Source organism: Nycticebus coucang, chromosome 8, assembly GCF_027406575.1.
Source record: "Nycticebus coucang isolate mNycCou1 chromosome 8, mNycCou1.pri, whole genome shotgun sequence".
NCBI classification, from domain to species: Eukaryota; Metazoa; Chordata; class Mammalia; order Primates; family Lorisidae; genus Nycticebus; species Nycticebus coucang.
In genome coordinates this window covers 46648662-46720750 of record NC_069787.1, presented here as the reverse complement: position 1 = coordinate 46720750, position 72089 = coordinate 46648662, and the positions used below count along the sequence as shown (strand labels likewise).

The window sequence follows — 72089 nt, the reverse complement described above, 5'->3', positions numbered from 1 at the left end:
ACAGGAGGAGGAAGAAGAGTGAAACCCAATCCCAGCAGCCGGTCTGTGAACCCCAGATGGCCTCTACCTGACAAGTAGATTTTCTGGCTTGGCAGGGCCACTTTAGTCCTTCCCCAGTGGCTTTCTGCAGCAACTTGAGAACAGATCCTAGACCCCCAGCCAAGCTAGCTTTTATTACTTCTTCTGATGGACTAGAATTAGTTATAGGTCCCCAAAACAATACTAAAGGTGGATCTTTCTGAATTTGCCACCTACTGGCAGGGAGGACAATCTGTACAGCCCATAACAGCATTTATGACTCAATCACACAGGGCATAGCTGACTTTTACCCATAAGAATGAGCTACTACTATTTCAGAGTTGTAACTGGGCATGCCAATAAAATTCACACTGTTAAGAAGACCACAAGGCTAGGAAAGAGAAAGGATTTCAAAGATCTCAATCTTCCCTTGTCAACAAGAGACAGGGTATCTGCCCAATGCATATAGTACACCAGTAAAGCCTACGAATAACTAACAATTGGGAAAACAACCACACTAAGGATATCTATAACTAAGACACCCATCCAGAATCGTAGCTAGCCATGTATAAACAAAGCTGAGGGAATTCATTATCACTAGAGCTGCCCTACCTGACATGTTAAAAGGAGTCCTTCAGACTGAAACAAAAAAATGCAGGACAGTTACTCCAAACCATATGAAGAAATAAAGATTTCTGTCCAGGCACCGTGACCCCATGCCTGTAATCCCAGGACTCTAATAGGCAGCAGTGTGAGGACTGACTAAGGCCACGAAATTCAAGATCAGGCTGGGCAAGAGAAAGACCCCACCTCTACAAAAAATAGAAAAATTAGCTGGACCTAGTGGCATGTGCCTGTACCCTCAGCTACATAGGAAACTGAAGCGGGATAATCACTTGAGCCTAGGAGTTTGAAGTTTCAGTGAGCTATGGGGATGCCACTGCTCTCTAGCCCAAGTAAGAGAGAAAGACTTGCTCTCAAAAAATAAATAAATATATTTTTTTAGAAAAGATTTCCAGTAAAGATAAATATCAATATGTGGGCAAATATAAAAGCCAATGTTGTTATATATTTGGCTTCTTGACTTCTAACTCTACTTTTTATTTCCTACGTGATTTCAAAGACATACATAAAACATGTATCAATCTGTGTCACTGGGCAAAGAACATATAAAAATGTAATTTGTGACAATAACATAAAGTGGAGGGGCAGAGCTATATAGAATCAAATTATTTTATATCCCATTAAAGATATTCAGTATCAAATAAAAATTAGACTGCTATAAATTCAGGACGGTATCTGTAGCCACCATGGTAACCACAAAGAAATTATCAATAGAATATATACAAAAATATTAAAAAAGAATTACAATGTGTCACTACAAACCATCAACACAAATAAAAGTAATAACAGAAGAAATGATCTACAAAAAAGATGTAATATATACAGAGAAAAAATAAGAAAATGGCATGAGTTTGTTATTCCATATTAGTACCCTGTTTCCCCAAAAATAAGAAAGTGTCTTATTTTAAGGTGTGCTCCCAAAGATGCGTTAGGTCTTATTTTCAGGGGACGTCTTATCTTTCCTGTAAGTAGGTCTTATTTTCGGAGGATGTCTTATTTTGGGGGAAATGGGGTAATTATTTCAAATGTAAATGATTCATCTCTCCACTCAAAAACAAAAGATTGGCAGAATCAATAAAGAAAACATTATACAACCATACAAATTCAAAGACACAAACAGGTTAAAGGTACAAGAATAAAAAAAGATACTCCATGCAAATAGAAACCAAAATAACGGTAGATACAATATCAGACAAACAGACTTTAAGTCAAAAATGGTCACAAGATAGCAAGGAGAGCAAAATACATGTATACTTGTCAAAAATTCAATTCATCAAGGACATGTAACAATTAAAGGGAGAAACAGGAAATTATATAACAATAGTTGGAGATTCAATACCCCGCTTTAAATGACGGATAAAGCATCTGCACAGAAGGTCAATAAGGATATGGACGTCTTAAAGAACACTATAAACCAAGTACACCTAAGAGGCCTACTCTATCCCCGAACAGCAGAATACCCATTATTCTCAAGTACATATGGAACATACGCCAGAACATAAAGTCTTTTCTGAACACATGGAATGGAACTAGACACTAACAGCAGAAGTAATAAAGGAAAATTCACAAATATGTGGAAATTAACCCACACTCAAACAACCAATGAATTAAAGGTAATCCAAGGGATTTATAAAATGTTTCCAGATGAGTAAAAACAAAAACACAACATACAAAAACAGCAAGGCAGCTGTTCAGAAGGAAGTTTACAGCTATTATTGTCTGCATTAAAAAAAAAAAAAAAGTATCTCAAATTAATAACCCAACTTTGTACTTTGAGGTCAAAAACAGAATAGCAAATTAAACCCAAAGATACAAGAAAATAATAAAACTAAAAAAAAAATAAAGACACATTATTTTTCAGTTACAAAACTGAAAAAAGACAACCTAAATAAATGAAAGAAATAACACGTTGATGGATCAGAACACTTACTCAAAGATCAGAATAGAAATTGTAAAAAAAAAAAGGTGAAAAATAAAAACAAAAAAGGAAATCAATTAAAACTAAAGTTGATTCTTTGACAAGACCAACACAATTGGCAACCCTTAGCTAGATTGACAATAGAGACAAAGATGCAAATAACTGAAATCATGAACAAAGTTAGAGCACTAATATCAACCATCAAAAATAAAAAGTATTATTAGAAAATGCTATAATCTATTGTATATCAACAGATCAGATAATCTTTGAACTGCACAAATAGCATCTATGGACAAATATACAGATTACCTAAACTGACTCAAGAAGAAACAAAAAGAGACTGAATCAGCTATTGAAACCTCCCTACACAGAAATCTACCAAACATTTAAAGAATTTATGCCAGTCCCTCTCAAAATCTCCTAAAAGCTAGAAGAGGTGGAAAACTCCCTCTTTTTGTAAGAACAGCCTTATTCTAATACCAAAGCTAGAAAAAAGATAAAGATATCCCAATAATGTAAGTATGATTTAACATTCAAAAATCAATGTAATACACCATACCAATAAAATGAAAGACAGAAACTTCATGATCGTTTCAATAGGTGCAAGAAAAAGCATAGCAAAACTCAATATGCCCTTCCTAATTAAAAAACTCACCAAAATAGGAATATAGAAGGAAACTTCAATTTAATATAGTAACATCAACAAAACAAACTCATAGCTAGTATCATACTTGAGGATGAAAGAGCGAATGAAATCAGAGAAATCAGAAACAAGACACAATGTCTTCCCTTTCCTTTTCTATTCAACATTGTACCAGTGGTTCTAGCCAGGGTAACATAAACTAATTAAATAAAAAGCATATAGATTGGAGAGGAACAAGTAAAACTATTTCTACTTGCAGATGCATAAAATATGCAGAAAATCCTAAGCAATTTACTAAAAAACTATCAGAATTATACTAAACCTCTTCAAAAAACTTGTAGTATACATGATCAATATACAAAGATTAATTGTGTATCTATACACTAGGAATGGAAGATCTGAAATAAAATTTAAGAAACAATTGATTGAAAAATAAAATTTCATGAATACATTTACCCAAAGAAGTGCAAACTTAAACTCTGAAAACTATGAAACTGAAAAAAAAAAAAATAAAGACAACCTAAATAAATGAAAGAAATAACGTTGACGGATCAGAACACTTACTCAGATGGCAATACTCCCCAGATTGATCTAGTGATTCAATGTAATCTCTATCAAAATTTCAGCTGGGGGCTGGGTGCGGAGGCTCATGCCTGTAATCCTAGCACTCTCAGAGGCCAAGGGAGGTGAACTGCCTGAGCTCACGGGTTTGAGACCAGCCTGAGCAAGAGCTAGACCCCGTCTCTAAAATACAAAAAAAAAAAAAAAAAAAAAATAGCCAGGTGTTGTGGCAGGTACCTATAGTCCTAGCTACTCAGGAGGCTGAGGCAAGAGAATCACTTGAGCCTAGGAGTGTAAGGTTGCTGTGCACTATGATGCCACGGCATTCTACTGAGGGCAACAAAGTGAGATTTTTGTCTCAAAAAAATTCTTTTCTCAGCTGGATTTTTTTTTTTGCAAAAACAGAAAGTCTTTTTCTATAATTCTTACTAAAATTCAAGAGATTCAGAATAACCAATCTTGAAAAAGAAAAATAAATTTGGAGGACACACATTCCAATTTGTTTTTTTTTTTCTTTTTTTATTAAATCATAGCTGTGTACATTGATATGATCATGGGGCATCATTCACTAGCTTTACAGACCGTTTACCAAGTTTCACATATACCCTTGTAAGATGCACCGCTGGTGTAATCCCACCAATCCCCTTCCCTCTACCCACCTCCCCCCTCCCTCCCCTCCCTTTCCCCCTTCCCCCATTCTTAGGTTGTAACTGGGTTATAGCTTTCATGTGCAAACCCTAAATTAGTTTCATAGTAGGGCTGAGTACATTGGGTACTTTTTCTTCCATTCTTGAGATACTTTACTAAGAAGAATATGTTCCAGCTCCATCCATGTAAACATAAAAGCGGTAAAGTCTCCATCTTTCTTTAAGGCTGCATAATATTCCATGGTGTACATGTACCACAATTTATTAATCCATTCATGGATCGATGGGCACTTGGGCTTCTTCCATGACTTAGCAATTATGAATTGAGCTGCAATAAACATTCTGGTACAAATATCTTTGTTATGATGTGCTTTTTGGTCTTCTGGGTATATGCCCAGTAGAGGGATTACAGGATTGAATGGCAGATCTATTTTTAGATCTCTAAGTGTTCTCCATATCTTTTTCCAAAAGGAATGTATTAATTTGCATTCCCACCAGCAGTGCAAAAGTGTTCCCTTTTCTCCACATCCACGCCAACATCTCTGGTCTTGGAATTTTGTGATATAGGCTAGTCTCACTGGAGTTAGATGGTATCTCAAAGTAGTTTGATTTGCATTTCTCTGATGATTAAAGATGATGAGCATTTTTTCATATGTCTGAAGGCCGCGTGCCTGTCTTCTTCAGAGAAGTTTCTCTTCAAATCCCGTGCCCAGCCTGCGATGGGATCCCTTGTTCTATTCTTGCTAATGCGTTTGAGTTCTCTGTAGATTCTGGTTATTAAACCTTTGTCAGAGACATAACATGCAAATATCTTCTCCCATTCTAAGGGCTGTTTGCTTGCTTTACTTACTGTGTTCTTGGCTGTGCAGAAGTTTTTTAGTTTGATCAAGTCCCAGTAGTGTATTTTTGAAGCTGCTTCAATTGCCCGGGGGTTCCTCCTCATAAAATACTCGCCCAGCCCGATTTCTTACACATTCTAATTTGAAAACTTGCTACAAATCTGCAGCAATAAAGACAAAGACACAAGGATAGATCTACATAGATGAAGGAACAGAACTTTGGTCTAAACCCTATTTTTATTGATACTCAATAAAAATGTCTTTGCATTTTCTTTGGGGGAAAAGAATCATCTTTTCAAGATATGGTACTGTAACAACAGAATAACACAAAAGAATTAAGTTAGATTCATATTTCACGCCATATTAAAAAGCTAACTCAAAATAAATCAAAGAACCTAAGACACAAAACAATAAACTTTAGAAGGAAACATAGTTGTCAATATTCACAACCTTTGGTTAGGCAATGATTTCTTAAATCTGACACCAAAAGCACAAGCAATGCCAAATAAATAAATAAATAAATAAAAACCCTGATAAATAAAGTGTCATCAAAATGAAAAACTTTTGGGCCAGGCACAGTGGCTCATACCTGTAATCCTAGCACTCTGAGATAGGTGGATTGCCTAAGCTCATGGGTTTGAGACCAGCCTGAGCAAGAACGAGACCTCCATCTCTAAAAATAGCCAGGCGTTGTGGTGGGCGCCTATAGTCCCAGCTACTTGGGAGGCTGAGCCAAGAGAATCATTGAGCCCAAGAGTTTGAGGTTTCTACGAGCTATGATGCCATGGCACTCTACCACAAGTGACAAAGTGAGACTCTCTGTCTCAAAAAAAAAAAGAAAGTAAAAAAGAAAAACTTTTTTGGGCGGCGCCTGTGGCTCAGCGGGTAGGGCACCGGTCCCATATGCCGGAGGTGGCGGGTTCAAACCCAGCCCCGGCCAAATTAAAAAAAAAAAAAAAAAAAAAAAGAAAAACTTTTTTGTTTTAAAGAACACCATCAAGGTCTGGTGCAATGAGTAGCAACTGCCTACAGTGCTGGCTACTTAGGTGGCTGAGGCAAGAGGATCAGTTAAGCTCAGCAGTCAGTGTTACAGTGAATTATGACTGGGCCATAGCACTCCAGCCTGGGTGATGGAGCAAGTGAGAAGAATCAAGAAAGAAAAAAATAACACACACAATTGGAGAAAATATTTTTTTCTTTTTTTTTTTTGCAGTTTTTTGGCCAGGGCTGGGTTTGAAACCGCCACCTCCGGCATTTGGGGCTGGCGCTCTACCACTTTGAGCCACAGGCACCACCCCTGGAGAAAATATTTTTAATTTATAGATCTGATAAGGAACTTGTATCCAGTATACATAGATGAAAAGGATTTGGATAGACATTGCTGAGAGGTATATTAATAGCCAATAATACATGAAAAGATGCTCAACATCATTAGCCATAAAGAAAATACAAATCAGGTGGTACCCGTAGCTCAGTCAGTAGGGTGCCAGCCACATACAACCAAGGCTGGCGGGTTTGAACCCAGCCCAGGCCAGCTAAAACGACGACAACTACTGCAACAACAACAACAACAACAACAACAAATAGCCGGGCGTTGTGGAAGGTGCCTGTAGTCCCAGCTACTTGTGAGGCTGAGGCAAGAGAATCGCTTGAGCCCAGGAGTTTGTGGTTGCTGTGAGCTGTGATGCTACAGGACTCTATCCAGGGAGACAGCTTGAGACTCTGTCTCAAAAAAAAAAAAAAAAAAGAAAGAAAGAAAGAAAATGCAAATGAAAACACTACAATATGCTATCACTTCATATCCATGAGGGCAGCTATAAGAAAAAAAAAGGAGATAATAATAAGTGTTGACTAGGAATGAAGAAATCGAATCCCTGTACATGGCTGTTCAGAACATAAAATGGTTATGTTGTATCTACGTACAGGTTTACAGTTCCACCAAAGCTTAAAAACAGAGTTACTATATGAGCTAATAATTTCATTCCTAGGTATATACTTAAAATATATGTAGATGTAGGGAGAAAAAGTAGTGATGATTTTACAATTTTGTGCATAATTTAAAAACTACTGAATTTTGTATTTCAAATAGATTAAGTATATAGCATGTGAGTTCTATTTCTTCTAAAAAAGCTTTCTTACTGCAAAGAAAGGATGCAAAGTTTTCTTACTGACAAGACAATGTAATTGTACAACTTAGAAAAATGAAAAAGTACGTACAGCCTTGGCACCCATAGCACAGTGGTTACGGTGCCAGCCACAAACACCAAGAGTGGAGGGTTCAAACCCTGCCCAGGCCAGCTAAACAACAATGACAACTATAACAAAAAATAGCTGGGCATTGATTAATTAATTAATCAAAATTAATTCATAATTCAGTATACCTCAGTATACCTCCCATCTGCTTTCTAACAATTCCCTCAAAATTAATTCATAATTCAGTATACCTCCCATCTGCTTTCTAACTTTTCACTAAAACTAATAAAAATGATTCTTAGTATTCTAACCTAATGAAGAAATACAGGGCTTTTGACTTACAAAGAAATGAATAAAAACGTAGGCTTCCACTTAGGCACAGTAGCCATTGCCTATAAGCCGAGCACTTTGGGAGGCCAAGGTAGGAGGATCACTTGAGGCCAGGAATTTAAGACCAGCTCTATCAATGTGAGAACCTGTCTTCCCCCCAAAAATAAAAATTTAAAACTAAAGTCATAGTAGTATATACCTATAGTTCTAGCTACTCAAGGGGTGGAGATGGGAAGACCACTTGATTTCAGGGGGTTGAGGCTGCAGTGAGCTATGACTGCACCATTGTACTCCAGCCTGAGCAAAACAGAGAAATCCTATCTCTTAAAAAAAAAAGGAACAAAAGAAAAAATAGACTTCCCTGCCAAACAGTGAGTCAAATTATATAACCAAAATACCTAAAACCATGAAAATAATAGGAAATACAGAGATGTGAGATTGAATCACAAATCAGTAAATTATTGAGTAAATGATGTGGAACACGCATGAGGAATTTCTCACATACGCAAGGAAATTTGGATCTGTGAGACTGCATCACAAATCAGTAAACTATTGAGTAAGTGACATGGAACATCACACTCAAAAATGAATTCTTAATTAAGACTCTGAAGTAAAGAACACTTAGTTATATATAGCTCCTAAAGTAAAAACATTAGAGAAGAAAATAATAAATTTGATTTTATACAAACTCACAAACTTTTGAAAGTTCAATTCACCTTACATAAGGTTCAAAAAACAGGAGGCATATTTGTAATATATAAAATAAAGCATCAGTATCCAAAATAAAAAATGCTTATGAATAAATAAGAAAAAGACAAACACCTCAATAGAAAAAAATGTCACATAAGTAAAAAGTCATTGGATATCACAGAACTGATTATTTGAATGAATATAAGGAAATAAAAATTATCATCAAATACTCATATAGCTGTAAATTAACAAAAGCAAGTACCACTTACCCTTATCACATACCAAACTGTTTGAAGGATGTAGAGAAGTAGAAACTGATATAAAATTAAGAAAACAAATGCACCAAAATTCATTTATCTCAATGGCTCTGGCTCAGGCTCAGTCATTCTCTAATCGTGCACTAACAGATTTAAGATACTGCCTGAAATATCTGCAATGGATTGATTTACACAATCAAAAAGACATATCCTTCTCCCCTATCTTAAATATTTACACACATACACATACGCACACACATCCACTGAGGTGTCCCTCAGTATCCAAGGAGGATTGGTTCTAGGACCCTTTGCAGATACCAAAATTCAGACACTCAAGTCCTTTATGGAAATGCCAGAGTACCTGTGTAGAACCTACCCATATCCTCCCATATACTTTAAACCACCTCTAGATGATTTATAATATCTAATACAATGTAAGTAGTTGTAATACTATATTTTTATTTGTATTAATTTGAATTATTACATAGTTATTTTTTATTATTTTTTTCCAAATACTTTCAACCCATTTTGGCTGAATTCACCAAAGCAGAACCCACGGACACTAAGAGCCAACTATCTCTATGTGTTGAATAGCTGTACATACACATGTATTTATATATTTTTAAAAGTACATGCGTATATTTACCACCACTACCATTTGTTTCTGACCTTTTCAACAAAATTTATGGTAAGAAAGAAACCCGAAATTTGGTGGGAAAAGAAATGAGCAAAACTCCTCATAAGACAAAGAGAATGCCGCAAAAAAGTATTATTTTGGAAAAATGCTGATCAAAAAGGATAGAAAAACCCATGGTTTCATTTGATTAGCCTTTAAAAAAAGATGTAGGAATATTATGATGATTTATTATAACTTTTATCTTCTATAAAAATAAAATTTATTATTCAAATTTTTATTTGAATAAGGCCCTTTAAAGCCAAAGAAAGCATCATCTGAGAACTACGATTTTTTTTTTCAATTTTTTTTATACTTTATTTTTTTAAAGGAAATGGGATTAAAGTCAATACTATATTGCAATGAATTCTAGCTATAATTATAAATTTAAAAAAGTCAAAACCCAGGACTCTAAATATGTTTTTTCAAAACACATTTTATTTCAAAATGCAATAGCCTTTATTTTTTAATGATTGCATTTTAGGATAACTATTTGAAGTCAGTTTCCTGCTTTGCAACATCAATTTTTAAAAAGCTGTGGGTCTTAAGTGAAAGAATATAAATTAATGCTAGTCCCCACTGGTGGATTTGAATATATAAGTTGTTATTTAAAGAAAATAACATGTTTTAAGTTTCCTACAAGAAGTTAGATCCAAACAAGCAGCGTGGATTCCATTCTTGTTGTATACCTTTATTTTTGCATCAATGCTGTATTTTTCTTTTCTCCAGTGTGCTTCTTGCTTCCTCAGTTTCTCCAGGTCATTTAGCAAGTCAGTGCAGCGGGTACTTAATTTCTCATTTTCCTCCTTCAGATTTTTTATAACTAGTCTGTTTTGCTCTTCTTTATTCTGTACACACTCCTTTGTGTCCTGTAGAACAGTACCAGAAGGGCCAATAAACAAACAAAAAAACCCACCAAAACATGAAAAAAATGTGAGAACTAATCAGCAAATATAAACTGTGCAGTTTTACCCTCATAGCAGCTTCTTCTATATTTGATAGCCAAGGTCACCTGTGTACTTTTATTGGCCTCTTTTCGTGCAGGTGGATGGGTCATATTTTTTCACTGGATGACAGCTTTGATGAGTACACATTTGCAGAGCCCATTAATTGATCAAGCTGCCTTTGATGCTGTCCCCAGCTATTTTTGAGACCCACACAGACATATCCTCCCAGACCTGGGTATTATCAATTAATAATGACAGTCCCATCAGAATCTAATTACAAGAAGCCACATATTCACACTCCTACTTTCTTAGCTCCATTTCCATCATTAACTATTTATCTGACAGTTATAAAGCTTGGAGTTCTAGCTTTAAAGCATCTTTATCAGAGTTTCTGCATGTGAAAAAACTGTAATGTATAGCAGGGCCTAAGGCAATTTTTCCTCCAAGCCTGTCACTTCCTGGGCCACAAAGGCTCACAAAGCTTAAAGCAGGACTTCAAAGCAACAGTCCTACAAAACTATGTACAAGTCAACATACCTTAACTTCTTGACTTTTATCTTTAAATTTCTTCTCCAAGTCACTGAATTCTTTCCTTAAAAAAGCATTTTCTTCATCTACTGCAATCTTCCGTTTTACAAGGTCATTTATTTACTGTTTTAGTAATGATTCTCTCTGTGGAAAAAAAATTTACTTATTGGTAAGCTTTTATTTTTAAGAAAAAAATATTTTATTTGAAAGGTTTTAGATTATGGTTACTAATATTAGGATTAACTAGCTTTCATATAATGTCTATAACCATAATTTTCATTTTTATATGACATACTTATGGATTTCCAACCGAAATATATAAGTATAATGCCTATTTATGATGAACACACAAAAACTGGACACCAAAAATTAAGCTATACTCAGAAATCAAACTTTCAGAATTGACATATATAAAGGAAAAAAAACCAAGATTTTACAAAATATTCTAATTAAAAAATGCATTTATAGCTTTAAATAATATTATATTTGGATATATAATATTTGGAAGAAAAAATTTTTGAAAAGCAACAATGACTTTTGAAGCATAAATCTTTAAAAAAAATGGCAAGATTTTTGGTACTAAAAAGATCTTGCTCTGTAAACAGAATATTAACAATATTATGACTGCCATAATTTTTAAATGAATGTTCAACGGCCATAGATAACTAAATGAAACCTATTTGGTAAACATACTCATGACTCATCCTTAAACTTCCCTCTTTTCTCTTCATAGCTTTTTCTCTCAGAAAATTCACCTTTTCTCAGCTTCTAGTCTTCCCCTGTCTGAAAACTATCCAATCCATAATGCAGCCCTCATTTTCTCAATAACAAATCTCATCCTTCCAACTTTCTATATAACATCTGCTACCTCAAACTAACTTGCTAAAATTGAAATCCATATACTGATACTATCTCTTTCTCAAACTTCAACTTTGGTCAACTCAGTCAATTCTCTCAATGAATATTTATTAAGTGTATCCTATCAAATTATTTGAAGCCTACAAGTCAGATTCAACAGCACCATTTGTCTCTCAACCAAAAAAAAAAGCATCAAGATAGTGATGCAAGTGCCCTTCACTTAGAGCTGAACAGAGACCCCATTTTCTGGGCATGAGCAGGCCCATAAACCAGTTGGATCACCATGTAAACCACCACTCCCAGGGAAGGGGTAAATGCCTAAAAATAGACCACATTCCTATATGATGGCAGTTTTAATACTAATTTCTCTGCCCACAAGCCTCTGGCACCAAACATATTTTAGACATACATTTGATCTCCCCAGACTCCTCTGCCTGCAGGGTAGGAAAAGCTGCATATATATCCTTAGATATCTGAAACCTGGGCTACCCAATCAAGATCTCCCTCCACTGTACCAGAGGGCTTTGCTATTTCCTTTCTCTCTTTCCTGTTTTTTTAAGAGACAGAGTCTCACTCTGTTGCCCTCAGTAGAGTACTGTGGCGTCACAGCTCACAGCAACCTCTAGCTATTGGGTTTAGGTGATTCTCTTGCCCCAGCCTCCCGAGTACCTGGGACTACAGGTTATTTCCTTTCTCTTACTGCTAATAAAATCTATGCTTTCACTTAGTCGTGGTGGCCTGTGAATTCATTTTTCAAATTTCTAAGACCAAGAACCCAGCAGAGAAATTCCAGTTACAATAGAAACATAATCTTTTAAAAGTAATAGTTCAGCAGACTTCTATTCCACTCGTATCTATCATTGAGGCTGATCTCTAAATATCAATTTACTTTGTACTATTTCCATATTTACTCTCTACCAAGCCATCTCCAAAGGACTTCAGGTTAAAGTGAATATGAGGGTATGATTCAGGATAAAATGAAAAGTAGATTTGAGTTTTAGGAATAAAGTGAAAATATTCCTATACTCTAATTTTTTTAAGTTGTAATGTTAATTGTTGATTTAATACTACTCCTATTTAAAAATACTTTAGACACTGAATATATACAGAAGTCATTTGTGATAAGTATGTAAAGAATAAAGAATAAAAGGAGCAGACTCTGTACCCACTATCACTCAGCCAAGAAACATAATTTCACCTTTAACTTGATAGTCCCCTGAATATCCGCTTACCTCCTACTCCCTTCATGGGTATCCACTATCCTGAAACTATAATTCTTTCTTTTCTCTCACTTTTCTTTATAGTTTGAAGACAGATACACAAACACCTATACACACACACATCTGACATACTATACAGCATGACTTATTTTTTGGAACTTATATTAATACATCAAATCAAACCATACATATGAATTATGTGGCTTGCTATTTTTGCTCAATATGTGTTCCCCAATAGATCTATAGAGATTAGCCCGTATCACAAAATCCCAAGACCAGAGATGTTGGCGTAGATGTGGAGAAAAGGGAATACTTCTACACTGCTGGTGGGAATGCAAATTAATACATTCCTTTTGGAAAGATGTTTGGAGAACACTTAGAGATCTGAAAATAGATCTGCCATCCAATCCTATAATTCCTCTACTAGGCAAATACCCAGAAGACCAAAAATCACAACATAACAAAGATATTTGTACCAGAATGTTTATTGCAGCCCAATTCATAATTGCTAAGTCATGGAAAAAACCCAAGTGCCCATCAATCCACGAATGGATTAATAAATTGTGGTATATGTACACCGTGGAATATTATGCAGCCTTAAAGAAAGATGGAGACTTTACCTCTTTCATGCTTACATGGATGGAGCTGGAACATATTCTTCTTAGTAAAGTATCTCAAGAATGGAAGAAAAAGTATCCAATGTACTCAGCCTTATTATGAAACTAATTTATGGCTTTCACATGAAAGCTATAACCCAGTTATAACCTAAGAATAGGGGAAAAGGAGGGGGGGGGAGTTGGGCAGAAGGAGGGTGATTGGTGGGATTACACCAGCGGTGTATCTTACAAGGGTATATGTGAAACTTAGTAAATGTGGAATGTAAATGTCTTAACACAGTAACTAAGAAAATGCCAGGAAGGCTATGTTAACCAGTGTGATGAAAATGTGTCAAATAGTCTATAAAACCAGTGTATGGTGCCCCATGATCACATTAATGTACACAGCTATGATTTAATAATAAAAATAATAATAATAAATTAAAATTTGGGAAAACAAAAAAGAATGAACATAGCTGCAATTCAATTATCTTGATGTAAAGTAATACTCCATTATACAAGTAATGCTATCATCTGCATGTTTATCCATCGCTCATCAGTAAATATTTCAGTTATTCTCAATTAAGGGAAAGGGGTATACAAACAATGCTGCTGTGAACACTCTCAAGCATGCCTCCAGATATACATGTGCAAGAATTTCTCCCAAGCAGTATTTTTTAAACTATAGTCTGCAATAAAGTGATGGGTCATTAAATCAATTTAGTGACCACTATCAGCATTTTTAATGGAGTAAAACAAAATAGAAAATATAAAAGTGATATGTATAAATACTTAGCATGAACAATGCCTATAAGAATAAACTTAAGAAATAAGCAGACATACTTCATAAAGTATTTCCTAAATATTTTCATGCTTAACTTGGGGTTTTTACTTTAATATTATTACACTCACATTTGATATAAACACTGATGTATGTTTACCTTAATTATACATAGTAGGGATAGCTATTAGTATATGAAACTTTTATTTTGTGTGTGTGTATGTTGGGTTATGAAATAAAATGTACTTCTTTCAGTATGGGGATCATATTAACTTAAGTTTTAGAAAGGTTTTCCCATTAAAAATAGTATGGTAAACTTAACAGGCACAGATAACATAAATGATATCAATAGCAAGACCTTTTATGAGATATATTTAGTATTTTAAATTTGGCATTTCAGTGAACTTAGTAATTCACAATGAAAAAAACACATATAATTTGTAAATAAACAAGCATAATAAGAAAATAAGTTGGGGCTCAGCGCCCATAGCTCAGTGAGTAGGGCGCCAGCCACAGACACCAAGGCTGGTGGGCTCAAGCCTGGCCTGGGCCTGCTAAATAACAATGACAACTGCAACCAAAAAAATAGCTGGGAGTTGTGGTGGGTGCCTGTAGTCCCAGCTACTCGGGAGGCTGAGGCAAGAGAATCTCTTCAGCCCAAGAGTTTGAGGTTGCTGTGAGCTGTGACATCACAGCACTCTACTGAGGGCAATATAGTGAGACTCTGTCTCAAAAAAAAATAATAATAACAATAAGTTGGTTAACTAAAACTATGATTATCAAATCACTTTATTACATTGCATAATATAGTTTGATATTATATTTTGCAGTAATTAAAGTAATAAGATAAAGATATACTCCCAAGAGAATTAAGAAATTAAATTCTCAAAAATTTATAAAAGTCTATATAATTCAACATATTTTCTTTATGTCCTCAAAAATCTACATGAAAAAATAAAAGCACAGGTATATACAGTTAAAGTTCACTTTAAAATTTAGCTTTATGAATCTTTTTCAATAAACCTTTTGAATAGAGTGGGGTACATCCTTAATGATCTGGCTTTAGTTGATATTAAAATAGCAAAGAGAACTCAGAGGAACCATAAAGCATAAGGGTGACAAGAGAAAGTATGTCTGGAACAAATAATTTATTATGGATAAGCCATAAAATGAATAATTCAAATCATGGTCAAGAGAATTCTATAAACTAAGAAGAGAATAACAGTAAGTATGAAGCAAGGGAAAAAACAAGGGTGACAGTATAAGACCTAAACACTACCAGGCAATACTTGAACATAGTTAATTTATTATCTATAGTGACCTACTTTGAAAATAGACATGAAAGCTTTAACAACAACAACAAAAAAAAAGCAGTAATGAAGTCACAACAATTAAAACAATGATAAATGGAGAAAGGAGAAGGACTAAGAGAATTATTTCAAACTGAGAACCAAATTACTCATGAGCTTCCTAGAAGGTAAGGCAAAAGGGAATTATAATGTTAAAGAGCAATCATCAGGGCAGAGCAAGCTGGTGGCTGAGAAACAGCTTCTTTGCAACCGGGAATGGTGAGACTGGGAGAGAAGACTCCAGAAAAATCCCTTTGGGGAGGCAGGGAGGCAGTGGGAGACTTCTAGACCCGAGGAAGAGGACGAAAGCAGTGGAGAGGTGGCACATGGTTGCATTCTGTATGAGGCCATGGTGGGTGTGGCAGCTGCAGCTACAACAGCAGCAAGTTTACAGAGAGAGAAGGCCTTCCCTGTGGGTTGTTTTTTTTTTTTGTTTTTTTTTTTTTTGGACTTGGGCACTCAGTTGAGTTACCTTGGGAGACCTTCAGTGAATGAGCAAGTGACTTTGAACAGTGCCCAGAGGCCAGTACTGAGACCAAGAGAAGAGTGGAGCTTTCATTGCTCAGGAATGGAGAGCTGCCTTGCAGCCTCTGCACTCAGGGGTGTAGAGAAAGACCAGCTTTAGTGCGCCTGATAAGCAGGCAGCCCCTTCGGGAGAGATCCCAATGACACCTGCTTTCCTGGGAAACCCTCTGCTTAGCCTAGGGTCATAGTTTTTCTTGGAAAGGTCAAAGCAGGCTGAGAGATTCAGGCTCTCAAGCCTCCAGGATTTAAGGGCAAAGCAGTCAGCAGAAGCCTCCAGTCTCCATCTTATACAGCTGTATCAATGTTGTTATTAGCATCTCCTACTATATATATATTTTCTCTCTCTCTCTGTCTATATATATATATATATATATATATATGTGATATGGTATGGTATATATGTATATATACCATACCATATCATATATATACAGAGACCTTTATTTTTTTCTTTCAACATTTCCCCCTACATTTTTTCTTCATTTTTCTTGTGTATATAACATTTCATTATTGCCTTCTTTAATAATAAGAACTCCATTTTTGCTAGTTTTTCTGCCCCTATTATTTGTTTTGAATCCCAAATTTACCCTGTAAGATTTTATGTTTGTTAATTTTGGTTTGATATATAGTATTTTTGTTTTTCTTCTCTGTTTGGTGGAGGTGGGGTCCTGTGTCTGCTTAGGCTGGCAATGAGCTGCAGATGTCAAGGACACCCAACCCAGCACCCCCATAGGTTGGGGGTTTTTAGCTGTGTGTCCAAGTACCCTACTATACACCTCTATTACTCCTGTTTCTCTCTTTTTGAGCCACTCTTCTTTTCGTCAATCTTCCCTTTTACTCACCCCCTTTCCTTTCTCTTTTTTCTTTTTTTTTTTTTTTTTTATATTTTATCCCTTCTTGGTCTTCAATATTTTCATCCTTTTAGTCCTGTACTAAAAGGACAAATCAACACCTTAGGTAAGAGTCATGGTTACTTAAAGAGCAAGAGGAAGTGAAAGGATGAAAACAGGCAAGAAGAAAACACTCATGAGGAAGACACAGCAGAAAAATCTGGCAACATAAAAAACCAGACCAAAGCAATCCCCACAAGGGACCATAAGGTAGCTATTGCAAAGGATTCTACTTATGAAGAATGTAAGAAATGACAGAAGGGGAATTTAAAATACCGATGATAAAAACAATGAAGGAAATTGCTGAGAAAGTGGAAAATTTCCAAAAGGAAATCAAAAAACAGAAATTAAATAAGAGATGAATGATATGAAGAATACAGAAAGGACATAGCAGAGCTGAAGGAATTGAAGCAGTCAATTAGGAAACTTAAAGATGTAGCAGAAAGTAACAATAACAGATTAGACCATGCAGAAGAATCTCAGGGGTAGAGGACAAAGCTTTTGAACTAACTCAGTTAAAGAGTCAGAAAAAAATAAAAAAGAAGAAGAGAGAGAGAGAAAGTGGAATGCTCACTGACAGAATTATGGGACTTCATGAAGCATTCAAACATGTGAGTTATAGGTGTCCCAGAAAAGGAAGAAGAACACCCCAGGAGAATGGAAGCCATACTAGAGAGTATTATGAATGAAAAATTCCCAAACATCACCAAAGATTCAGACACACTCTTTTCAAAGGGATATCAGACCCTAGGTCGCCTGAACTCAAATAGAGCTTCTCCAGGACACATTGTGATGAACATGTCCAAAGTCAAGGCAAAAGAAAAGATTCTGCAAGCCCCAAGGAGTAAGAACCAATTGATCGACTTGGGAAAATCCATCAGGGTGACAGCAGACTTCTCTAATGAAACTTTTCAAGCCAGAAGACAATGCTCATCTACCTTTAATTTACTTAAACAAAACAATTTCCAGACCAGAATTCTATATCCTGCTAAGCTAAGCTTCAAAATTGACAAAGAAATCAAATGCTTTACTGATCTGCAAACATTAAGGAAGTTTGCCACAAGACCATCTCTACAGGAAACACACAGATCTACTCTACATGCTGACGTCACAATGGACCACCAGCAAAGCACCCAGAAAATAAAGGACAAAACCAGCTTCCACAATGATGTGAAAGATAAAACTAGGCAACTGGACTTTCACAAAATAACATGAATAGAACGCTATCACATTAATAAATGTTAATGGCTCGAATTCCCTACTAAAGGGACATAGATTTGCTGATTGGATTAAAAAACACAAGCCATCCATTTACTGTCTGCAGGAAACATACCTAGCCTCAAAGGATAAATTAAAACTCAGGGTTGAGGGATGGAAAACAATTTTTCATACAAATAAAATTCAGAAGAAAAGAGGGATTACAATCTTATTTTTGGATACAAGTGAATTTAAAGAAACTGAAGTCAAAAAAGACAAAGATAGACACTTCATATTGGTCAAGGGAAAAATACAATGAGAAGACATTTCAATTCTAAATATTTAGGCACCCAACTTAAATGCTCCCAGATTCCTGAAACAAATCTTAGAATTATGTCTCAGCAATATGATATCCTGTAACACCATAATAGCAGAGGTCTTTAATACTCCTGTAACAGAGCTGCACAGATCCTTTAAACAGAAACTAAACAAAGATACAAGGGACTTAAATGTGACCCTAGAATAACTGTCCTTGATAGACGTATATGGGATACTCCATCCAAAAGCTAAAGAATATACATTCTTTTCATCAGCCCATGGAACATTCTCCAAAATTGATCATATCTTAGGACACAAAACAAACTTCAACTAAATCAAAAGAACTGAAATTTTACCTGATATCTTCTCAGACCACAAGGCATTGAAAGTGGAATTCAACAAAAATGCTCAACCCCACACAAAGGCATGGAAATCAAACAACCTAATGCTAAATGACAGTTGGGTGTAGGAAGAGATAAAAGAGGAAATCACTTAACTTCCTTGAGCATAACAACAATGAAGACACAAGTTACCAAAACCTGTGGGATACAGCAAAAGCAGTCCTAAGAGGAAAATTTATTGTATTAGATGCCTACATCTAAAAAGTACATCAACAAACTCACAAACCATCTTATGGAATTGGAAAAAGAAGAATACAATCCTAAACCCAGCAGAAGAAATGAAATATCCAAAATTAAATCAGAGATTAACAACATTGAAAACAAAAGAGTCATTCAGAAAATTAATTAAACAAAAAGTCTTTTTTTTTTAATAAAAAAAAATAGATAAACCTTTAGCCAGACTAACTGGACACAGAAAAGTAAATCTGTAGTAACTTCAATCAGAAATGATAAAGGGGAAGTAACAACAATGCTACAGAGATACAGGAGATCATCTCTGAATACTACAACAAATTCTATGCCCAGAAATTTGTAAAGTGAAGGAAATGGATCGATATCTAGAATCACATCCTCTCCCTAGACTTAACCAAGAAGAAAGAGACATCCTGAATAGACCTATTTCAAGCACTGAGATCAAAGAAACAATTAAAAATTCTCCCAACAAAAAAATGCCCTGGTCTGGATGTCTTCACACCAGAATTCTATCAAACCTTCAACAAAGAGCTTATACCTATACTGCAGAAATTATTCCAAAAAACTGAGAAGGAAGGAATCTTCCCCAACATGTCTACAAAGCAAACATTACCCTGATATGAAAACCAGGAAAAGGCCCAACTAAAAAAGAGAACTTCAGACCAATTTCACTAATGAATAAATACACAAAAATCCTCAACAAAATTCTAGCCAACAGATTACAGCTTCTCATTATAAACAGTCACATCATGACCAAGTAGCTTTCATCTCAGGGATGCAAGGCTGGTTTAACATACACAAATCCATAAACGTAATTCACTACATCAGCAGAAGCAAAAACAAAGACCATATGATCCTCTGAATAGATGAAGAAAAAGCATTTGATAAAATTCAACATCCTTTTTAAATTAAAACCCTGAAGAATATAGGCATAGGTGGCACATTTCTTAAACTGATTGAAGTTATCTACAAAAATCCACAGCTAATATTTTACTGAATGGAGTAAAACTGAAAGCTTTTCCATTTAGAAATAGAACCAGCCAGGGTTATCCTCTATCACCACTACTATTCAACACAGTGCTGAAGGTCTAGCCATTAAATCAGGACAGAGAAGGAAATAAAGGGCATCCAATGGGAGAAGAGGAAGTCAATCTCTTCCACTTCGCTAACGCTATGATCTTATACTTAGAGAACCCCAAAGACTCACCCACTAGATTCCGGGAAGAAACCAAAAAATACAGTAATATCTCAGGATATAAAATCAATGTCCACAAATCAGTAGCCTTTGTATACACCAAGGCTATAAAATCTGGTCCACAAATCAGTAGCCTTTGTATACACAAGAGCCAAGATGAGAAGGTAATTAAGGACACAATTCCCTTCACAGTAGCTTTAAAGAAAATGAAATACCTAGGAATATACCTAACAAAAGAGGTGAGGAAACTCTATAAAGAAAATTACAAAACCCTAAGAAAAGAAAAAACAGAAAATATTAACTAATGGAAGAACATACCATGCTCATGGCTGAGAAGAATCAACATTGTTAAAATGTCTATACTTCCCAAAGCAATCTACAGGTTCAATGCCATCCCATTAAAATACCAACATCATACTTTCAAGACTTGGAAAAAATAATTCTTCATTTTGTATGGAACCAGAAAAAAACCTGAATAGCTAAGGCAATTCTTAGCAATAAAAATAAAGCCAGGGGCATCAGCCTATCAGACTTTAGGCCATACTACAAGGCCATAATGATTAAAACAGCATGGTATCGGCACAGAAATAGAGACCTAGACATCTGAAACCACATAGAAAACTGTGAGATGAAACTAACATCTTATAGCCACCTAATCTTTGATAAACCAAACAAGATTACATGCTAGGAGAAAGAATCCCTATTCAAAATGGTTGTGGGAGAACTGGATAACGACATGTAAAGAACTAAAACTGGACCTGAACCTTTCTCCACTCACAAAAATTGATTCAAGACGGATAAAAGATCTAAATCTGAGATATAAAACAACAAAAGTCCTCAGAGAAAGTGTGGGGTAAACACTTAAAGATACTAGCCTGGGGAAAGACTTTATGAAGAAGACTTCCATGGCAATTGCAACAGCAACAAAAATAAACAAATAGGACTTAATTAATCTGAATAGCTTCTGTACAGCTACGGACAAAACAACCAAAGCAGACAACCTTCAGAATAGGAAAATATATTTGCATATTATGAATCAGACAAAAGCTTGATAACTAGGATCTACATAGAACCCAAAGTAATCAACATGAAAAAAGCCAACAACCCCTCTTATCAATGGGCAAGAGAGATAAACAGAACTTTCTCTAAAGAAGATACATGAATGGCTAACAAACATAAGAAAAAATGCTCATTGTCTCCAAACACCAGAGAAAGGTAAATCAAAACCACCCCAAAATATCACCTAATCCCAGTGAGAATGGCCCACGTCACAAAATCTCAAAACTGCAGATGCTGGTGTGGATATGAAAAGAAGGGAACACTTTTACACTGCTGGTGGGACTGCAAACTAATACAACCTTTTTGGAAGGAAATATGGAGAATCCTCCAACAACTCAAACTAGACCTCCCATTTGATCCTACAATCCCATTACCTGGCATCTAGCCAGAAGGAAAAAAAAATCATTTTATTATAAGGATATCTGCACTAGACTGTTTATCACAGCTCAATTTACAATTGCCAAAATATGGAAATGGCCTAAATGCCCACCAACCCAGAAATGGATTAACAAGTTGTGGATATGAAACCATGGAATACTATTCAGCCATTTAAAAAGATGGAGAGTTTACATCTTTTGTATTAAACTGGATGGAATGGAACACATTATTCTCAGTAAAGCATCACAAGAATGGAGAAGCAAGAATCCTGTGTACTCCATTCCGATATGAGGACAACTGATGACCTAGTATATGGTGGGGAGTGGAGGGAAGTGGGTGCAGGGAGAGGGAAGTGGTTGGGTAGGGGGTTATGGGGTGTGACACACCTCTTGGGGATGGGTCACAATTATAAAGGAACTTTACCTAACAAATGAAATCAGTGTAACCTGGTTCTCTGTACCCTCAATAAAGCCCCAACAATTAAAAAAAAAAAAGAGCAATCATCATATAATTAAAATGCAATATACTAGGTTATCAGAACTCATGTTTTTAATAGCAATACTAGAAGAAAAATGGCATTATATTATTTTATAACTAACAATGGCAAGGCTAAAGCATAATCTTATCCCAAAAAGTTTCATGGAAATTCTTTAAACTAGTTATTATTGTTTAAGCTACTTATTATTGAGAGATTACACTTCTATAAGTTTTTCTGCAGCCGCTAAAAAGAACAGGGTATATGTGTGTGATACTTTACAGTTGTTACTCTATTCCATAGTTATAAATCTTGAAAATTAAGAGCTATTTATTCAGCGAAAATGAAAAAAAAAAATTCAATGGGGAGACTTCCAGTTCCCAGTCCAGCACGAACAATTGCAATCAGTGTAACCTGGCTTATTGTACCCTCAATGAATCCCCAACAATAAAAAAAAAAAAAAAAGGAAACATGAAAGCTGTCCCATCCACTCACACAGTAAGAAAATAGCTGAAAAGACTGAGAATCAACAACTCTTCTTAGATCATCAGAGAACTGAGATCATCATACAAACCAGTGCTCCCCAAATAAAGAGACAGGTGGATACAGAGAATAACAACTTACTGGATCAGAAGCCCAGGAGCAAAACACTCCACAGGGATCAATATACTGTAACTTCTCTGACCTTATTTAAAGTCTTTCCCTCTTTTACTAAAATTTGTCTTCCTCTCACTCATGCCCATTAGTATCAGAAAATAATCTTTTTTCAAAATTATCATCATTTAAAGTTTTCCCTCTTTTACATTAAATATTCATATCTCAAGGTCAAAACTTGTCTCCCAAGTGTCAGATCTATGCTTCTAACAGTTTGGTAAAAATCTCTAAATGGAATTCCTATTACTAAAATACAAACTAAAAATCTCAAAACTTTAGCCTCAAAACAAGTTATACTTCCTGAAAATAACCTTCCTCCTGATAATAATGCCACTGTTCTCCTGGTTTCTCAAGACAGAAAACCTGAGAATCATTTTCAAATTACTGTCATGTATTTACCACTGTTCCATTTACATACCTTTTAATTCTTGTAAACGTAATAATTCAGGTTTAAGTCACTACTTAAGACTATGAAATAACCTCCTAATAGATCATCCAACATAAAATAAGTCTTATTTTGGCCTATAGTCTTATATATTACCTATGAAGTAAACTATATAAATTTCAATATTACCCAAACATACTACCCTACACTGCTGTTTTCACGCATTTTTCCTACTATTTATGATACCTTTATGAAAGCTTATAAATCCTCCAAAAATCTCTTCCTCCTGAAACCTCTTTGGAAGTAAGATCTTTTCACTGAATTTAATCTCTCCTTCCTTTGAATCTTTGCAACATCTTGCACCATAATACATTCCTTTTATTCTATTTCAATCATACTTTCAACAATATTCAAAGAGCATCTGTTATAAGCCAGGCAATATAAATATTAGGTGCTGGGTATAGAAAGTCAGTAAGAGAGAAATGGATACCACCCTCATTGAGCCTATAAACTAGTATTGAAGGTAAGGTTATTTACATCTTACTTATATCCTCACCCTAATCCTCAAAAGGATTCAAAAATCATTAAAGGCAAGGTATGTAACTTTGAATTTTCCATGACACCATCACAAGACAATATATACATTTAACAAAATATTCTATTGAGCGTAACTAAAAATATATCTCATAGAAAGTTATGACCATTATTGCAAAAAAAATGTGTAAAATTTAAGCTAAGAAATTTGGGGCCCTAAAAAGCAAATAATTTATCTTAAGGTAATTTATTATTTTATACATGTGTATATAAGCTATGTGAGTCTACTCAAAAAGATAAATAATGAAATAATGAAATCTCTACCAAGGAAGCAGAGCAGAAAAAGAATTTAGTAAAGAAAGGGGGGGAAACACATTCAATTACAAAAGCCAACATCTTTTTTTAATGGTATGTTATAGCCATCCACAACTGGTAAACTGAAGAGCATTCACCAAAAGGAGTGCAAAATTAACTCCAAAGGATATTAAAAGGAGTACAAAATTAACTCCAAAGGATGTTAAAATGAGTACCAAAATCCATTCTCCTCCATAGAACAGAGTTGTTAACTGAGAAACAAGACTATTCAGCCTCAATCTAAATTTTCTCAAACCCCCTAAATCGTGGAGTGACCAAGTACTTTTCCCAATGAAATGTTAATAAAAATGATGTCTGCTACTTCTGTCTCATAAGATTGTATACATTAGTCAGCTTAGTTTGGCCCAATTAATACACCATGCACGTGGCAATTTTTACCTGTTTTATAAAGCATTTTGATACTGTTTGATACTCAGGTGGCAAATACAATTGTTTCTTTCTAGAATAAGCTGATTTAAATGTTATTCTTAACATTTTATCATTATACTACCAATTATGACACTGTCTGTACCAATTATGACATTGTCTGCAAGAAAAACACAACTTTGGAGAAGTTATAAATTTCAAATTGATAAGTCATATTGGAATCTTCATTCCACTTAGAAAGAATTTATGTGAATGCAGGATGAAACTCTTAGTCCTTTAATAAAACAACTTTAAAATAATAACTGATCATAGATCCACGTTCTTATGACCCTTTCATTGTTTAGTAAGGAAAGCAAATTCAGAAGTCAGAAGAGTATAGTAGCATAGGGGTACCTCCATTAAAACCAGACAAATTATAGTTAATAGAGTCCATAATGAACACTTGAGTAGAAAATGAATTAAAGTATTATATAATGATATAGGCCATTCTTACAATACATTTCTTTTACTTCTGTTTTTGAGTTGTTTGTTTGTTTTTGAGACAGAGTCTGACTCTGTCTCCCCAGCTTGGAATGCCATGGGTGTCAGCCTAGCTCACAGCAACCTTAAACTTCTGGGCTCAAGGTATCCTCCTGCCTTGGCCTCCCAAATACCCGGGACTATAGGCATCCTGACTAATATTTCTGTTTTTAGTAGACGTGAGTCTAGCTGTTGCTCAGTCTAGTCTCAATCGACTCAGCTCAAGGGATCCTCCCTACCCCTGCCTCCCAGAGTGCTAAGATTACAGGCGTGAGCCATTGTGATGTTTCTATCTTGAAAATGGTTTTTAGACTGACCACATGTACTTTTGTAATGATAATATACTGATTATACAATCACAATTTTACATATTATACATATTTATATAATTATGTACATAATTATTTCTAATTATATAATTTACTATTATATGTAAAAGACAGTATTGTACTAATTAAAGAAAAACAGGTGTTTAAACAACGACATGCTCACACAAGAAAAAACTATTAAATTCAAGTGGGGGGAAGGGAGGAGAGGGGAGGAGGTTGGTAAGCTCTCACCTAGCAAGCGCAATATAGGGGTATACTGTGGGTGAAGGGCTCAACTGCAATTTGGACTTTACCTAATGCAAACAACATAACCTAATTGTTTATACCAATATATTAATCTGAAATTTTAAAAAAAGCAGACGTTTTAGAGGCGGCGCCTGTGGCTCAAGGAGTGGGGCGCCGGTCCCATATGCCAGAGGTGGCGGGTTCAGACCGAGCCCCTGCCAAAAACCAAAATAAATAAATAAATAAATAAATAAATAAAAGAGTAAACAGAATAACCTCGATTATTGTTGATATTTTCTATAAATAAATCCATGCAAAAGTTTTCAACCTTCAGAAGTGAATAACTCCTAATTTATAAAGGTAAAATTCCACAGAACAATAAGAGCTAGATACTGTTATAGAACTGTAACATTACCTGAAGAGTTTTAATATATAAATATCATGACCTAATAATTCAGAAAACATATAACAGGCTACAAGCAAATACAATAATGAAGAATGATCTGACTAAAGTGATTTCAAAATAGTAATGCTTTACACATAATCACCCTGACATTATTAATGAACATTACCTCAGAAATTTGAAAATAATTTTAACAATCTACTAACCAAGGCAAATATAATAATTTTTAATATTTATTATAACACCAACCTGTTCCAATTTTGTATTTTAGCATCCTTGACTTGCAGGATTTCTAGAACTTTTCTGTCTTTTGCTTCAGATTTCTGTTTTTCTCTAGATACAAAAATATATACACACCAAGAGATTATTGGTCATAATTCATAGCTAATAGTTTAAATTTTTACATCCTAATAAATATCCCTTTAAAATATAGAAAATTAAATCATCTTGTGTTGACAGCTCTTTCAGAATTAATCAAAAACCATATGGCAAGCAACAGTAACTTACAACTGTTGACAACTTCATGCTATAAAAAAGTTTAGTTTCCATATTTAGATATATGATTTAAAAACACATAAAACATGGTTTAACTTTCACTGTAATAACCATAATATCATCAATTCAAAAATAATTTAAATACAGTAAACAGATTAGTAAATATTAGTTAAGTTAAAGATTTTATATACAAAGTTGTATTAGGGATAAACTGTTACCATTTTTAAGGGAGAGTTCCAAAACAGAGAGAGGCACAGATTTACTAATAATCAAGATTCCATAACACTGGAATATCTGGATTTCTGACACCTTTTATACGTTTCTAGTCTCTGAGAATACCACGAAATATACTAAATGGTAGTTAAATAATCAATCTACCCAGAAGAAAATAAATCGTTTTATCATAAGGACATCTGCACTAGAATGTTCATTGCAGCTCAATTCACAATTGCCAAGATGTGGAAGCAACCCAAGTGCCCAACAACCCATGAATGAATTAATAAACGGTGGTGTATGTATACCATGGAAAACTATTCAGCCATAAAAACATGGAGACTTTACATATCTTTCCGGAAAACATAAAATCATACTACTTTCAAATAATGACTATCTTCTAAAAATAAACAAATACAACTTTAGAAATGAAAATGAAGGGAAAGGAAAGGAAAAAACAGGGCTCAAGATATTACATAATCAGGCTGTCACTGGTCAATTTACATCATAAATAAGGAGAAATTTATTAGACACTGATTTATATTTTTAAAAATTTTTAAAAATAGATGTAACAAATATGTATGTGTATGTACCTAAATGACCCAAGAATCAAAGAGTGTACAGATAAGAAAAAAGGAAAGTACCTTCACCTCTTACTGTATTTTACTGAAAGTCTTATAAGCACAAAGGCATATGAGAAGGAGCACCAGTCAAAAGAACATTCCACCGGTTATGAGAGATAAGCTGAAGGTAGAATAGTTCATTAAAAAATTTAGTATGATGTAAGCAATCCAATTTGTACAAATAATCAACACACTGAAATGGGCATAAATATATTTATGATCTATATACAAAATACTTAATAAAAATAAATAAAAATTAAAAATTAAAAAATTAAAAAAAAATTTACAATAGACTTTCAATAGGTTAGCATCATTAAGTTCATACTTCACCCACCCTCTCTTCTCTAAATATATTTTATTAAAAGAAAAAAAATATATAAAAAATTAAAGTGACACAACAACATCCCTGAGGATCATGAACTAAACAGAAATATACAGATTTGAATGAGGATGAAGCTGTTCTTTGCTGTCCTCCAGATCTAGACACGGGCTGAGGCGGAAAGGAGCTTGACTTCCCATGGTAATAGAGATAAAAAGTGATTTGCTCAATATGTAGAAGCATAGCCAGGCTCACTGCTTGCAACCAAAGACTGGGGTGGGAAAGCTAACTCATGAATGGAAGCTGGATAAAACAACTTTCCGTCCTTACCTAAAACTAAAACTTATATGAAAGTAAAGTATGGCAAAAGTTTATAGATACAGCAACGCAATCAGGAGTTGAGTCAAAGCATTCTGCCACTGAGGCTAAACTTGTGCTGGTACTAGCTATAAGAGCCCCCCAAACAATCAACATAAAACCTATTTCAGAAAGGGAGCAGAAGTGAGGTTGACAATTTTGAAGCAACCGTAAAATCTGTACAAAGAAACGGGAGTGAAATAAGGGGAGGTAGAGGAAAGAGGCAGAAGAAAACAGTAACAGCAACCTTCTACCTCAAGATGTGACCCACAGTCTCGGCGCATGTGGCTCAAGCAGCTAGGGCGGCAGCCACATACACCTGGATCTGGCAGGTTCAAATCCAGCCCCAGACCCACCAATGACGGCTGCAACCCCAAAATAGCTGGGCATTGTGCCAGGTGCTCCCAGCTACTTGGGAGGCAGAAGCAGGAGAATCGTTTGAGCCCAGGAGTGGGAGATTGCTGTGAGCTGTGAAGCCACAGTTCTCTACCCAGGGCGACAGCTTGAAGCTCTGTCTCAGAAAAAAAAAAAAAAAAGATGTGACCCACAAACAAGAAATTCCAAAATAAATGAACCCACATACACAGACACTATTCAAGTCAAAAATTCAGACCTCAAGACAAAATGATAATAGAATATACAAAAAAAGGATTTTAAAATACGTTTCCTTAAATACACAAAAGATTAAAGTTTAGAAACAAAAACAAGAAATAAAATAAGAACAGGTAGATCTGAAAAAATCTATTAAAACTCTTGAAAATAAACATTGTAATCACTAAAACAAAACAAAAAAATATTAAATGGACTAAGCCCAAAACTAGACATAAAAAGAGAATTTAGTGGAATGAAGGGTAAGTAACAAGGATTCGTCTAGAACGCCACTTAGAAAAATGGTGAGAATTAACCATATATTAATGTTAGATAAAAAGAAAGAAAGATGGTGAGATTAAAAACATGAAAACAGATTAACCATATGTAGAAGAATGAAACTGGACCCACGCTTCTTACCACTGACAAAAATGACTCTCACTGGATAAAAAATTTAAATTTAATATATGAACCAATAAAAATCCTAGAAAAGGTATGGGAAAAACTCTTAAGGTTATTGGGCTAGGGAAAGAATTTATGAGGAAGACCCGCTAGGCAATTGCAGCAACACCAAAAATGAATAAATGGGACATAATCAAGCTAAAAAGCTCTGCACATCCAAGCATACAACAATTAAAGCAAACAGACCACCTTCACCATGAGAGAAAATATTTGCATACTATGAATCTGACAAAGGACTGATAACTAGCATCTACAGAGAACACAAATTAATAAGAGCAAACAATCCCATTTATAAATGGGCAAGAGATCTGAACAGAAACTTCTCTGAAGAAAACAGACAAATGGCCAACAAACAAACATGAAAAAATGCTCATCGTCCCTAGTCATCAGAGAAATGCAAATCAAAATCACTCTGAGATATCATCTAACCCTAGTCAGACTAGCCCATGGATGTGGAGAAAGGGGAATACTTACACTGCTATTGGGACTGCAAACTAATAACAGCCTCTTTGGAAAAAAGTATGAAGAATCCTTAAAGAGCTAAAAGTATCTACCCAGAAGAAAATAAATCATTTTATCATAAGGACATTTGCACTAGAATGTTTACTGCAGCTCAATTTACGATTGCCAAGATATGGAAGCAACCCAAGTGCCGAACAACCTGTGAGTGAATTAATAAACGGTGGTATATGTATACCCTGGAAAACTATTTAGCCATAAAAAGATGGAGACTTTACATTATTTGTATTAACATGGATGGAGTTGAAACACATTCTTCTTAGTAAAGTATCACAAAATTAGAAAAGCAAATATCCAATATACTCAATACTAACCTGTGGCTCAGCGAGTAGGGCGCGGGCCCCATATACCGAGGGTGGCGGGTTCGAGCCCAGCCCCGGCCAAACTGCAAAAAAAAAAAAAAAAAAAAAAAAAAATAGCCGGGTGTTGTGGCGGCGCCTGTAGTCCCAGCTGCTCGGGAGGCTGAGGCAAGAGAATCGCGTAAGCCCAAGAGTTAAAGGTTGCTGTGAGCCGTGTGATGCCACGGCATTCTACCCGAGGGTGGTACAGTGAGACTCTGTCTCTACAAAAAAAAGAAAAGAAAAATACACACCCACACAAGAAAAATACAAGTATATTTGGGTGGGGGGAGGAGAAGTGAGAAGGGGGAAAAAGAGGGAGAGTGGTAAGGTCTCATTTAATGTGCACAATGTAAGGGTTTACAGCACACCACTTGGATGAAGGGCTCCACCACAACTTGAACATTACCTTAGAAATGCAAACAATGTAACCTAATCATTCAAAATCTGAAGTAAAAAAAAACAAACATGAAAACACAGTTGAGGTGTGTAAGTTTCACTTGGAAACTCTTAACACATGCTTTAAATGTTCTGAAATAGTACATGGGTTGAAAAATACAGTCTTATTTTAAGAGATAATTATTGAGAATACTTTAAAATTAAATAAAGTCCTTAGATTGAAGGAATACCTACCTATTTTTTTTTTTTTTGAGACAGAGTTTCGCTTTGTTGCCCTCTGTAGGGTCCGGTGACGTCACAGCTCATAGCAACATCAAACTCTTGGGCTTAAGTGATTCTCTTGCCTCAGCCTCCCAAGTAGCTAGGACTACAGGTGCCTGCCACAACACCTGGCTATTTGTTGTCATTGTTGTCATTGTTATTTAGCAGGCCCAGCTGGGTTCGAACCCACCAGCCCCAGTATACAGATAATCACATTTATCAGTCATTCATTTAACAAGTATTTACATGGGTGGCGCCTGTGGCTCAAGGAGTAGGGCACCAGTCCCATATGCCGGAGGTGGCAGGTTCAAACCCAGCCCCGGCCAAAAACCACAAAAACAAAACAAAACAAACAAACAAAAAAAACACAAGTATTTACAGGCACGTATTATGTGACTGGCATTCTCCTGGTGATACCGGAGGTAACAAAATAAACCATAATTCCTTCATGGAATTAACATTTTAGTACAGAGGTACTGAAAACAAGTAACATATTCATGAATACAGTGTATATCAAGAAGTTAATAAGCACAATAAAGAATAAATTAGCGCAATGTGTTTTAACTTTTTATCTCACAGCAGACTTGAACCTACAGTAAAACTTCTGTGCATACTTAAATTATGTTGATCAAACAAAAGAGTAAAATAAAGAATATATTTACTGTGCTTTGAATTTCTTTTGAAAATCCATGTTTAACAAGGTGGTACTGACTGAATATGTCTGCACAAAATTCATATACTAACACCCTTAATAATCAATATGACTGTACTTGGAGGTAGAGTCTTTGGAGGCAATTAGACCATGAGGACAGAGCACTTATTAATGGGAGAAGAGCCCTTACAAGATGACACTCTGAGAGATGATCTCTCTCTGCCACATAATGCTATAAGAAGAAAGCAGCCATCTGCAATATAGCCTTCTAAGGAATTGGCTGCCACCTTAATTTGGTAATTCTGAGCCTCCAGAATTGTAAGAAAGAAAAGTTTGTTGTTTAAGCCACCCTATTTATAGTATTCTAGGAACCAAAAGTGACTAAGATACAAGGTCTTAAGCAATTCCGATGTACACTGAAGTCTGAGAGTCACTGAAATAATAATGGACACATTTCTTAATAGATTAATCAGAGTCACATAAAACCCAAAGGCCATAAACTAAATATTAAGCAACATACAGAATACAAGCTTGAAAAGTATACCTCAATGATATATTTTACAACAAAAAATCTCCAAAACTGACTACTATGCCATAATTTGGAAATTGAGAAATAATCACAACTCAAAATTTATATGGAGATTTGTCTAGCAGCTCCTGGTGGTATGGGACATCTAATATTTTCATAAAAGGAAAACGCTCCCAAGAGAAAACAGTGCTACAAGAGGAATACAATATTTTTTACTCAAAAAAATTGTTTCGAGTTTAAAATATTACCACCTATCTGGTCGATTCAATTAATACAGATTCCACATATTTACAAAACATAAAAAGGTTCCTATTAAAAAAAAGAATACTGTCAAGAAGTTGATGATGATCAATGACTGAAACGAACTCCTATTTAGCTCATTAGAACCACTGATGTGCAATAATGATGTGAGCTAAGAATATTTGCAGACTTTTTTAGAATGAAAAATGAAGTGAAGAGAGGCTGTCAAGTCTGTACAAATTTAAAGCTCCACTTTTCCCAAGAGTACTAACCACATGAACATTTAACACTGAATTACCATGCTAACTTTTTGCCATTTTTCTAAACTGAGAAGAAAAAAAATCCGAGAAGTTATTAATTCATTAAGAAACAAATTTTATCATGTTATCGACTATGCCACATATCGTACCCATATATTACACACTATCACAGAATCATAATTTCTGGGTTTGAGCCCATTTTTAATGAGATGTCAAAATGAAATATTAGAGTCCAAAAGAAACATTTAGCTATAAATGAGGTAGTAATATTGTTCTAAATTCGAAAACAAAGAAAAAAGAAAAACTTACTGAAGTTGATTATTCTTAATTAACAGATAAAAATAATATACAAAATAAAGCTACTCTGACTAGCATTTTCTTTCATGTGAATACAGCATCTAAGAAAATATGGATTTTATATATATTAATGGCTTTCAATTTAAACACATTCCCTATTTCTACTAAACACTTAGATTCTAAACAGTAAGATTAATAAAAATGGAAGTTTAGAGAAATGAAAATTATATCACCAAATTATTTATCTTTTGATTTATAAATTATTCCAAATTATTTTCCTATTTTGAATATGCACAATGAATTACTAGAATGGTACTATAAATAATATACCAATAAAATTCGAAAGAGAATTTACAGAAATATTTTATAAAAAATATTTTACTCCACAGAAAAGTAACTTTTTTAAACATCCCCTAACATGCAGAATAAAAATAATTCAACAGATCTTCATACATACAAAAACTTTACTATAAAGTATGTTAAAGGTCCAAATATATTTAATATACCTATTTTGCTTTTATACAGAACTTAGTTTTCATTATGTGATACAGAATTTATATTTTACATTTAATATAAACATTTAAAGCTATATCTAAAAACCAAAATTTGTGCAGAAGGCCTCACACATGAAAAATCTTTTTTCCTCCTGTTCAATAGGGTAGATCCAAACTAGAGCATAGAAGAGTCAGGCTACAACATCTGAATCTGTAAATTGTGGTGTATTGATATAAACAGATAAGCAATAATTAATAGGACATAACTATTTAGATTTAAAATATTTCTAAATATCAGATACTTTTATTCATTTAATACTATCAGTAAACATACAAAGCTCAAACTGAAAAGAAAACGTTTTTTCTAATTTAGTTACAATTACATGACTATTTCCCCGATTTTACTATATTTCTTTTTCTTTTAAATACTTGTCCAGATATTACTGTATAATCAATATTATGTAAAACATCACAAAAGAAATGGAAAAAATTGTGCATCTATATGCATTTAGTAATTGTGCAAATATTTTTCACCCCAAATCTAGAAGTCTCTTACACTGTTCAAAAATATCAGCACTTCAGAACAGACTGTTTTAACATCTGCACATCACCAGGGTTGCCCCTAAGGATTTTTAAATGATGCCTGCATGTGCTGAATAAAGTGCTAGCTTGCACGTTGCGTTTCAAACTATGTCCTGAGCAGCCATCCAGTTGGTACAACACCAGCTGAATTCCCACAGGCCATTGTTCACTTAGGCTTGACTGCAATTATCATGTCAATATTTTGTGCTCTGATGTGCAGATATGCATACATGCAAGCTGTATAATACTTCCTTTTCCATGGAATGTTGACTTATGTTCAATGTTTCTTGAATTTGTAATAAAACCAGAAATAAGCTCTCATCAAATGAAGGCAATCACAATTTTTTTACCTTAAAAACAAGTTATGTTTCTGTATTGTCTTCTGCCATGTACATGACTTTTAACTAACTATTCTTCACTATAATCTCATAATTATTTAATTTAAAGGTCTTCATAAAAGTTAAGATCGTCTATCAAGCTCCTCACCTCCGCTGTACAAGTTCAATCGTGTTTCTTCACAGTTTGTTGTATGTTCTCTGACCTTCAACATTAGAGTGGTCCCAACTTAACACTTTTCTATTAGTCTCATGACCATCCATTCAATATAACTGCCTAGGCAAACATGGCTTTTTCAATAAGAAAAGTGCTCAGAAAAAAATGTATTTATGTCCTGGGTGGAACTTCCAGCAGCACTGCTGCCAGATGGTGGAATTCTGGCAGCTGCGCTTCTGGGGGTCTCCAAACAGTCATGCTCCTACCATGCTCCAAAATGCAACCCCCTTCTAGGCTGTGCTGGCTTACTACACACAGGGCAGCGTACAACCATACAGCAGCTGTGCAATCCATGTGTTTAGTAGTAGAGGGAGGTTTTCCCAGGGCTAAGAGTATATAATATAACCTTACAGCAATAGTCTGCTTATCAAGCCATCAAAACTTTAATTCTAAACATAAATATAAAATATTCTCCCACCTACCCTGAAGTTAAATCTTGAAACATAAGTACCTCAAGGATACAGAACACATATCCCAAATAAACATACCAATAGAAACTAAATATCACCTTGCCTTTATTTTCTTTTGTACTTCCCATTTTCCAGGATTAAGTTTTCATTTCTAGAGTGGAAAAGGAGGAAGAAAAAGAGGAGGAGAAGCAAGAGGAGCAGGAAGAGGAGGAGGAGGAGAAGCAGGAGGAGGAGAAGCAGCAGGAGGAGGAGGAGAAGCAGGAGGAGGAGGAAGAAGCAGGAGGAGGAGGAACAGGAGGAGGAGGAAGAGGAGGAGGAGGAGAAGCAGGAGGAGGAGGAAGAAGCAGCAGGAGGAGGAGAAGCAGGAGGAGGAGGAAGAAGCAGCAGGAGGAGGAGAAGCAGGAGGAGGAGGAAGAAGCAGCAGGAGGAGGAGGAGAAGCAGGAGGAGGAGAAGCAGCAGGAGGAGGAGAAGCAGGCGGAGGAGGAAGAAGCAGCAGGAGGAGGAGGAACAGGAGGAGGAGAAGGAGGAAGAGGAGAAGCAGGAGGAGTAGACAACAACTGAAAACAAGACAGTGAGTACAAGAAAAATGTATTAAGACGCCTAAACAAAAGTACAGGATATTAATAATAAAGAAAACCATATTTTCAAGAGTTATACAAAGATATAGCATATAGAAGCAAAACAAACAGGAAAATTAAGCAATTTGTGTATAGGCTTCATTTGAAATATGTATATTTAAAAAGAAAAAGCATTATCACTGGTAAACCCTTAATGTCTTCAATTTGAGATTGAGTTGTATTTCAGATTTGAGTTTTCAGATTCAAGTACAATTCACACTATTTTTAGGATCAGTAAACTGCAAATAAGATATAATATTAAAGAATAATACAAACACCAAAGATGAGAGCTATTACTCTTGGAAGACTTTTATATAGAAGATACTAATTGACTTTTCCCAAAACTACATAAACTGAAAAGAAACTCAAATTGCAACATGAGAGAATAATAATACACTTACTATGTGCTACTCATTATTATAATCTCCTCTATATGAATAAAACACTTCTTTTCTTATTTTATTTTACAGAAAAGAACACTAAGGCAGAGAAGTGAATATTTTGACTGAAGTCTCACAACTTGCAAGCCAAGATGAGGGTCCATAGCCTGTGATCTTAACTACTCACAAATCATTAAAAATAATTTATTTTCATATGTTAAGAGTTAAATATTAAGCAAGTTACAATGGAAGATTGCAAATTTTCTCTAACAGTCTTTAAAACTATTAAATATTGGAGCTTGGATTTATCCATTCATAAACATGGAAAAATATTTACCTTTCTAGCTTAGATTTTTATCTACAGAATCATACTTTACCTGAGGGGAATGTCAGAATCTCCCATGCAGCTGTTTTAAAAAACAGATACCTAAATCTCATTGTGATAGATCACAATTTTTTTTTTTTTTTAGACAAGTGTCACTCTTTTGCCAAAAGCTAGTGTGCAGTGGTGTTCTAGCTCACATCAACCTCAGACTCCTGGACTCAACCAATCCTCTTGACTAAGCCTCATGAGTAGCTGGGATTATAGGTGTGTGCCACCACACCCAGCAAGTTTTTCTATTTTTAGTAGGGAAGGTGTATCACTCTTGCTCAGACTGGTTTCAAATTCCTGAGCTCAAGCAATCCACTGCCTCGGCCTCCCAGAGTGCTAGGATTACAGATGTGAGCCACTGGGCCTGGTCAATACATCACAATCTTACAGAGATCATTGGTGAATTTTAGCTCAAGAACCTCTTAAATGAATCTACAACTCAGTGAAAGAAATATTCATATAAGTAATTATTTTTTCTGTAAGTCCTCAATGGTTAATATTAAATATGGCATTCTTCCCACATCCCTGTGATGATGTTCTGACCACTTAAGAAAATTCTTAAAGTATCATGGACATTTTTGAGTACCTATTCCTGGCCAATCTTTGAACTAAATGCTTTATGTACATCTTCTCTAATCTTGTAAAAAATCCTTTACAAAATCCTTTTAAAAGATGTGGAAACTGAGGTCTAGAGAATTTACAGAAGCCACTGAAATACTTAAAGATTTAAACTCTGAACTATAGAACTCCTAAATCTGTGCTCCTAATCATCTTTACTCCCTATTGTCAGTTTCGAAAATCCTTGTAATGGTATTTAATCTGGAGAGAAGTTCTGATTTCTTATAAAGCTGTAAGAGATTCTCAAGTATGATAAATAAAACTTTAATCATGGAAAAAGTACTCTTTTAATTTAACAAGTATTAAAAAAAAACAAGAAGTTAAGATAGAAAATAAAGGCAGAAAAGAGCTACATTATAAAATAAAGGTGGTCTGGAAAGACCCCTTTATGTTAATGATTACATTTTTCACCAGAACCACCTTCATAAGAAGCACTATGCTTTTCCCCCTCTCCTGACCCTCTCTCCCCACATGTAATCTGAATAAAAAGCATATATTACACATTCAGTGAACAACTTTGAATTAAGTTAGAAGTATTAAGCACTTTTTAAGTAACCAAACTATACTACAATCTACCTAAATCTAGAACTTAAAAACCATAAAAACATACAGAAGTTTTAAGAATACTCAAGATAAAATGTACAATAATTGAATGTTTTGGTATTTTGTCCTGAGATGGGAAAGTACATCAAGAAAGGAAAAAACAAGTCTTCATCAAGAAGCAAAGGATACAAGAAAAAATGGCATACCATTGGCCTGTTAAGCCAAATTATCTTTCATTTCCAGCAATAATATAAGTCAAAATTATGATTAAGCAGAGGTATGCTTTCTCCAAATAGTATGCCCTTTTGAACAGATCTAGCTTCCAGTAACTGCTTGCTATAATCCAATTCCTTGAATTCATCATGAAACATACTCTAATCTTGAATTTGTCATGTAATAAAATATGTAATAAAATATCACTAAGTAATATATTAATTTATCCTTAAAGTTTCAAGGTATTGTGTTTAGCTTCTTTTCCCTAATCCAATCTACTAATAAAATGTATTTATATGTCTAGGATCTTAGTAAACTCAGATTACATTAACTTGTCTTTTCTTTTTTCCAAACTCTCTGGTATTTTCTTGGTTAACATTCAAGCATAATAAGCATACCCTGGATCTTTGTACCCTCCATGAATCCCCACCCCCACCCCACCCCCAAAAAATGGCTTGGCGCCTATAGCTCAAGCAGCTACAGCACCAGCCACATACACCAAAGGTGGTGGGTTCGAGCCCAGACCGGGCCTGCCAAACAGTGACAACTGCAACCAAAAAATAGCCGGGCATTGTGGCGGGTACCTGTAGTCCCAGCTACTTGGGAGACTGAGGCAAGAGAATCACTTTAAGCCCAAGAGTTGGAAGTTGCTGTGAGCTGTGATGCCACCATACTCTACCACGAGTAGAGAGACACGTCTCAAAAAAAAAAAAAATAATAATAATAATAATTCAGGTGAAAGTTCCCTCTCCTCTTAGGTATTAGTTAAAAAGCAAGAGCTCTGGAAGTGTACTGTTGAATTTTAAATTCTGATTCCACCATTCATTAGCATTGTGAGCTTCCTCAAATTACTTAACCTGTCTGCCTCAGTTTTCATCTGTTAAAGAGAATAACAAATAGGGCCTACATCATAGGATATTTTAAGAACTCAGCCAAGATACGGAAAGCACTAAGTGTGTATGGCCCAAAATAAACACAAGATAAACATAAGCTATTAACATATTATTGTCCTATGATGACGTATTAAACTATGAACACATGGAATTACAAATGTATCCTTATAATATTCCCTATGAGTAATATTTTCCCACAAGATTCAGAATATACTTCCTTATAAATTTCATTATTCAAAATATCCATTTTGAGTCCCAGTACCGTTTGGTATAGTTCAGTAGACAGCTACCATTAATCAACCACATTACAATAACTGATACTGATAGAGGGCAGGTGCACCCCAGCGTGGTCAGTGCCAGCCATCCAGGAGGACCTGTCGTGCCTTCTGTATTTCTGCCTGGCAGTGTTGGCACAGTGGACCAGGGCAGGCAGAGCTGGAGAACCAAGTGCAGTGGAGACAGCGAGCGTGGCAGAAGGCCACTGGTCCCTATTTAGAGGGATAGCAGTGCACAGCCCCAACAAAGTTGCTGGAGATTCACTGAGGGTACAAAGATCCAGGTTACACTTATTACACCCGAAAGTTAACAAAGGAAATACCAGACAGTTTGCTGCCAACCCCAGAACCACTCTTGGACGTAGAGAGCCCTCCTATGGCTGCTTATAAGCCAATCATAGTCCCAAGGATGATACAGGGTTCCCCCATTCAAGGGGACCCCTCATTTCCTTGGCCTGGTTAATTTCATGTAAGTTTCTTAGGCCAGGACAATTTCATGAATTGAAATTATCTATTCATTAAAGTGCTCATTCACCTTGCTCCTGACAGGAAGGGACTGTATCTGTTCATTGATACACTCATTCATTTTACCCCAGGAGGAAGGGACTGTATCCATTCATTTGTTACCAAGTCCTAGCCAGACATAACTACAAGGGACCCATGCCACTATATATACCTCTAGACAAAGAATCCAGGCAGAGGCAGAGGTTTTTTCCCACTTGGGTTTTTCCTTCTGCTAGGAGCTCTGGTGCTTTTTCTCTGTATTCTTTTTCTGTAAAATAAATCCTATCTTACCACTAATCTGTGGTTGTGGATTCATTCTTCGAATCCCCAAGACCAAGACCTACTGAAGAAGAAATTCCAGTATTAATACCATGAAATATAATAATAGCACAGATTATTTTCCCATAGATACTTAAAATAAAATTCATTTTTCTTTTCTGTTTATTCGTACCACCTTGTACAGTAATATCTTCCTTATTTTATCCCTTTTAATATGTTTCAATATTTTATTCACTATTTCTCTTTGTCCATATTATTTGTAAACATTATATTAAAACCAAGGTATTCAGTAATTTCTCCATGAAGCCTCAGCTGTGAGTACCTGTCCATCAAGAAAAATGTCATATATTATTGTCCTATTTCACCATTACTACATTTCCCAAAAACTCTGCTGATCAAAAAACAATCTCTTTTGAAATAGAGAAATTAGGACATTAATGATGCCAAAACTCCATATAAAAGAGTAATGAACATCAGAATAGTATCAATTAATCCCACAGTACCCAGAATGTGTGCAAGGCTCCTGGGAGTGCTGTAGCAAACACACGTGGCACTAAGGGATATTTTAAATGTTTGAGGGAAACACGGCAATACTTGACATCTATTGGACACCGTACAAATCACTACCTGGAGGAATTCTAGAGTTTCAATGTTAGATTATTCTACATTCCTTTAGTGGCATTACAAAGCTTGGATTTTAACAACTGCTGCAATGAAGCAACTAGAGAGCAAAAAGCAATGTGAAATAGGAAATGAGAATATCTAATCTGATTTCAAGGTCTGAGAAGCTGCCTTGTACCTAACAGGTCCACGCATTCTATTAGTAAATAATTATGGCTATTTAAGGATAAAATAATTTTTAATTTTAATTTATGCATATATTTTTAATGATTGCTAAGTTTTTAGGATATAAATATTTAATCGATGGAACTGTTATGTATTTCTCTTTGTATTGGGGCACCATGAAAAGAATTACTAAAATACCAAGGGCATTATGAAGTGAGAGTACTTGGGAATCTCTGAATTAATCTTTATAGAAAACAGATCCATTATTTCAATAACTAAGAAGTATAAAGTGTGAATATGTGAATATTTATTATTTGCAACAGCTATAATAATAGAAGTCTTTCAACTCCCTGGTAGTTCTTAATTGCTATAATTACGTCTCATTCAACGTTAATCTCATTTCTTCCTATATAATCCTCAGCATTTCGATAGGCTCATACCTCCTTCTTCAAGTCTCAGACTGGAAGGGTATAAGAATATAACCACTCAGGTAAGACGGTAAGTCCCATATTCTCAATGTGAAATAGAAGATATTTTGGCATAACTTCTTAAATACTAGGTATTTCCAGGCATAAACATCACCTCCTAGATAAATCAATCATCTTGTTACCATAGTAACAAACAAATTGATAAATTTTCAATATCTGGTACTTTAAATAAAAACTTTTCATTGCCATGTGAACAAAATTAGATCCATAAGAAAAAAATCATTTTGGGCACAATTACAATATAATATTCAGTTACTATCTGTTCACAATGTATTATATATGTATCAAATTGTCTGAAAATTGTAGGTCATTTCTCAGCATATAAAGCTGAATTAACTTCTACTTTCCGCATTAAGGGAATAACAAGTATCAGATTTACACTTCTGCCTTGAACAATATGAAAACTGTACAAAATATTTTCTTTTTTTCTTTTTTTGTACAGACAGAGTCTCACTTTGCCGCCCCGTAGAGTGCCATGACGTCACACGGCTCACAGCAACCTCCAGCTTTTGGGCTTATGCGATTCTCTTGCCTCAGCCTCCCGAGCAGCTGGGACTACAGGCGCCTGCCACACGCCTGGCTATTTTTTGGTTGTAGTTTGGCCAAGGCCAGGTTTGAACCCGCCACCCTCGGTATATGAGGCCGGCGCCCTACTCACTGAGCCACAGGCGCCACCCTGTACAAGTATTTTCAAACGTTGTACAACATATTGCAAAGGACTATAATGATCTTTGAAGAAAAGTGATTAATGGGGTAACCTATTTTGCTGTGTATAATATGCACCTGTGTTTCTGGTCAAAACTTTCGGGCAAAAATATTTTGTTTCAATTTTTTAAAAGAGGACAGAAGTTGCTGTGCAGTGGTGCCTCCTCTCTCTAGGAGGCTCAAGGTGTGGAGCCAGCCACTGCAGAGAAGACAGGAGCAAGCCAGCAGGTAAGAGCGGTCCAGATGACCTAAGCACCCAACCTCCCCCAGCTGTCCCCTTCTGGTCTACCCTTGTCCCCACATCCACTCATTTCCTATTCCCACCCATGTCCATCAGTGGGAATGTGGCCATGGCCACTCCTCTAAGAACCCCAGTGGGTGTATTTCCTAGGAAGCTGGCAAGAAGGGCCCTTGACTACCTTGGACTCCTGATGGTAGATTTCTTCCCGTTCTGGCTGCCTCATCCATCCTGCAGCTAGTCCCATTTTTAGGCCCCTGGCGCACTGCACTGAGGAGGAAGCCTTCCCAGATGATATCTCAGTGTAGTACTCTGCATTTGCATTTCTCTTTAGATCTCTATACCAAGATCTCCTTGAGTCATCCAGACCTTAGACACTCAGTAATGACAGAATGAATGACACCAGCCTTTCCCAAACTTGCAAATCCTACAAATCACCCAGGAAACCAGTTAAAATGAGACTCCTGAACCATACCCAAATATCAGCTCTCCAGGAGAAAGACCTAGGTATCTGTTCCATTAACAAGCATTCTAGATAGTTCTTCCTATTGGCAAATCTGGCAAATTATACCAACTCAACACCTTGGGTGTTCAGACAACTCATTGGCTCAAAATTATAATCTATGGATGCAAGAACCCCTGAGATTTTGTGCTTCATTTCCAGGCACCCTTGCAGACAGAAACTTCATAGGACTGAGGCCCAAGGTCACAACAGAAGGCTACTAGTAGAACTAAGTCTCAGAACTCAGGTCTCCCAGACCTAGCTCAGGAATCCTCCTTAGTACACTGTCCCAGAGAACTCCGAATGGGACCAGCTGCATGAGAGACAAGGCAGCCCAGAAAGGGCAAGGATCTACCACCAGGAGACTGGGGCAGTCAAGGCCTGTCCTGGTCCTTCACACTAGCTTCCTGGGAAATAAGCCTCCTGGAGTCCTCAGTGGAGAAGCCATGGCCACATTTCTACCAAGGGACATGGGCAGAATCAGGAAATCAGAAGATGTGGGGGCAAGGGTGGGTTGGGAGGGGACAATTGGGTAGGTTGGGCCCTTAGGTCATCTGGACGACTCTCACCTGCTGCCTGAGCTCACTCCTGGCTTCTCCACACAGCCAGTTCCATACCTTGTATATCTCCCAAGAGAAGAAAGCACCACAGGCCAAGCATGGTGGCTCACACCTGTATTCCTAGAACATTAGGAAGCCCAGCTAGGTGCACTGCTTCAGCTCAGAAGTTTAAGACCAGCCTGAGCAACAGCAAGACACCCATCTCTACTAAAAAAAAAAAAAAAATGAAAAACAGGCATTGGGGCAGCCACCTATAGTTCCAGCTATTCAGGAGGCTGAGGCAAGAGGACTGCTTAAGCCTAAGAGTTTGAGGTTGCTGTGAGCTATGATGTGGCCAGAGAACTCTACCCAGGGTTACAGAGTGAAACAATGTCTCAAAATTTAATAAAAGAACAAAGCACCACTGCCTGGCCACTTCTACTCATGCTGGTAGTATCTGCTATGATTGGTTGGGTGGGTTGAAGGCTTCTATACTGTGGTACCTGCACAGTGAGAGGGCAACCGGGAAGAGGAGTAGCACAGAAGGGGCACAATTACTTTATTTCCAGGGTATCATTTTGGTTTTTAGAAATATGCTTTTTTAACACATAAGCATAAGTAAAAAATTAAAAACATGTATATAGATAACAAAATTAGTACTAGCCATGTATAATACGCATCCTTATTTTTTCCTCAAAAATGTGGGCCCAAAAGTGTGCATTATACACAGCAAAATATGGTCGGTTCTCAGACTGCCCCAATTTACTACACAAGGCAGCTTTCAAACTACAATAAAGAAGAAACTCAAACATAGCTCAGGGTCTCAGCAAATTGAGTACAAACAGAATGAAGTCAGGAAGGCAAAGACAGCCAAAATTTGTAGGACAAAATAATAGAGGAAGGAGAAAGAAAGAATTCCACAGATCTTCAGAAGGCTTCTCTCTGTTTGAGTATTTATCAATCCATGCCTGAGAGAAAAGTACTCCAGGCAAGGGAAAAAGCTATTTAGCAAGTAGTACGCTGCACAATTCCTACAGGTTACAAAAGGTTGGAAATAGTTGTGTTCCCATCAGTCACAGTGAAAAGACTTTTTTTTTTTTTTGACACAAAGTCTATGTCACCCTTGGTAGAGTGCTGTGGCATCACAGCTCACAGCAACCTCAAACTCTTGGGCTTAAGCGATTCTCTTTCCTCAGACTCCCAAGTAGCCCAAAAATACAGGTGCCTGCCACAAAGACAGGCTATTTTTTGTTGCAGTTGTCATTGTTGTTTAGCTGGCCTGGGCCAGGTTCGAACCCACCACCCTCAGTATATAGGGCTAGCACTGTAACCACTGTGCAACAGGTGCCAAGCCATTAAAAGACTTTTTAACTGTCAGTTCATTAACTGGATCACAAGAAGCTTCAAGGCTTAACATGGGATTACATTTCAACCTAGACTAGAAGAAAAGCTGCCCTAGAGCTACCTTGACAAAAGCTTAAAACTAAGCTTCAAAAACAACAAACGCTTCACAAGTAACTTAACCGCATACAAGAAAAAGCCCACCATTCTTTAAAGGAATACAACACAAATCCAACAATCACCAAGATAAAATTCGTAAGATCCAGCATCCAAGCAAAAATAATCAAGCATGCAAAGACATAAAAACATAATCCAAAAGCAAGAGAAAGAATTGATGGCTTCAGTAATGGTATTAGAGAATTCAGGACAGCTATTCTAAATATTTAAAAGAATACTCAAGAATACATAATGGAAAGAAAATGAAGATTTAAAAAACAAAATGTAAGGGTGGTGCCTGTGGCTCAAGGAGTAGGGCACCGGCCTCATATACCAGAAGTGGCAGGTTCAAACCTGACCCCAGCCAAAAACTGCAAAAAAAAAAAAGTAACTTCTATATGCGAATAATACAGTATCTGAAATGAAACACATAACTGGAAAGGATTAACATCAGATTAAACAGTGTAGGAAAAATTATCAGAAAACCTGAAACCACTGAAATTATTCAAAATGAAGCTGAATTATTTGCTTACCATAGCCTAAGATCCTTTAGTTGAAATACTCAGCTTTATAAATGAATATTATAGCATTTTCCAAATACTGCCTAATCAATATTATGTCCATCATACTGTATCATTAGCAATTTTCACCAGTGAAATAAGACATTTTTTTAAATGAAAAAGAAAAATGACTGTGGGCTTTAATACAGTCGATAGACATCTTCCATAATAAGCATCATGATTTCTAAGAATTAATTACCTTTGCTTTACTTCAATATGAAAATTATGCTCTAAAACATGTGCCCTGATGATAGAATTAGATTAACCTTCAGAATTTCTCACAGAAACACAAATAATAAGTCTTAAACATATGATAATTTTCTTTAAGCATTTTCCTCTCTGACAAATACTAATGGGATATTTGTATTTTAGAGAAGTTATTTTTCAGAACTACTTTTAAAATGGCTCAGTGAGTAGGGCGCCGGCCCCATATGCCGAGGGTGGCGGGTTCAAACATCAGCCCCGGCCAAACTGCAACCAAAAAAAAATAGCCGGGCGTTGTGGTGGGCGCCTGTAGTCCCAGCTACTTGGGAGGCTGAGGCAAGAGAGTCGCTTAAGCCCAGGAGTTGGAGGTTGCTGTGAGCCATGTGACGCCACGGCGCTCTACCCGAGGGCGGTACAGTGAGACTCTGTCTCTACAAAAAAAAATATATATATATTTAAATTCTTTAATTAAAACTAACATTGCACTTTGTTGAGCCCAGTACTTTTTGTCGTCTTCAGTTATGAAAGCTTGGAAAGGGATAGCTTGTCTAGGAAACAATACAAAGTATAATAAAATTTGATAATTACATATATCTATGATTCTTAAGCAAAGTAGAAAGCATTTGAATATACATTAAATTATTATTAATACCATTTTGTATACCTAAAATATTTCATGATGAAATCCACGTAACAGTGGAGATGATGCCACAAAATAAGCTCTCATAAACTGCTGCTAGCTACCTATTATATGGGTTCTATACGTTCATTTAAAATTCCAAACTTGGACTCAAGATTTTTGACATTCACCACTGCAATATCTCTAATAGTAAAAATTAGATACTATAAATACTAAAATAATGAGTGATATAATTTGAGTAATAAAAATATAATACCAAAATAATGAGTAATATAATTTAATAAATTATGTTGAATTTAAAAGGAGAATATTATTCAGGTATTAAAAAAGAAAACTTTCCAAGCAGGGGAAAAATAAGAAAATGCTATTGATACAGTAACACAATACAAAGATAGAATCCAATGTTTATAAAACAAAAACAAATCTCTTATTTGCACGGGAAAAATAGTGGGAAAAAATAGTATAAAAGTTTTTTTTTTCGCTTTTTAAAATTTCAGATTAAATTGAGGGTACAAACAATTAGGGTACAAAGTTTGCATCTGTAGGCATTTGTAGGGTCCCTGTTACATAGTTGGTTGTATCCCGAACCCAGGAGGCATGCAATATACCCTCACACTGTGCACACCAATCCCCCCTACCTCTTCCCTTCTTCCTCCTCCCCCATTCTCCCTCCCCCCAACTTGAATTGAGTTTTTCTCATGTGGGCGTGTATTAGATTATCTATTGACTTCATATTACTGTTGAATACACTGGATGCTTGCTCTTCCATTCTTGTGATGCTTTACTAAGAAGAACATATTTCAACTCCATCCAGGTTAAAACAAAAGATGGAAAGTCTCCATCTGTTTTATGGTTGAATAGTATTCTGTGGTATACATATACCATAGTTTATAAATTTATTCATAGGTTGATGGGCACTTAGGTTCTTTCCATATCTTGGCAATAGTAAACTGATCTGTGATAAATGATTTGGTACAAATGTCCTTATGATAAAAAGATTTTTTTTACTTCTGGATAGATACACCTAGTAATGGCATTGTGGGAGCAAATGGAAGGTCTATTTTGAGTTCTTTGTGGTTCTCCATAATTCTTTCCAAAGAGGGTGTGTTAGTTTACAGTCTCACCAATAGTCTAAAAGTATGCCACCCTCTCCACATCCAAACCAGCATCTGTAGCTTTGGGACTTTGTGACGTGGGCTATTCTCACTGGGATTAGGGGATATCTCACAATGGATTATTATTACTATTATTATTTAAGACCTTTATTAACAGGTGCTTGCAGTTTATTAACTTTTTTGAAAAAATTAAAGTTGTAAACTTGTATTACAAATTAAAAATTAAGTTCTTAAAAATTACAACTTGACCAGATACAAAACAATTTAAAATCTTTGAAGGCATACTGAGAAAAAACAGGCTTTAAAAAAAAAAAATGTTTGTGATTACCAAAAAAGATGTCTTTAGGTAAAAATAAAAAAATACCCATGCTGGGTGGCTCCTGTGGCTCAGTGAGTTGGGCGCCGGCCCCATATACCAAGAGTGACGGGTTCAAACCCAGCCCTGGCTGAACTGCAACCCAAAAATAGCCGGGCGTTGTGGCGGGTGCCTGTAGTCCCAGCTGCTCAGGAGGCTGAGGCAGGAGAATCGCAGAAGCCGAAGAGCTGGAGGTTGCTGTGAATCCTGTGACGTCACGGCACTCTACCGAGGGCGGTAAAGTGAGACTCTGTCTCTACAAAAAAAAAAAAAAAAATACCCATGCTGCATAGATAATGCAGATAGTTCTAGTCATCTGGTCAATGGGCATAAAGCAAGCACTTAAAGTCTTCACCTCCAATCTTTTGTTTATTTCTTATTCATTTCATATTTCATATTTGTTTCTTCTTGTTGGATGACTAAACCGGATGATGGCAGAGATGGTAAGCCGGCATTTACTAAGCCCCACCATGCTCAGCCTCCAAAGCAGATGAATTCTCAGCTGGTGGACTGGCTGCCTTTGTGTCTTTGCCATCTTGTGGTTTAGAGTTTTCTGGGCATCTGCATGGGTAATTGAAGTTGCAACGGTAGCCGGTACCGTTGAGGTGGCTGCTAACCTTGGGTCTCATCTCCATGATTCTATTCATCCTCTTCATTGCCGTCCTCTCTGGGCTGTCTTTGGCCAGGAGAACCCCTGCGGAATTGTGGTCTACAATCCCGATACATATTCTGTCTTGCTGGTCTACCTTATTCTCCTACACCCTGGTTCCATCAGCACCCTCCATTACTTCTCCCTGCACAGGAGGGTTGGAATACTGTGGTCGCTGCCCATAGGTTTCCGGATGTAATAAGGCAGGAACCTTCACCTGTGGTAGGGCCGGCGTTGTTGGGCCTGGCCTTCAGGAGCACTTTCCAATTCCTTGTTCTTTTTCTGCTCTCACTATTCTGGTAATTCTGCTGGTAATTGCGTGGAGGACCCCTGCAACATGGATGGCACCTATAATGGTTATAGTCTGCTGTGTATTTACTTCCTTAAACTGGAATTCCACCAGGGTCTGTAACATTTGCTGCCTCTGCACCCTTTTCTCCTTTAACAACATTCAACTCCACAGTCTCTCCAGCTCCAACACTGCGAAGGTACTTCCTGTGGTTATTCTTCTTTAAGGCAGTCCGTTGTACAAATACATCTTCCTTGGTGTCATTCCTGTTGATGAAACCATATCCGTTTCTTACATTGAACCATTTTACTAGTCCCAAAATCTTCCTTGTGATGACCTTCTTGTCCCTGCAGGCAGATGCTGCCAATAAGAGGCCACCTGGGCCACAGCTCCCTGTACTGCTGCCTGGCTTGGCAATGCTGAGGGCAGGAGTAGCAGGGAGCTGCTGGGTCTCCGCCTCGCTGCTCATGGTTGCAGTGATGATGATGGGGCCCCAAAGTGGCAGCTATTTCTCCTCCCAACAGGTGATGGTAACTAGGCCAGTGGCAGGGGTGAGGCAGCTTGGGGCATTTTTTCATGTTTGTTGGCCATTTGTCTTCCTCAGAGAAGTTTCTGTTCATGTCTTTTGCCCAGTGATAGATGAGGTTGTTTGCTCTTTTCTGTTGAGTAATTTGAGTTCTCTGTAGATACTAGTTATCAATCCTTTGTAACATGCATATATCCTTTCCCATTCTAAAGGTTGTCTATTTGCTTTAATTACTGCATCCCCTTAGCTATGCAGAAGCTTTTCAGCTTAATTAAGTCCCATTTGTTTATTTTTCTTGTTCCAATTGCCAATGAAGTCTTCATAAAATCTTTCCCTAGGCTGACATCATCAAGAGTTTTTTCTATGCTTTCTTCTAGTATTTTAATAAACCCTTTGAAAATAAAAGCAATGTTTATTTGTAGCCAGTTTCTAGCACAAGTGTGAACAAGTACCAGAAGTTAGTTGACTTTTGATTTCCTTTTGATTTACTCATGTTTGCGGCATACTATTTACTGCAATAAAATGTCTTTAGAAAATTAAAAACTACATACTTCATTTTGAAATATAAATAGTAAATGTATTCAAAATTTTTACAAGAAGACAAGTTTAAGCAGAAAATTCCATTTCTGGAAATCCCAAGGAATTCTTCATTTTCCAACAGAATTACTGGTTTACTTTAAGAATCCCCAACAAAGGAACATTTCACTAATTCTATTTACACTTCAAAAGCATATAAATTTAATGCCAAAGCTTTTGCAAAATTCTAAGATTTAAGTAGAGGATATGAAAAAATATACTGTAGGTTAGTTTTAATACCAGATTTGTTTTTATCAGAATTCACTCAGACCTACAATCTTTTGAAAAATTAAGTGAAAAATTATAGATAGACTTGAAGTTTTTGCCTATTACTCCTGCTGTTTTAATGATTAACTTGCAACAGCAATGATGTTAGTAGGAATTCTGCTGAAATGGATGCGTGAACCCTAATGCAGCTAATCCATAATGTCAATGGCAATTGTATCTATTTCATAGTAATAAAACCACACTTCTCTCACAATACAACTCACAATTCTATAAACCAATTGCTCCATCACGCCTGTCCACATGTGCAAGGGGAAGAATAACTCATTTTATCTTTTCATAACATTTTTCCCCATGTTAACAGTCACTCTTGAAAAGTATGACTTTCAAATCACTATTTTGAAATCACTATTAACATAAATATTGCATTTTAAAATAAAACTACTTCCATATTTTAATTATTAAAAAATGTTTAAAATTTGTTGAAAAGATATTATAAAAATGTGGTATATATGTTAAAATAAATATTAATGTTTATATAATCTAAAAGTTCTAAAATAGCAAGATACATTTATCGTTATCAAATAATAAGGTTCAATGATGATTCCAAGAAGTCCTTTTATTGGGGAAATTAACAATATACTTTAAAGATATTTCATAATCTCTTTTCCAAAATTAGTTAGGAGTAATATCTACAGAAACTTAATTTAGCTTAAAGTGCAAGATGAGCATCTGAGATAATTTGTTGCTTTGCTCATGTGCTATCATAAATCATATTGTATCAGGACCTCAATGTAAAACTTCAAAAAGTCGGGCAGCGCCTGTGGCTCAGTGAGTAGGGCGCCGGCCCCATATGCCAAGGGTGGCGGGTTCAAACCCAGCCCCGGCCAAACTGCAACAACAAAAAAAAATAGCCGGGCGTTGTGGCGGGCGCCTGTAGTCCCAGATGCTCGGGAGGCTGAGGCAAGAGAATCACGTAAGCCCAAGAGTTAGAGGTTTCTGTGAGCCGTGTGACGCCACGGCACTCTACCCAAGGGCGGTACAGTGAAACTCTCTCTCTATAAAAAAAAAAAAAAAACTTCAAAAAGTCGACTATTTTCCATTTCAACCAGAAGTTACTTTACACTTGACTGGTTCTTAAGCAAAATTAGATACTAGCTTTCACACGTTAGGTACATTTCTTATCTGGTAAATATAACTATATCTGAATATTAAAGGAAAATATAAATAATATTATCTTTGCTATGCAAATTAGAAATGCCTTTGGGATAGGAAAAGGCCTCCAGGTATTTTCAAATAAGTGGACGAAGAAGTGTATTTCACGTGTAGTATATTTCCAACTACTTTAAATACTACTGATCTCAGCATTGTTTGTAATAATTATATCTAGTTCATTTTCCTTTGAAAACTTTCTTTTTGATGATAAAATAAAATTTAACCAAAAGCATTGAAAGGAATAGGTACAATGCTATTGAATGGCCAAAGATTGTTAGTTTCTCATGTGAACATTTTAAAGTTATCATAATTGTATTTTTTTAATGTTTGTGAATATACTGAAATATTTATATGCCTTCTTTGTATTTTTTTGAAAAAATAACCATCTGTTCAAAGTAATTTTTAATGTTACAGGATAGTTTTCTAAAGTCTATATATAGTAAAACACTACCATCCTACTCAATAAATCTTGGTAGTCATCATTTCTTCTGGGTTTAGATTCTCCTTAATAACCTTATAAAATGATAAATTTATTAAAAGAATAAAGATCATTCTGTGATACCTCTAGGTGACAGAGTAGACATGTTTCATTCATGAGTACAATATGGTCTACATTCATATAGGATTTTTAAACTTACACTTTACTAAGTATAAACTTTTTATCTTCCCCCACAAAAGAATAACAAGTAAATGATAATATCTGATGACAAAACTTAAAGGTCCATACTTAACCACCAGAATCATTAGTAAATATAGACTTTGGAATACTAATGTCTACATACAGACACAGATAAGATACTTTGAACAAAAAGATCCTTTAGGAACTAATGACCTACGTTACTTGGCTTCCGAGTTAACCACTTCAATTTTATTGATGCTATAACCTATCCCATCTGGCCCTCTCTCATTCTCCCATTATAATTCACATTATTAATTATGTCTAAATGGATAAAACCCCTGGGAAGATATGTAAAACAAGTTTTCTCTCCTGAGCAAAATCCTAGCAATGAGCTATTTGGATGGTTGCTTCAATTTAGGACTCAACATAGTAGTGAAGAAACAGTAAAGACTGCTCCAGCAAAGAAGGAAAAGCACAGGGCTGGTTATTTGCTGCCTTCTTTGAAAGATACAATCTTCATCTATAAAACTTTTTAAACCCTACTCTGAATACTGAGTTCCAACAATGTCAAATTACCCACTTCTATTAACTTACCAAATACAATGGCAAAATATAAGTTTTTAAAAACATGGTCATCTTCCATTCCCAGGAAAATGGATTAGAAATATTCAAAGCACAACTAAAAACCCTTGATATTACATAAAAAAACAAACATAAAAAACACAAAGGTGAAGGGGGAAAAGAATAGACTAGCTAGGAATCTTGGGACCTTGTTGCTACACAGCAATGAATCTCCCTGAATTCTCTTTTGCCTCATTGTGTATCAGATATGGAATAAGAAAAGCTCACAACTTAGAAACATCGATAATACACAAAGGAAAGTACTCCAACAATAGTCTGCTCTTTCCAGCCAAAGGAACAGGAAAGGAGTAGTCTAGTAATACAAAAAACTTACAGGCATTAACCACTCTACTTTAGCCAAACATGGCAGGGGGAAATAAAGGTGGCCTTATCACCAACCACACCAGCAAAGGCTAGGTGAAGTTCCTAGACTTCAGTCTCTGCAAGGATGTAAAGAGGTCCCAAATCTCCCCAAACATTGCAGGCTAGTTTCAGAAAAGGACAAGTAGGGAGTCAGGGCTTTCACACTCACTAGGCTGTAGTGAGGCTACCCCCTTTCCTGGCTCCTGTTCTCTATTGGAACAGTGTCAAAGGAGGCCAGTGGAGAGTCATAATTCTGACCACTTCCCAACAGTGACTAGGCTCCCTATCCCCACGGTGTTAGTGAAAGCCACGAGGACAGCAAGCAGTAAAAAGGCACTCTTATTCCTCCCAGCCAGGGTGGTTATCAGTGAAGGCCTAAATACAGATCGGGAACATTCACACCTATATAGAGAGGGATAAGGAGCCCTTCTACATTCCTTAGGTATCACCAGAGACCAAGAGGGGAAATTAAATTTCTCTCCTGGCAATACAGAGAAAGGGCCACCTATTCTCCTAATAGAGTGGTATCACAGAAAGCTAGCTAAAATAGAAGGTTTAAATAAGATATAGAGTTCACAATATAATACCACAAACATCCAGAGTCAATACAAAAATTACTCATCATACCAAGAACCAGGAATATCTCAAACTGAATTTAGGTGGGTTTTTTGGCTTTCTGTTTTGTTTTTTCCTAGAGAATGGGCCTTGCTGTTGCCCAGGGTCGGAGTGCAGTGGTGCGCTTATAGCTTACTGCAATCTCTAATACCTGAGCTGAAGCAATTCTCCCACCTCAGCCCCCTAAGTAGCTGGGACTACGGGCATGCACCACTACTCTCTGTTGGTTTTTTATTTTGTATAGACAGAGATCTCCCTATGTTACCCAGGCTGGCCTAGAATTCCTGGCCTCAAGCATTCCTCCTGCCCCAGCCTCCCCAAGTGCTAGGATTATAGGAATGAGCCAGGGTAGCTGGACTCAAACTGAATTTTTAAAAAACTAACAGATGCCAACACCAAGATGACAGAGATTAGAATTTTATGACAATTTAAAGCAGTCATCACAAAAAGGTTTCTGTGAGCATTTATGAAGACACAAGAAACAAATATTAAGCCTCCACAAAGAAACAGAAAGTTGAAGCAAAAGGATAGATGATATAAAGAAAAAAACAAATGCAAATGTTATAACTGAAAAGTATAAAGCCCAAATTAAATTGATGGTTACGTTCAACGACAAGAGAAAGGAGAGAAAAGAACCAGAGAAAGAAAACAGAGAATAACAGAATTTATCCAATCTGAAGCACAGAGAAAACAGACTTAAACTAAATGAATGGCACCTGTCAAAGACCTACTATTTATTTCACTTTAGTCCAAGTAGAAGAAGACAAAGAAGAAGGTAATTAAATCTACAAAGAAACAATGGCTCACAAGTTTTCAGATTTGGCAAAAGATGGAATCACAGATTCAAGAAACTGAGCAAAACCCTATCATGATAAATTCAAAGATGCCCACCCCAAGACACATTATAGTAAAACTTCTAAAATCTAAAGACCAAGGAAAAATCTTAAAAGCAGCAACAGAAATATCACATTGCCTATAAGGGAACAATGATTAAAATGACAACAGATATCCCACAATAAAACTAGATGGAAGGGGTACAACATTTTTCAAATATTGAAAGAATAATAAACCCAAGAATTCTATATCCAGTGAATATTATCTTTCAGGAATAAATGAAAAATCAAGACATTCAAAAAGAAAGGAAAACTAAAAGAATTTCTTGTCAGGATACCAACCATAAAAGAATAGCTGAAGTAATTTTTCTAAAAAAAAAAAAAAAAAAGAAATGATAAAAGTGGGAATGTTAGAATATTAATAAGAAAAAAAAAACAGCAAAAATCTAAATACAACAGACTTTCCTTGTCTTCTTCAATTTTCTAAATTAAGTATGATAGTTGAAGCAAAAAGTATAATAATATCTTATGTGGTTCTAAATGTATATAGAAAAATGTTCGTGGTAATTATAAATGGGGGGAGGTAAAGGGAAATAGAGAGTAAGGTTTCTACATGTCACTTAAAGTAGTAAAACATAGACACTAAGTTATGTACATAAAATGTATGACTTAGAGCAACCACTAAAAGAATTATCAAAAATATTCCATCAAAATACTTATAGATAGGCTGGCCATGGTGGCTCACACCTATAATCCTAGCACTTTGGGACACTCAGGTGGGTAGACTGCTTAAGCTCAGGAGTTCAAGACCAGCCTGAGCAAGAGCAAGTCCCTGTCTCTACCAAAAATAGAAAATCTATCTGGGCATAATGGTGCACAGATTTGGTAAAAGATGGGACGCAAAAACCAAATGCAAATGTTATAACTGAAAAGTATAAAGCCCAAAATAAATTGAGACCTGTAGTTCTAGCTATTCCAGAGGCTGAGGCAGAGAATCTGTTGAGCCCAAGAGTTTAAGGTTGCTGTGAGTTATGATGACACCACAGCACTCTACCTAGGATGAAAAAGTGACATTGTTTCAAAAAAAAAATTAAAAAAAATACTACAGTTAGGTATGCTTTCATTGTGCCTAACAAGCACAATTTAAGAATATATGGAACACCTCCAGTGGAGGAGCACAACTACAACTTGGACTTTACCTTACAAATGGAAACAATGCAACCTAATCATCTGTACCATCTTTACCTGAAATTTTCAAAAATACATAAAAGATACATAAAAATTGAATTCTAAAAGATGTTTAAATAGCCAATGAGGCAGAGTAAACAAAGACAGCAAACAGAAAAGCAAAAGCAAAATGGCTCACTTAAGAACTAACATATCAATAATTACACTGAATGTAAATAACCTAATAATACAAATTAAAAGAGATCAATGGCATAGATCTAAAAATATGCTGCAACTATATGATATCTAAGGGGAATTTATTTCAAATCTGACAATATGATAAACTGAAAGTAAAAGAAAGGAAAAAGATGGATCGAGAAATCTTTCTTCAAAACAAAAGTAGTAGTGATGTTAACACTGGATAAAGTGCTTTAAAGAAAATTAGCAGAGACAGTACATTATACAGTGGTGAGATGATCAATTTACCAATAAGACTTAATGATAATAAGTGTGTATGGGACAAACTTTAAAGTTGCAAAACATATACAAAAAAAAATTGATAAATGCCAGGAACAGTGTGTCACACCTATAATCTTAGCACTCTAGGAGGCCAAGGCTAGAGGATTGCTAAGCTGAGGTGTTGAGATCAGGTTGAGCAAGAAGAGACCCCACCTCTACTAAAAATAGAAACAGAAAAATTAGCCAGGTACACTGGTGCACCTACAGTCCCAACTACTTGAGAGGCTGGGGCAGAAAGAATGCTTAAGCTGAGGAATTTGAGCTTATAGTGAGCTACAATGACAATGATGCCACTGTACCTCCACCCAGAGTGATAGGGCAAGACTCTTGACTCTTGTCTCAAAAGAAAAAAAAAAAAAAAACTGAAAAATGACTGAAAACAGAAATAGATAGAACACTTACACTTGGAAATTTTAAAACCTCTTTCTCAATAAACTTGCAGAACTAGACAGTAAATCATCAAAATTATACAAGAGCTCAACAATAAAATCTTCCTCCAGAATCTAATCAACCTTTATAGAACATTCCACCAAACAGCAAAATAAAATACATATATATTCTTTTGAAATGCCCACAAATTTATACAAAGATAAACCATTATCTTGGACCATAAAACAAACCTTGACAAACTGAAAAAGAAATTAAATCACTCCACAGGCACGAGAACTTAAAGAGCAAGAGGAAGTAAAAGGAAAATTAGGGCAAGGAAACAGATAAAAGAAATCACTCATGAGGAAGAATCAGCAGAAAACTCCAGGCAACATGAAGAACCAGTCCAGAACAACCCCGCCAAGGGACCATGAGGTAGCTACTGCAGATGATTCCACCTATAAAGAAATGTTAGGAATGACAGAAAGGGAATTTAGAATACACATGTTGAAAACAATGAAAGAAATGATGAAAACAATGAAGGAAACTTCTAATAAAGTAGAAGACAAAGTTCTTAAGATAACTCAGATAGTAAAAGAGGCAGAAAAGAAGAGAGAGAAAGCAGAACATTCACTGTCAGAATTATGGGACTTTATGAAGCGTTCCAACATATGAGTTATAGGAATCCCAGAAGGAGAAGAAGAATGCCCCCAGAGGAATGGAAGCCATGCTAGAGAATATTATAAAAGAAAATTTCCCAAATATCACCAAAGATTCTGACACACTGCTTTCTGACACACTGCTTTCAGAGGGATATCGGACCCCAGGTCACCTCAACTCTAACCGAGCTTCTCCAAGACACATTGTGATGAACCTGTCCAAAGTCAAGACAAAAGAAAAGATTCTGCAAGCTACCAGGAGTAAGCGCCAGTTGACCTACAGGGGCAAATCCATCAGAGTGACTGCAGATTTCTCTAATGAAACTTTCCAAGCAAGAAGACAATGGTCATCTACCTTTAATCTACTTAAACAGAACAATTTTCAGCCCAGAATTCTGTACCCTGCTAAGCTAAGCTTCAAAATTGATGGAGAAATCAAATCGTTTACGGATATACAAACATTGAGGAAATTTGCCACAACAAGACCAGCTCTACAGGAAATACTTCAACCTGTTCTGCACACTGACCACAATGGATCAGCAGCAAAGTAAGAATTCAGAAATTAAAGGACAGAACCTAACCTCCACACTGATGCAAGAGATAAAACTAAGCAATGGACTCTCACCAAATAAGACGAATAGAATACTACCACACTTATCAATTATCTCAATAAATGTTAATGGCTTGAATTCCCCACTGAAGAGACATAGATTGGTTGACTGGATTAAAAAACACAAGCCATCCATTTGCTGTCTGCAAGAAACACACCTGGCTTCAAAAGACAAATTAAAGCTCCGAGTCAAGGGTTGGAAGACAATTTTTCAGGCAAATGGAATTGAGAAGAAAAGGAGTTACAATCTCATTTTCAGATACATGTGGATTTAAAGCAACTAAAGTCAAAAAAGACAAAGATGGTCACTTTATATTGGTCAAGGGAAAAATACAACAAGAAGACGTTTCAATTCTACATATTTATGCACCCAATTTAAATGCTCCAAGATTCTTGAAACAGACCTTACTCAGTCTGAGCAATATGATATCTGATAATACCATCATAACAGGGGACTTTAACACTCCTCTTACAGAGCTGGACAGATCCTCTAAACAGAAATTAAACAAAGATATAAGAGATTTAAATGAGACCCTAGAACAACTATGCTTGATAGACGCATATAGAACACTCCACCCCAAAGACAAAGAATATACATTCTTCTCATCACCCCATGGAACATTCTCCCAAATTGATCATATCCTGGGACACAAAACAAATATCAACAGAATCAAAAGAATTGAAATTTTACCTTGTATCTTCTCAGACCATAAGGAACTAAAGGTGGAACTCAACTCTAACAAAAACGTTCTACCCCACACAAAGGCATGGAAATTAAACAATCTTCTGTTGAATAACAGATGGGTGGAGGAAGAAATAAAACAGGAAATCATTAACTTCCTTGAGCATAACAACAATGAAGACACAAGCTACCAAAACCTGTGGGATACTGCAAAAGCAGTTTTGAGAGGAAAATTCATCGCTTTAGATGCCTACTTTCGAAAAACAGAAAGAGAGCACATCAACAATCTCACAAGAGATCTTACGGAATTGGAAAAAGAAGAACAATCTAAGCCTAAACTCAGTAGAAGAAAAGAAATATCCAAAATCAAATCAGAGATCAATGAAATTGAAAACAAAAGAATCATTCAGAAAATTAATGAAACACGGAGTTGGTTTTTTGAAAAAATTAATAAAATAGATAAACCATTGGCCAGACTAAGGAGGAATAGAAAAGTAAAATCTCTAGTAACCTCAATCAGAAATGATAAAGGGGAAATAACAACTGATCCCACAGAGATACAAGAGATCATCTCTGAATACTACCAGAAACTCTATGCCCAGAAATTTGACAATGTGAAGGAAATGGATCAATATTTGGAATCACACCCTCTCCCTAGACTCAGCCAGGAAGAAATAGAGCTCCTGAACAGACCAATTTCAAGCACTGAGATCAAAGAAACAATAAAAAATCTTCCAACCAAAAAACGCCTTGGTCCAGATGGCTTCACACCAGAATTCTATCAAACCTTCAAGGAAGAGCTTATTCCTGTACTGCAGAAATGATTCCCAAAAATTGAGGAAGAAGGAATCTTCCCCAACACATTCTATGAAGCAAACATCACCTTGATACCAAAAACCAGGAAAAGACAAAAAGGAGAATTTCAGACCAATCTCACTCATGAATATAGATGCAAAAATTCTCAACAAAATCCTAGCGTATAGATTACAGCTTATCATCAAAAAAGTCATTCATCATGATCAAGTAGGCTTCATCCCAGGGATGCAAGGCTGGTTTAACATACACAAGTCCATAAACGTTATCCATAATATTAACAGAGGCAAAAATAAAGATCACATGATCCTCTCAATAGATGCAGAAAAAGCATTTGATAAAATCCAGCATCCTTTTCTAATTAGAACACTGAAGAAAAATAAATAGCAGAGGATATTAACAAATGGAAGAACATACCACGCTCATGGACGGGAAGAATCAACATTGTTAAAAAGTCTATACTTCCCAAAGCAATCTACCTATTCAATGCCATTCCTATCAAAATACCAACATCGTACTTTCAAGATTTGGAAAAAATGATTCTGCGTTTTGTATGGAACCAGAAAAAAACCCGTATAGCTAAGGCAGTTCTTAGTAATAAAAATAAAGCTGGGAGCATCAACATACCAGATTTTAGTCTGTACTACAAAGCCATAGTGCTCAAGACAGCATGGTACTGGCACAAAAACAGAGACATAGACACTTGGAATCGAATTGAAAACCAAGAAATGAAACTAACATCTTACAACCACCTAATCTTCGATAAACCAAACAAGAACATACCCTTGGGGGAAAGACTCCCTATTCAATAAATGGTGTTGGGAGAACTGGATGTCTACATGTAAAAGACTATAACTGGACCCACACCTTTCCCGACTCACAAAAATTGATTCAAGATGGATAAAGGACTTAAATTTAAGGCATGAAACAATAAAAACTCTCAAAGAAAGCATAGGAAAAACACTGGAAGATATTGGCCTGGGGAAAGACTTCATGAAGAAGACTGCCATGGCAATTGCAACAACAACAAAAATAAACAAATGGGACTTCATTAAACTGAAAAGCTTCTGTACAGCTAAGGACACAATAACCAAAGCAAAGAGACAACCTACACAATGGGAAAGGATATTTGCATATTTTCAATCAGACAAAAGCTTGATAACTAGGATCTATAGAGAACTCAAATTAATCCACATGAAAAAAGCCAACAATCCCATATATCAATGGGCAAGAGACATGAATAGAACTTTCTCTAAAGATGACAGACGAATGGCTAACAAACACATGAAAAAATGTTTATCATCTCTATATATTAGAGAAATGCAAATCAAAACAACCCTGAGATATCATCTAACCCCAGTGAGAATCGCCCACATCACAAAATCTCAAAACTGCAGATGCTGGCATGGATGTGGAGAGAAGGGAACACTTTTACACTGCTGGTGGGACTGCAAACTAGTACAACCTTTCTGGAAGGAAGTATGGAGAAACCTCAAAGCACTCAAGCTAGACCTCCCATTTGATCCTGCAATCCCATTACTGGGCATCTACCCAGAAGGAAAGAAATCCTTTTATCATAAGGACACTTGTACTAGACTGTTTATTGCAGCTCAATTTATAATCACCAAAATGTGGAAACAGCCTAAATGCCCACCAACCCAGGAATGGATTAACAAGCTGTGGTATATGTATACCATGGAATACTATTCAGCCATTAAGAAAAATGGAGACTTTACATCCTTTGTATTAACCTGGATGGAAGTGGAAGACATTATTCTTAGTAAAGCATCACAAGAATGGAGAAGCATGAATCCTATGTACTCAATTTTGATATGAGGACAATTAATGACAATTAAGGTTATGGCGGGGGGGAAGCAGAAAGAGGGACGGAGGGAGGTGGGTGGGGCCTTGGTGTGTGTCACAGTTTATGGGGGCAAGACATGATTGCAAGAGGGACTTTACCTAACAATTGCAATCAGTGTAACCTGGCTTATTGTACCCTCAATGAATCCCCAACAATAAAAAATAAATACATACATAAATAAATAAATTAATTAATTAAATCACAGAGTACATTCTCTGATCATATGTAGTCAAACTAAAACTTAATATGAGAAAGACAACAAAAAAATCTCCAAATACTTGAAAATTCAATAACACACTTTTATGTTATTCTCAATCAGACAGAAAATCTCAGAGGAAATTAAAAAACACACAGAACTGAATAAAAATTAAAATAAAATATATCAAAATATGGGGGATGAAGTTAAAGCAGATGACAGGGAAACTTATACAACTGTGTACATTACAAAAGAGGGGCAAATGTAAAAATCAATAATCTATACTTCTACCTCAAGAAATTAAAAAAAAACCTAGAGATAAAAAAATGAAGAACAGAAATCAATGAAGAAACAGAAAAACAGAGAAAATCAAACAAATAACAAACTTTTCACCAACTCAACACACTTAGAAAACTTCTAGCCGAGACTGTCAAAGCGTAAAAAGAGAGAAGACAACAACTTGCCAATATCAAGAATGAAAACAGACTAGCACTGAAAACATGGGAACTATAATAAGGGAAAAGTGTAAACAACTCTACACACATAAATTTGACAACTTCAAACAAAATGACCAATTCCTCACAATGAAAAAACCAGCACACTCCCAATAAAATAGATAATCAGATATTCCTACAACTAATCAGAAATGAAACAGATAATCAGATAGTCCTATAACGATTAAAGAACTGAAGTGGTGGCTTGGCGCCTGTACCTCAAAGCGGCTAAAGCACCAGCCACATACACCACAGCTGGCGAGTCTGAATCTGGCCCAGGCCTGCCAAACAACAATGACAACTACAAGCAAAAAAATACCTGGGTGTTGTGGCAGGCACCTGTAGTCCCAGCTACTTGGGAGGCTGAGGCAAGAGAATCACTTAAGCCCAGGAGTTGGAGGTTGCTGTGAGCTGTGATGCCATCACACTCTATCCAGGGTGACAGCTTACGGCTCTGTCTCAAAAAAAAAAAAAAAAAAAAGAACTGATGTGGTAATTTGAAACACACAGACACCCCAGAAAACCTGCAAACTGAAATAATTTCACTGGAAAATTCTACCAAATTGTTTACAGAAGAATAATAACAACTTTACACAATTTGTTCCAGAAAATAGAAGAGAAAGAAGCACTTTTCAATTCATCTTATGAAGCTATATTTATCTAAATATGAAAAACAGACAATACAATTAAAAAACCCAAAATATTAATAAAAAATCCTTAATAAAATATAAGAAAATAGCATTTAGCAATATATAATGAATTGTACAGAACTTGTATGCTGAAAAGTACAAAATCAAAGATTGAATGGAGAAACAAATCGTATCCCTGGACTAGGAAGAATCTTCATAGTAAATAAATCTACTCTGCCCAAATCGACATCCAGATTCAACACAAATTTTATCAAAATCTGAGTAAGATTTTTTAAAAGTAAGAGATAAAATTCTTCTAAACTTCAAATGGAAAAGCATAAAATTAAAATAGCCACACTATTGAAAAGGAAGAGAAAGTTAAGAGAAATCACTCTACCCCATTTCAATATGCGTTATATAGCTACAGTAATCCTGGTGGTGTGCTTCTGACAAAAGGATAGGCACATAAATCAACAAATGGAACAAAACAGATAATCAAGAAATATATCCATGGGATGGCGCCTGTAGCTCAAAGGAGTAGGGCGCCAGCCCCATATGCCAGAAGTGGCAGGTTCAAACCCAGCCCTGGCCAAAAACTGCAAAAAAAAAAAAAGAAGAAGAAGAAGAAGAAGAAGAAGAAATACATCCATGCAAATGCAAATATTCCCAAGTAATTTTAGACAAAAATGCAAAATATTTCAAGGGATGAGAACAGCATTTTTTTATTTTGTTTTGTTTGTTGTTTTAAGAGATGGGATGTTGCTCTGCAGTCTAGGCTGGAGTGCAGTAGCATCTTCATAGCTCACTGCAGCCTCAAACTCCTGGGCTGAAGCAACCCTCTTGCCTCAGCCTCCCAAAGTGCTAGGATTACAAGCATGGGAACCCATGTCTGACTAAGAACAGCATTTTTAAAAATCTGTTCTAGAACAATTAGATATCCACAGGAAAACAATAATAATAATAACCCTGAGCTCCTTACATCTCTTCTTACACAAAAATTAATTAAAAATAAATCATGCAGCCAGGCACAGAGGCTCAGACCTATTAATATCCAGACTTTGGGAGATCAAGGTGGGAGGATCACTTGAGGCCAGGAGCTCAAGACCAGCATGGGTAACATAGCCAGGTCTCATCTCTACAAAAGATAAAAAAAAACAAATGAGGGCGGCGCCTGTGGCTCAGTGAGTAGGGCGCCGGCCCCATATGCCGAGGGTGGCGGGTTCGGACCCAGCCCCGGCCAAACGGCAACAAAAAAATAGCCGGGCGTTGTGGCGGGCGCCTGTAGTCCCGGCTGCTCGGGAGGCTGAGGCAAGAGAATCGCGTAAGCCCAAGAGGTTGCTGTGAGCCGTGTGACGCCATGGCACTCTACCCAAGGGCGGTACAGTGAGACTCTGTCTCTACAAAAAAAAAAAAAAAAATGAAAACAGGCAGGCATGGAGGCACATTCCTATAATCCTAGCTACTGAAGAGGATAAGGCAAGAGAAATTACTTGAGCCCAGGAGTTGGAGGCTACAGTGAGCTGTGACTATACCACCGCACTCCAACCTGGACAACAGAACAAGATCCTATCTCAAATTTTTAAAAAGGACCATGGACGTTAAGTATAGAACATGAATCAATAAAACTTTTATTTAAAAAAAATAAGAGAAGGTGGTGCCTGTGGCTCAGTGAGTAGGGCGCCGGCCCCATATGCCGAGGGTGGCGGGTTTGGACCCAGCCCCGGCCAAACTGCAACAGAAAAATAGCTGGGCGTTGTGGCGCGCGCCTGTAGTCCCAGCTGCTCGGGAGGCTGAGACAAGAGAATCATGTAAGCCCAAGAGTTAGAGGCCGCTGTGAGCCGTGTGATGCCACTGCACTCTACCCGAGGGCGGTACAGTGAGACTCCCTCTGTACAAAAAAAAAAAAAAAAAAGAGAAAATCTTAAGGATCTAGGGCAAGGAAAAACCTTAAAATTGGTCCTCATCCAACTTTTACATTTTGCTCTACCAAAGACCCAGTTTAAAAGATGAAATATAAGCTATAGAGAAAATACATGCAAGCCACATAATTCAGAAGACGAGTAGCCAGAATACAAAAAGAACTTTCAAAATTCAACAATAATTTTGTAAAATACAGACAGGAAATAGGCGAAAGACAAGAACAGACATTTCATCAAAGAACAGATGGCAAATGAGCACAAGAAAAGATGCTGAAGATCATTAGCCATGAGGGAAATGTAAATTAAAACTACAATGACTGTAGTTGCAGCTACTCAGGAGGCTGATTGAGTTTGAGGCCATTCCAGCCAACATAGCCAGACCCTGTGATCTCTATAAAAGAAAAGAAAAAAAAATTAGCAGGTTGTCATGGTTCATCCCTGTATTCCCAGCTACCAAGAAACTAAGGTTGGGAGATGGCTTGAGGCTAGGAGTTTGGAGCAGCCTGGGATATATTTATCAACCCAAGAATGAATGAATGAATTAATGCATGCATGCTACAATGAAGTATAACTACACAAAAAGAATGGCTAAAAGAAAACATAATGACAACACCAAATGCTGGTGCATATATAGATAAACTGGATCCCTCATATATTGCTGGGGAGAATGTAAAATGGTAAAGACACTCTGAAAAATAGTTTGGTAATTTCTTTATAAACAAAAAATAGAACTAGCATATGAGCCAGCAATTAACACTCCTAACCATATATCCCAGATAAATGAAAACTTTTCTTCACACCAAAAAAATGTGAGCACAAATGTTCATAGCAGCTAATTCATAGGAGCCAAAAATTGGAAACTGTGGTACATCCATACCATGAGACAGTCTTAAGCAATAAAATAAATAGTTATAGATGAAAAAAAAAAACAGGAAGGATATCCAAAGAATTATACTGAATGGAATGTCTACTACACCCAAAAGTTACATATTGTCTGATTCCAATTTGGAAATGACAAAATTATAAAAATGGAGAACAAATTAGTTAACTGCCAGGAGTTCCAGGCAAGGTGGGATTTGCTGGGTACGGGCAGAGAAGTGAGTGGGGCTATAAAAGGGATTTCTGCGGTGAGGGAATCGTTCTGCATCTACTGTACCAGTGTCAGTATCCTGGCTTCACACTGCACTATATAGTTTTGTAAGATGTTACCACTGCGTAGAAATGACTAAAGGGGCTAAAAGGCATACCAAATCTCTCTGGATTATTTCTTACAACTGCATGTGAATCTACAATTATCTGAAAATGAAAATTTTAATTTTTTTTAACAAAAGGTATCTATGACTTCTTAAAACTCGTTTACCCAAAAATCAATTGAAAGCACCCTCTGAGTCATCCACTAGTCTTCTCCATCAATGAAGTATCTTTGTCTATCTGTTTTGATGAGAAGGAAGCAAATTTTTAACTTAATTACTATGAATCACTGTTACAATTCAATACTTAAGAAAAAGTATGTGTCGGGCGGCGCCTGTGGCTCAGTCGGTAGGGCGCCGGCCCCATATACCAAGGGTGGCAGGTTCAAGCCCAGCCCCGGCCAAACTGCAACCAAAAAATAGCCGGGCGTTGTGGCGGGCGCCTGTGGTCCCAGCTACTCGGGAGGCTGAGGCAAGAGAATCGCTTAAGCCCAGGAGTTGGAGGTTGCTGTGAGCTTGTGAGCTGTGTGAGGCCACGGCACTCTACCGAGGGCCATAAAGTGAGACTCTGTCTCTACAAAAAAAAAAAAAAAAAGAAAAGAAAAGAAAAAGTATGTGAAGAATAAAGAATGTTTACAATTTTCAACATTATAATTTCAGCCACCCACAGATATCCCTCATGTGCTCATGCTCAAGAATAGTAAGCATCCATGTGCACTTTTGTAATACTCTTATTTTAAAACTACTGAAGAGAAAATAAAGTTTGTATTCCCTAAAAACTGGTAACATTTGTTATCTTGTATGTTGTATCTTGTATCTCTTATAATTGTAAAAGTCAAACATGACTTGAGTACTGTAATTTTAATAGTTTGTCCTTTCTTAAACTATGTATACATTTTTTGGCAGCCTCTGTATAAAATGTATAACATTATTATTTTGAAGGACAAATCCATCTTCATAATATTGATGATTAAGGAAATTTATACTTTAATTTGTTTATTATTCATCGGTCAGGTTAGAAGACACTAAATTTTCAGTGAGATAATTTATATTGAAATTAAAGTAATAATCTGCACAAATATTGGGTGTTATTCATCACTACAACTAAAAACTTCATACTAATAATGTTTAGGTTGCACTCAGCATTAATGGCTTTCTACAAAATGATGAGGGACACACTATTAGTACTTTTTGACACCAACTTCTTTAAAATTAATATTACTGGTCTTCACTGATGCTAAAGCCATTAACTTTCGTTTTCTCCGTAAAAATCTATAGAAATCTTCCAAAAGGCTATAAACATCAGCTTTTGCAAAATTCTAAAAGCTTTTCCCTTGGGTGTCCAAGGGTTATTCCCTTATACTGTAAGATCTCAAAGATGAAACATCAGCATAAACAAATATGATATTAATCATGTTGGAAGCCTTGATATAAAGGCTTGTCAGATCAAATAGTTCATAGAAGGAATATGTATAAACTTACAACTGGACTTAGCAATGACTACACTGAATTCTAGATGTTTATGTTTGATCTATTTTTTAAAATGCAGTCAATCCTTGAATAATATCCAGAAAACAAACAGGACAATTCATAGAAAGACATTAGGCATCTGAACATTTTATAATTATAAAAATATATGATTTAAAGGCAATATGCACCAAGATGCCAAAGTAGAAAATGCCAGCCTCCCACAAAAATATAATTAGAAAGCTATCCATAAACAAAGTAGGCCTAAGAGTACTCAAGAATCCAATTAAGAACCTATAGTACAACAGTGGAACGAAAATTGGTGAATAACTACACAAAACAGATGTCTAAGGGAGATCAGCATATCTAAGATGGCTGAAGACAGCCAGAAACAAAGAAGTAGTACAGGCAATTAGTATTGGCCACATGACAGATATTACCATGGTCTCCAGTAGCCTACTCCGGTAGCCTTTACTGCTGAGTTCCTTAACAGCTCCAGAAGCAGCAGCAGAAGCCTCTCTGCAGTTTTGTCCCATTATTGTTTGTAGTTGGGAACCCCAGCAACCTGTTCCTCGGAGACACTAGAAGCTTCTGCCACTGAGATAACCAACAACCCCTATGACAAGAGAGACAGGGGCTACCACCTTCCAACCCCACACATGGAACAGATCCAGGGGCTGCAGCTGCATACCCACACTCCAAACCCCGCTCCACAGCCAACCCAGGAATATTCATGCCTCAAATATTGGAGACATCAACCCAGCAGGCTCCCTTGGGCCCAAATCCTGCAGCTACTGTTCTCTTTGCATACATTTGCACTATACCATGGCTCCATTAGCTAGTCTACATGTGCCTGCACCTGGGACACCAGAGACACACACAAGAGGAGTAACCCTGTCCTGAAATCTACAGAAGCTTTCACTTTGTGTACTCCCACACTTTGGACCCTGACTCTCTGGCTGCTCCACAAGCAGCCACGTCTCATACACTATTACCAAACTGGTAGGGATGCCGGCACGCTGGCCACCCCTGGCTACCCTTGACTCCACAGTCCTTCTACACATGCCTGAGTTCCAGACATCAGTTCCATAGCCACTCCATAGGTACTATGCGTCAGACAGCAGTGCCACTAAGAAGCAAGCATCCCCACAAGCTGGAGCTAGCATCAAGAGGGATACCCTCAACCACAACTGCCTGCATAATAGAAAAAGAGACTATAGGAACCCCAGTAGCCATGCAACCAAAGAAGCCCAAGCCCTTGGCTACTGCTGAGGATGACTGGCAACACACACACACACACACACACACACACACACACACACACACACACAGCCTTGGCTGCCGAAGACTGCTACAATCTTAGCTGATGATGATCTCAGCTGAAAAAACTGCAGCATCTATACCACTAGAGCCATTCATACGGCTAACACCACTGTACAACTGCACACCACCAAGCCAGCAGTCTCTCATCTAGTGGGTGAAGGTCTTTACCCATTGAAACCAGTCCACAAAGTCTAGACATTTCTACTCCATCAAATGCACAGACATCAATGCAAGACAAAAAGAAATACAAGAAAAAAAAAAAAAGACACCTCCCCCCCAAAAAAAAGCCCCCAGTTATGTTGCAATAAATAATTCCAAAGCAATGGAGATTTTTAAATTGCCAAAGAATTCAAAATACAGTCATGTGTCACTTAACAAAGGGGATACTCCATGCTGAGAAATGCATTATTAGGTGATTTTTGTCCTTGGACAACCATCACAGAGTAAACTAACACAAAATTAGATAGTAGAGACTACTGGACCCCTAGGTTATATGGTATAGCTCATTGTTCCTGGCTATAAATCTGCGTAACATGTTACTGTACTGAAGACTGAAGGCAAATGTAACATGATGTAAAGTATTTGTGTCTAAACATATTTGTACACAGAAAAATTGCAATAAAATACAATAGTATCACCTTATGGAACCACCATCTTCTATGTGCTCTGTCATTGACCAAAATGTTGTCATGTGGGGCATGACTGCAACTGCTTTAACAAAGCTCACCAAGCTACAAGAGAACACAGGTGGACTATTCGATGATATCAATGGAAAAAGTACATAAATAAGAATAAAAAAGAACTAAACAGAAATTCTGGAGCTGAAGTATACGGTGATGAAATAAAAAATGAAATAGAGAGTGGCAATAGCAGATTAATCAAGCAAAGAATCTGCGTATTTAAAAAGACATAATTTAAAACTACCCAGATAAAGGAACAAAAAGTAAAAAAAAAAAAAAATTAAAATTAAAGAAAGCCTATGGAACTTACAAGACACCATCTAGAAAACTGGTTCTTGCCATTTTTACTCAAAATACTATTAATATTAGAAGTCCTGGCCAGAACAATTAGGTAAGAAAAAGAAATAAAGGGCATCCAAATCAGAGAAGAATTAGTAAAATTGTCTATTTACAGATGAAAATGTTTTGTACAGACTCCCTTCCAAAAAAAAAAAAAAGAACTGTTAAAACTAATAAACAAATTCAGAAAAATTTCAGGATGGCATACAAAAAGCAAACATGCTTTTGTACATTAAAAATGAACTTTCTAAAAAACATTTATACAAAAAAATCCCATTTACAACAGCATCAAAAAGAATAAAATGCTTAGGAATGAATTTAACCAACACCTACAACTGAGAACTGTAAAACTGATGAACAAAATGAAAGAAGACACAAATAACTTGAAAAATACATGTATCTCATGTTCATAGATCGGAAGGAACTTACTTTTCCATGCCTTACTACTAAAGCAGTAAGATTTAATACAATCCCTGTCAAAACTTCAATGGTATTTTTCACAGAAATAAAAATAAATCACAAAACTCATAGAGAACAAAAAAAGACCCCAAACAGTTAAATCTTGTGGAAGAAGAACAAATCCAGAGGCATCACACTTCCTTAGCTTCAAATTAATTTACAAAGCTATAGTAATCAAAACAATACGGTACTGGCATAAAAAAAGACACACAGCCCAATGGAACAAAAGAGAGAACCCCAAACCCAAACATAAACAGTCAACTAGTTTCAACAAAGATCCCAAGAACACACAATGTAGAAAGGATAGTCTCTTCAATAAGTAATGTTGGGAAAACTGGATATCTACATGTAGAAGAATGAAATTGAACCCTTTCCTTATACCATACACAAAAATCAACTCAAAATGGATTAAAAGCTAAACCGTAAGACCTGAAACTATGAAACTACAAAAACAAAACATTGGGGAAAAGCCCCTTCACAGTGGTCTTCACAATGATTTAGAATCTCTAGTTTAATATTTAATTTCAAGTTATACTCCAGAGTTAGGGCCAAATTCAACAATTCAAAAGAATGTACCAGTAATATTTGAAGCAATCAAAAGAGACTCCAGATATTCACAAGGCTGTCATTACGTTCTACCAGTTAGGATTACTTAAGATTTTTAAGCTGCTCAAAGAAAACATGAAAACTGAATGTCAGACTATGGCAGTGAACAAACTTTCCATAAATCCCTGCCTCAATAGTTTGAGGCTGACCTGATCTTTTAATAAAACTATCATCCTCACTTAGAACCAACACAACTGATCAACCCACCCCACTGCACCCTATTCCTGATCATAATCCTTATTCAATAGGGCCATTGACCACTAAGGTTTCAAATAAAGAAACTAAAACAGAAAAAAGGTTTTTACTGGACATGGTACATGAAGTATAACAAGATACTCGTGGTCAATAAACGTTGCCACATAGGATATTTATTGAACAAGCAACTAAGGCGTATTCAGAATAATAAATGGCCTTAAAATATGCTATGCTAACTTATATACAACTTCAAAATGTATGGAAGATGGGCTCAGCATCCACAGCACAGTGGTTTCGGTATCAGCCACATGCACCAAGGCTGGCGTATTAGAACCCAGCCCGGGCCAGCTAAACGACAATGACAACTGCAACAAAAAAACAGCCAGGCATTGTGGCGGGGACCTGTAGCCCAGGCTACTTGGGACGCTGAGAGTCAAGAGAATTGCTTAAGCCCAAGAGTTTGAAATTGCTGTGAGCTGTGATGCCACAGCACTCTACTGAAGGTGACATAGTGAGACTCTCTAAAAAAAAAAAAAAAAAATTATGAACGATCACGTACAGAATCACTATGAATACTCACATATCTTTAATCCCTATTATCCAAGTTACATATGATACTTTGTCAACTTAAACACGGTTATAAAACGTAACAAAAAGAACAGTTCCTAGCACCACTCATAAATGTCCTCTTTAAGTCATAGATATATATGTCTTAAACTTAATATCCTCCCAATATAGATAGCCCTTGGATCTGAATGTGCACAGAAACAAATTTGGATATAATCTCTTTCACATGTATGTGTGAGGGCTTGTATTCCTAGCTATCCGAACTATTGCTGCTTGCTATCCAACATATACAATCAAAATAAATGCCAAAAATTCAATCTTCCTCTTTATGTGATTTCACTATTCATCCTCAATAATAAACAGGTTTGAATAGGAAAAAATACTGGATACATTTTACTAGTGTCTTCCTGCCTCTCATCATACCAAAAGAGCTTTCAGTGCTGGGGTCATTCTCCCAGAGTGTGACATGTGTAGTCCTGCCAGGCTGCCCTATACTTTCCCAAAGTAAAGAGGACACTGGAGTACCTGCATACTTGCTGGGGATCCCCAATCTGTAAGTTTATCCCAAAGTACACTATTCTGGCAGTGCTGGGGAGTATACTGTCTGACGCTTATTTACATGACAGGTATAAATCCCAAATTTTAGTTTAGCTTTTTACATAATGCTTACAATGTATGGCTCATAGCTGAGCAACACAGTGTAATATGATTCCATTTCATTTAATATGTAACCTTTTCTTTCTTCTGGATCTAAAACGTGCATCATTCTCTGCTATCAATGACCACACTGTTCACACAACTGAATAAATGTTATTGGGAAGATATATATGCAACCTCATTACAGAACTTTTCATTTATTGCCAACTGTAAAAGTCAGAGCAGAAAATGTGTTGCTTGCTCTCTAGTGCCCCTATAAATACCTTTGGAGTATTCTTTCTTTTAGGTTGTATCAGGATTTAAATAGCCTTATGCTCTTTCCCTTCCTTTTACCATTAAACACATGCCTAATAAGAGCAGAAATTTATGCTGACCTTTCAGCCCACGAATTGTGCATAGATCTCAAAGGAAAATCAGTATAGATTTCTTTTCTAATCTTTCATGTGAAAGGTAAGAGACAATAACAGAGTTGAGAAATAGGACACTGGAAAGAATTTTTTAAAAGTAGATTCTTTTACAACAGGGAAGTTCAAGGGACTTACACATTCCCCCCACAATCAATACAGCATCACATATGGCATCCTGCAAGGTAGTGATGGTATAGTGGTTGTACTAATTAATTAGATGAAATGAAATGTTAACAAAACTTTTTCATTTTAAAAAAATTAACATTACTTTTAGTTCCTCACTATTTATCACTAATCCTTTCCAGAATTCTCAAAAGAAGTATAAAAATGCCTTTCTCAAACACATTATCTATCAGTACCAATTTTTTCATAAAGTCATCTATCTTAAACAATTGATCTGTGTTCCTGCTGTGTTGTGAACAACTTGTAACCAGGACTTCTTGGACTATCATCTTCATCTTGAAAAATCTTCATATTCCTAATGTGTTAGATCTCACATTTCCTCAATCCCAAATTTTTATGTTTTTTAGTGTATTCTTCATTTTGGTGTTACACATTTTCCAGTGGTCTCTTAAGGATGTGTTCATGGGAGAGAGATATGAGACCATATATGCTAGAAGATGCCTTTATGCTGACTTTATACTTAATTGATAATCTGGCTGGATATGGAATTTGAGGTTGAAAATAAATTCTTTGCCAGAATTATGAAGGCATTGCTCTATGTCTTCTAGCTTCTACCA

The 72089-nt window shown here is 36.2% G+C and overlaps 2 pseudogenes; both read right to left on the bottom strand.

Moving 5' to 3' along the window:
* LOC128591323 (centlein-like) overlaps nucleotides 1–26418 on the bottom strand; it is a 53602-nt pseudogene extending 27184 nt beyond the window's left edge.
* Nucleotides 26419–47465: 21047 nt separating this feature from the next.
* On the bottom strand, nucleotides 47466–48414 carry LOC128591322 (Y-box-binding protein 1-like; annotated as a pseudogene).
* Nucleotides 48415–72089: the final 23675 nt, after the last annotated feature.